General features: G+C 47.7%; 1 protein-coding gene across 4 annotated transcripts; it reads right to left on the bottom strand.

Moving 5' to 3' along the window:
- Positions 1-49,442: 49,442 nt before the first annotated feature.
- Positions 49,443-53,720, bottom strand: LOC125551743 (uncharacterized). Of its 4 annotated transcripts, XM_048715107.2 has the most exons (4): positions 50,853-53,720; positions 50,488-50,534; positions 50,229-50,307; positions 49,443-49,836 (listed from the first exon to the last, which is right to left on the bottom strand). In XM_048715107.2, exon 1 carries the CDS (start codon positions 53,643-53,645, stop codon positions 51,141-51,143), a length of 2,505 nt encoding a protein of 834 aa, XP_048571064.1. In that variant the 5' UTR covers positions 53,646-53,720; the 3' UTR covers positions 49,443-49,836; positions 50,229-50,307; positions 50,488-50,534; positions 50,853-51,140. The 4 variants fall into 4 exon arrangements, with proteins under 4 accessions (XP_048571064.1, XP_048571049.1, XP_048571061.1 ...); XM_048715092.2 differs by having other exon boundaries at positions 50,229-50,534; XM_048715104.2 differs by lacking the exon at positions 50,229-50,307.
- Between the last annotated feature and the right edge of the window lie 18,369 nt (positions 53,721-72,089).

Genomic DNA, 72,089 nt, shown 5'->3' with positions numbered 1-72,089 from the left:
TATGATTGCCGGACACATTACGGGAAGGAACAACCAAGGCGGCAAGAAGCTAAGATGTACACGGGAACCCCCAGGTGGTCTCTAATAATAATACCCGCTTTCTATTATCCATACGCAGCTTGCCCTTGGATAGGACATTTTGAATAGTCCTACGTTCTGCTTATTGCACTACCTGTACCATTACGCTTCGCTGTATTATTTAAATAACAATGCATAGCATTAGTCTATTATTGCATTTTAATCTTTTTTTCTCTCTTATATGTCCATTCACGACAATCCGCACCCGTACGTTCAGGTACGGTCAGTACGCCAGGGGCTTTCGTTTACCCCATAATATGTCTCAAGAAGTTCGAACACTTTCGACATTGCGGCACCCCGAACTTATAGCATTATATGCATCAGCTCCGAATCATGTCTTTGGTCAAATGTTGGGTTTGCCCAGCTCCCATGCTTTGGTACCTTACGTTCCGCTATATCAGCTAAGGTAGCGGTGGGAGAACTACTGCGATTGTGTCCCGGTTCTTCCGGACGAGCACCTCAGTAGAGAAAGCCGAAAACTGATTGTCATTATAAGGCGAGAGACTGGTCGCTGTTCGAGAGGTCTCAAGTCCTTATAGACTTTTTCTGCTTCAGGCGAGGAGTCGTCCTTGTCCGGCTTAGGCGTGTATAGTGCCCCAAATTCGGCCTTCCGAATACCAGGGGCTTCGCCAAAATTTAAAATTGTAGACTTCTATGGCTAAGTGAGAGTGATAAAGCATTATAGTCCGATTGCCTGGTTCGTTGCACTGAACACCTCCCTTGAAGGACCCAAAATTAGGGTAAAGAGTGCTCAGGTTTATCCCGAACACCCCAGTACTAGTTACATGGGGGCAGAAGCCGACGACTGGCCAACTCTCAGATTTTGTAAACGGCCACACAGAAGGTAATATTTTAAATTAAAAAGCATTGCATAGCGCAGATGAACTTGTTTCATATTATAGGATCACACGAGCATGTTCATTCAAAAATTACATCCTTGGGACATTCATCCGCCACTAGGCGGGAACCCTTCAGGACACTCTCATAATAATTTTCGGGGCAGCGATGCTCCTTGCCCTCCGGCGGCCCCTCCTTCACAAGCTTCACGGCGTCTAGCTTCGCCCAGTGCACCTTCACCCGGGCAAAAGCCCTGCGCGCGCCCTCGATGCAGACGGACCGCTTTATGACTTCAAGCCATGGGCAGGCATCCACAAGCCGCCTCACCAGACCAAAGTAGCTGCCGGGCAGGGGCTCGCTGGGCCACATCCGGACTATAAGGCCCTTCATGGCCTGTTCGGCCGCCTTGAGAAGCTTGACCAATTGCTTCAGCTGGTCGCTCAAGGGCACCGGGTGTTCGGTCCCAGTATACTGAGACCAGAACAACTTCTCCGTCAAGCTCCCCTCCTCAACTCGGTAAAACTCTGTGACATCCAGTACACTGCGGGGAAGATATGCAAACGCTTTTGGAGAGCTCCGAACTCGGGTAAGAAAAAGGAAAGTCTCCTTCACAAGCTTGCTTTGCATAATGAATTCCTTACCCGCTGCTATCTTCTTCACCGTGTCAATCTCCTGGAGGGCCTTGTGGGCTTCGGCCTTGGCGCTCCGGATGCTTTCAAGCGCCTGCGCGAGCTCAGACTCTCGCGTCTTAGAGTCAAGCTCCAAGGACTCATGCTTTTTGGCGAGAGCCTCGAGCTCTTGCTGCACCTCGCCTACTCGGGTTTCTCACTTCTCCCATTCAATGTGCTCCTTGTCCGCTTTGTCTTCGGCCTCAGATAGCGCCTTCCTCAGGGTTGCCACTTCGATCGTGGCCCCTGGCAAATCCATGATGATCCTATTACTTTACACCCGAATTTCTTTCTAACTATATAGACAGGGGTATTTCTTACCTTTGCTCTCCTCGAGCTGCCTCTTGGTAAGGCCGAGCTCATCCTCGAACCGCTTCAGGTCCTGCTTCAGCGCAGAGACCTCCGCAGTACGTGCGGCAGCGGCCAGCAGTGAAGCCTGCACATACACATAGACATTTTTCTGATTAGACTCATGAGTTATCATTTGATCCTCTATTCGGCCTTTCTTCTCGAACACCGAACAGAACATCAGGGGCTACTATCTATGCGGTAATATTTTCTTATATATATTTTGATTGCTGACCTCAAAGCATGTTAGGAGGCTGGCACAAGCTTCGGTCAACCCATTTTTGGCGGAGTGAACCTTCTCGGTCACCGCACTCATGATAGTACGGTGCTCTTCGTCGATGGAAGCGCTGTGAAGCGCTTCCAGCAAGTTGTCCGGTGCCTCTAGATAGACAGAGGACACCGACACGGGTGGTTGGCCCCCCTTAACGGGGACCGCCTGCCGGAGTTCGGAACCATCAAAGATTCCGGTGCAGTGTTCGGCTGGGGGCCGAACCTGGAGCCCACGGGAGTCCGGCTCCCTTTGCGCCCAGGGTCCGAAAGGTCGCCTCGAGGCGCCCCCAGGACTGCTCCCCCTTGGCCCGGTGCCTGTTGATACAACACCTCGACGTTGTCCATAGGGCAAGGGGTGGAGGCGGTCGGAAGAGAACCGATGTTCATATCCGACGAGTCCAATGAACCGCTAGACGACGTCGAGATGAGCTAGGGACGGACTGCATAATCATGTTCCGCATGAGGAGAAGCAGTGCAGTAAAACATACCATGAATTACTATGGTGTCCGGACACTTACGACTTCGCCAGGGGCTTGACCCTGGGTAGCCACTCGTCGCCGCTGTCGGCGGCCGTCATGGAACAGTCCGGAGCATGGGTCCTTCCCTTCTTAGACCCTTCGGCCTCCCCGGTTGGGTCGGCCTTCCTTTTCTTGTCTCCCCCGGCTGGAGGGGGGAACTTTCCTCTTCCTCCTCCTCGTTTTCGTGGGAGGAGGGTGCGTCGGAGTTATCGGACGATGAGTCTGATACAACCTTACGCCGAAGACCCTTTCGGGTCCCCGCGGCCTTCTTCTTGGCATTCTTCACCGGCACCTTGTAAGGTGCCGGAACCAGCATCTCCGTCAGGAGAGCATCTACAGGATCTTCCGGTAGGGGGCCGGGGCAATCGATCTGCTCCGCTCTCTTCACCCAGTTCTGTCAAAGGCGTGGAAGGCTTAGATCCCGCACATGATTAAACTGGGGCAAATGGATACCTTGTGAAATATAAAAACTTACCGGATTGCCGCGGCACTTTGCGCTGAGTCCGCGGTCCTCGGTGAGGGAAGGAGGTACCTCGGCGCCCTTGAACAGCACCCTCCAGACATCCTCGTGCGTCGTGTCATAGAGCTCTCGCAGCGTCTGGTGCTTGGCCGGGTTGAACTCCCACAAATTGAATGCTCGTCGTTGGCACGGGAGAATCTGGCGGAAGAGCATGACCTGAACCACGTTGACGAGCTTGATTTTCTTGCTCATCATGTTCTTGATGCAGGTCTGGAGTCCGGTCAGCTCTACCGAAGAACACCAGGACAGGCCCTTCTCTTTCCAAGAGGTAAGCCGTGTGGGGATTCCGGATCGAAATTCGGGGGCCGCCGCCCAGTTGGTGTCGCGCAGCTCGGTGATGTAGAACCACCCCGATTGCCACCCCTTTATGGTCTCCACATAGGAGCCTTCGAGCCAGGTGGCATTAGGCATCTTGCCCACCACGGCGCCTCCAGACTTCGTTTGCTGGCCGACCACCACCTTCGGTTTGACACTGAAGGTCTTCAGCCATAGGCCGAAATGGGGCTTGATGTGGAGGAAGGCCTCGCACACGACAATAAACGTCGAGATGTTGAGGATAAAATTGGGGGCCAGATCATGAAAATCGAGCCCATAGTAGAACATGAGCCCGCGGACAAACGGGTGGAGTGGAAATCCCAGTCCGCGGACAAAATGGGTAAGAAAAACTACCCTCTCATGGGGTTCGGGCGTTGGGATTATCTGCCTCGCATCTGGCAGCCGGTGCGCGATATCCGCGGCCAGATATCCAGCTTCCCGTAACTTTTTGATGTTCTCCTGCATGACGGAGGAGACCATCCACTTGCCTCCTGCTCCGGACATGCTTGGAGTTGTTTGAGAAGAAGAACGCGAGCTTGGGCGCTAGAGCTCGAGTGTGCGGGAATGGGTAAGCAAGGAGGAAGAAGGCGTGGGTGAAAAGAGTGAATCTTCGTCCCTTTATAAGGGCGGAGGAGGCGATGCGCCTCCCCACTTGCCTGGTAAAATCGCTTATTCCCCTAGCGCCATAATTGATGGCGCGGTTGGGTTACCCACGTCCGTATCAATGAGAATCCCGTAATGAGGGGAACACGATCTCTGCTTTGACAAGACGTGTCAAGAAAACCACCTCGCGATATGTGCGGTGCTGGTTGAGAAAAACGGTTCGAATAATGACCGGGCCATGGCGTGATGTCATGTTGTCAAAACATGTCAGTAGATTAGATTTTTGGAAATATTATTCTCTCTGCGGTTGTATGTGGAACTTGTTTTGCAGAACTGGAACTATTCTGGTGTTCAAAATCTTCTATGGAGTATTCGGAGGAGGAACCCGCCTTGCAAGGCCGAAGACAATATTGTGCACCGGACTCGTCGTCATTGAAGCTTGGTTCAGGGGCTACTGAGGGAGTCCTGGATTAGGGGGTCTCCGGACAGCCAGACTATATCCATTGGCCGGACTGTTGGACTATGAAGATAAAAGATTGAAGACTTCGTCCTGTGTCCGGATGGAACTCTCCTTGGCGTGGAAGGCAAGCTAGGCAATACGGATATGTAGATCTCCTCCCTTGTAACTGATCTTGTGTAACCCTAGCCCCCTCCGGTGTCTATATAAACCGGAGGGTTTAGTCCGTAGGACAACAAACAATCATACCATAGGCTAGCTTCTAGGGTTTAGCCTCTACGATCTCGTGGTAGGTCAACTCTTGTAATACTCATATCATCAAGAACAATCAAGCAGGACATAGGGTATTACCTCCATCAAGAGGGCCCGAACCTGGGTAAACATCGTGTCCCCTGCCTCCTGTTACCATCCACCTTAGACGCATAGTTCGGGACCCCCTACCCGAGATCCGCCGGTTTTGACACTGACACCCCCCTTCCTAGTAGGAGTAGGAAAAGAAGGAAGAGGGAGAGAGAGGGAAGGAAAGGGGGGAGGGCCCCCACCCAATTCGAATTGGGCTTGGGGGGCGCGCCCTCCACCTGGCCGCCTCCTCCTCTCTCCCACTAAGGCCCAATAAGGCCCATTGACTCCCCGGGGGGTTCCTACAAATTCTATGAAGATCTTTATTGGTCAAACCGCATAACAACATACGTTGTTCTCTTTGTCATCGGTATGTTACTTGCCCGAGATTCGATCGTCGGTATCTCAATACCTAGTTCAATCTCGTTACCGGCAAGTCTCTTTACTCGTTCCGTAATGAAACATCCCGCAACTAACTCATTAGTCACATTGCTTGCAAGGCTTGTAGGGATGTGCATTACCGAGAGGGCCCAGAGATACCTCTCCGATACACGGAGTGAAAAATCCTAATATTGATCTATGCCAACTCAACAAACACCATCGGAGACACCTGTAGAGCATCTTTATAGTCACCCGGTTACGTTGTGACATTTAATAGCACACTAAGTGTTCCTCCGATATTCGGGAGTTGCATAATCTCATAGTCATAGGAACATGTATAAGTTATGGAGAAAGCAATAGCAATAAACTAAACGATCATAGTGCTAAGCTAACGGATGGGTCAAGTCATCACATCATTCTCTAATGATGTGATCCCGTTCATCAAATGACAACTCATGTCTATGGTTAGGAAACTTAACCATCTTTGATTAACGAGCTAGTCAAGTAGAGGCATACTAGTGACACTCTGTTTGTCTATGTATTCACACATGTACTAAGTTTCCGGTTAATACAATTCTAGCATGAATAATAAACATTTACCATGATATAAGGAAATATAAATAACAACTTTATTATTGCCTCTAGGGCATATTTCCTTCAGCGAGGGGCCAAGCCTCGCGAGGTGGGCGATGCCAAGACCTCCTTGGGGGGCGGCCTCACTAGGCTGGCTGCCGAGGAGCGAAGATATCTATGCAGGGCGCACCTCGCGAGGCTCACATGACGTGAGCCATGGCGGCCAAGGCCAGGCGAGCGCCAGCGGGCGCAGTGTACTAGTTTCCTCTTTGGTGCTAAGGAGGCAAGCGCAGGCATGGAGTCCTGAGGAATCAAGCAAAGGTTTCCATATTGGTGCAACAAGACCAAGACCGCTAGGACGGCAGGACAAAGGTCATCGAGAAGCCCACGGCAGCGTCACTACCACAGCCTTTTGCAGGCGAAGACCACTTTTGTCGGGATAACTTGTACTAGTTGTCTCCCTTCGAAATTGGCCGTTGTGGGATCCCTTCCCGCCTAACATTTGGGAAGAGGACCAAGGCCACTATAAATAGGACTTAGCCACCACCATAGGGGGGATTATTCAGACCACCTTCTCACCCACCAGCTAGTTGAGCTCAAGAACACCACACCTCCTGAGGCTGTTCAAAATCAGAACTACATGCAACCACCAGCACCACCACCACCACCAGGTCGTCCTCATGCATATCATCGCAACGGTAGGGCTGCACCACCACCTGAGGTACGAGATCATGACCATCTACCTAAACTGAAATTGAGTATTCCACCATTTGAGGGTAGATATGTTCCAGATATATATCTTACTTGGGAGTTAGAAACTGAACAACGTTTTACATGTTTACAATATCCCGAGGAGAGACGTGTTCCTACTGCTGTTTGTGCTTTCACTAGTTTTGCATGTGTTTGGTGGTCTAAACATTGTAGATTATATCCTATTCCAGCTACTTGGGCTGCTTTGAAAAATGCTATGCGTACTAGCTGGGTTCCACCATATTATCAACGTGAATTGCTTCAAAATTGCAGCGTTTGAGACAAGGAAAAAAATCTTTAGAAGAATATTATCAGGAATTACAAACTGGTATGATTAGATGTGGTATTGTTGAGGATAATGAAGCTATGCTTGCACGTTTTATGGGTGGATTAAATAAAGAGATTCAGACCATTCTAGAGTATAGGGAATATAATAATATCACTTGTTTATTCCATCTTGCTTGCATAGCTGAACGTGAAGTGCACGATCGACAGGCATTGGCGCGAACTAACTTTTCTGCAGGTCGACCTTCATCACGGACACTGTGCATCCTCTACTTCCACACATTCTGATGCACCGGCGCCTCTGTCGGCTGCCGCCGCCAACCATGATACAAGAAAGCGGGTACAACCACCACTATCTGCCAAGAGCACACCTTTTGGGCCTGCACAGAGCTCTTCTTCATCCATGGCATCAACAGGGAAAACGCATGATATTATTTGTCATTGTTGCAAGGGCAGAGGTCATTATGCGAGAGAATGCCCATCTAAGCGTGTGATGATTGTTACTGAGGATGGTGGGTATGATTTTGCTAATGACTATGATGAGGAGACTTTGGCTCTTATACAAGTGAAGAACACAGTGGAGATGATTCTGATCATGAGACATAATACATGGCTGCTAAAGATGCTGACAGGTATGAATGTTTAGTTGCAAAACGTGTTTTGAGTGTGCAGATTACACAAGCTGAGCAAAATCAGAGGCATAATTTGTTCCATACAAAGGGAGTTGTGAAGGAACATTCTGTTCGCGTCATCATAGATGGAGGGAGCTGCAACAACTTGGCTAGCATGGAGATGGTGGAGAAGCTATCTCTCACCACAAGACCACATCCTTACTACATCCAATGGTTCAACAACAGCGGCAAGGTGCAGGTAACACGCACTGTTCGTGTGCTTTTAGTATCTCTACCTATGCTGATTATGTTGATTGTGATGTGGTACCTATGCAAGCATGTTCCTTATTACTTGGTAGACCATGGCAATTTGATAAAAATTCTATACACCATGGTAGAAACAATCAGTATACTCTTGTTCATAAGGACAAAAATATTAATTTGCTTCCTATGACTCCTGATTCCATTTTGAATGATGACATTAATAGAGCTAATAAAGCAAAATAGGTGAAAACTAAGAGTGAAAATCAGATTGTGGCAAAAGAATTTGAGCAACAAATGAATCCTAATAATAAACCATCTAGTGTTACTTCTGAAATTAAATTGAAAAGTGCATGTTTACTTGCCACCAAATCCGATATTGATGATCTAGATTTCAGCAAATCTATTTTCTATGCTTTTGTGTGCAAAGAGGCGTTATTTTCTTTCGAGGATGTACCTTCCTCTTTGCTTATTGCTGTCACTAACATTTTGTAGGAGTTCATTGACGTCTTTCCACAAGACGTGCCACTAGGATTACCACCTATTCGAGGGATTGAGCATCAGATTGACTTAATTCCCGGTGCTTCGCTGCCTAACCGTGCGCCATACCATACCAATCCAGAGGAGACGAAGGAGATTATGCGTCAAGTACAGGAGCTGCTCGACAAAGGTTATATATGCGAATCTCTTAGTCCTTGTGTTGTTCCTATTATACTAGTGCCAAAAAAGGATGGTACGTCGCGTATGTGTGTTGATTGTAGAGGCATTAATAATATTACTATTCGTTATCGTCATCCTATTCCTAGGCTAGATGACATGCTTGATGAATTGCGTGGCTCTACAATATTCTCCAAAGTTGATTTGCGTCGTGGATACCATCAAATTCGTATGAAATTGGGAGATGAATGGAAAACAACATTTAAAACTAAGTTTGGATTATATGAGTGGTTAGTCATGCCTTTTGGGTTAACTAATGCACCTAGTAATTTCATGAGATTAATGAACGAAGTTTTACGTGCTTTCATTGGACGATTTGTGGTAGTCTATTTTGATGATATACTGATTTATAGCAGATCTTTGGAGGAACATTTGGAACATTTACGTGTTGTTTTTATTGCTTTACGTGATGCATGTTTGTTTGGTAACCTTGGGAAGTGCACCTTCTGAAATGACCGAGTATCTTTTCTTGTCTATGTTGTTACTCCACAGGGAATTGAAGTTGATAAAGCCAAGATTGAAGCTATTGAGAGTTGGCGGCAACCCAAAACGGTCACACAAGTGAGGAGTTTTCTTGGCCTCGCTGGATTCTATAGGTGTTTTGTGAGAGATTTCAGCACCATTGATGCACCTCTCAATGAGCTTACAAAGAAGGATGTACCTTTTGTTTGGGGTACCGCACAGGAAGAAGCATTCACAGTATTGAAAGATAAGTTGACACATGCTCCTTTACTTCAACTATCGGTGTTCTGGGACCGGGGGTGCCCAAACTTGCCTGACTGCGGCCCGTGGTGTGGCTCCATCGACGGCCTGGTATGGCCCAGTTCGGCAGTAACAGGGGCCAAGCCTCGCGAGGCGGGCGACGCCAAGACCTCCCTGGGGGCGGCCTCACTAGGATGGCTCCCTTGGAGCGAAGATATCTATGCAGGGCGCACCTCGTGAGGCTCAGATGACGTGAGCCATGACGACCAAGGCCAGGCGGGCGCCAGCAGGCGCGGTGTACTAGTTTCCTCTTTGGTGCTAAGGAGGCAAGCGCAGGCGCGGAGTCCCGAGGAAGCATGCAAAGGTTTCCATATTGGTGCAACAGGACCAATACCGGCGAGAGGGAGGTAATCGCGGAGCCCACGGCAGCGTCACTACGAGAGCCTTTTGCAGGCGAAGACTACTTTTGTCAGGATAACTTGTACTAGTTGTCTCCCTTCGAAATTGGCCGTTGTGGGATCCCTTCCCGCCTAACATTTGGGAAGAGGACCAAGGCCACTATAAATAGGACTTAGCCACCACCATAGGGGGATCATTCACACCACCTTCTCACCCACCAACTAGTTGAGCTCAAGAATACCACACCTCCTGAGGCCGTTCATCCACTGTACTAGTTAATCCTCAGCCCCTTGAGGCAATCCACCACAAAGATGGAGTAGGGTATTACACCGTAAGGTGGCCCGAACCAGGATAAATATCTGTGTCTCTCGTTCTTTTGGTTCGTCGAGTCAAGCTGTGGAATCGTTGGGCCGGCAGTCGGGGAGTAGGAGTTCTTCGTACGCACCCCAGTGTTCGAACCTCTCAACGGTCTGCGGAGCCCTGAATCCAACATTTGGTGCGTCAGGCGTGCACGAAGGCGCTGTGGGGCTCCGGGCCTTCGCCCCCGCCTTGTGGCAAGTACGGTGGCCGCGCAAGTTCAAGCCAGAGATGCCACCTTGCTACGACAGCGTGGCAGACCCGACGAGCTTCCTCTGAGCATATGAGGAGGCCGTCTGGGCGGAAGGCGTCGACGACAAGGTCATGGCTAATTGGTTCCCCATGGCCCTCACGGGTGTACCGCGCGCCTGGCTTCTCAGTCTGCTGGAGTCTTCTGTGGCCTCTTGGGAGGAGCTGCGAGGCCTCTTCATCGCGCACTTTCCGGCACCGCCGCCCCACGCCGTCGCAGCCCTCCTTAGTGGTTCTCAGGTGCCTCCCTCGGACCGCCATATCAAGCAGTTATTTCGTCAAGCAGGTGCCGCATGCGTGCGACAGGGAGCTCCCCTAGGGTGGGCGGCACCTGAGGCCGACCTCACCTTCGACTCGAAAGACCATCCAATGACCACCGCGGGCGCGGGTGCGCTCCTAATGCTCTGCACCCCCACCATCTGTAACGTGGCGGTAAGCAAGACCCTCATCGACGGCGGGGCCGGGCTCAATGTGCTCTCCGTGGAAGCTTTTGGCTTGCTCCACATGTCACATGGCCGGCTCCGCCCCAGCAAGCCGTTCTCCAGGGTCGTCGATGGCTCCACCAGCCCCCTGGGGCAAATCCGCCTCCCCGTCACCTTCAGTACCCGCGACAACTACCGCACCGAGCTTATCGACTTTGACATCGCCCGTATCGGTCTCCCGTACAACGCCATCCTCGGGTACCCGGCCTTAGCCAACTTCATGGTAGAGACCCACCCCGCCTACAACATCATGAAGATGCCAGGGAGCAGCGGCGTCCTCACCGTGGCCGGGGACACCAAGGAGGCACTAACGGCTCTCAATCTCGCCTTTAGGGTCACGCTGCCGCGCCGTCGGAAGCAGGAGAGGTCCTAGAGGCCCCGGGGGCTACTCTGGCGAAGAAGCAGTTGTTCTCTCGGGACCGGGCCAAGATGAAGCAGGTGTCGGTCGACCAAGATGAGGCATCAGGAGCCACCTTCACCATAGGCGCCAAACTCGCCCAGACCAAGAAAATGCGTTGGTCGATTTCTTGCGCGCGAACAAGGAGGTGTTCGCATGGGAGCCCAAGGACCTGGCCGGAGTCCCAAGGGGGGTAATTGAGCATCACCTCAATGTATGCCCCAATGTACGCCCGGTGAAGCAGAAGGCACGGTGGCAGTCCATAGAGAAGCAGTCGTTCATTGTCCAAGAAACCCGCAAGCTACAAGACGCTGGTGTCATTCGGGAGGTGCGATACCCGGAATGGCTGGCGAACCCCGTCATGGTCCCTAAGAAAGGCGGGAAGGAACGCATGTGCGTCGACTTCACCAATCTCAACAAGGCATTCCCTCAAGACCCCTTCCCGCTACCGCGCATCGACCAGATCGTCGACTCCACTGCCGAATGCGACTTGTTGTGCTTCCTGGACACATTCTCAGGGTATCACCAAATCAAGATGGCAGTGCAAGATGTCGAAAAGACGGCCTTCCTGACCCCGTGCGGGGTGTACTTCTACACCTGCATTCCCTTTGGGTTGTGTAACACTGGGGCGACCTTCCAACGGCTCATGCACATCGCCCTGGGCCAGCAGCTCGGGAGAAACGCTGAGGCCTATGTCGACGACATAGTGGTGAAATCTCGGGAGGCAAGGACCCTCATTCAGGACTTGGAAGAGACGTTCGCTAGCCTGTGTAGGGTGGACTTGCACCTCAACCCGGAGAAATGCGTGTTTGGCGTCCCCTCCGGCAAGTAGTTCGGCTTTCTGGTATCACACAAGGGGATCGAGGCAAACCCGGAGAAGGTCAAGGCAATAGAAAGGATGAGCCCGCCACAGACCCTCAAGGAAATGCAGAAGCTGGTGAGCTGCGTGACCGCGCTAGGACACTTCATCTCCAAGCTGGGGGAGCGCGCCCTCCCATTCTTTAAGCTGATGAAGAAGAAGTGGCCGTTCGAGTGGACTCCAGAGGCCGATGCTGCATTCCAAGATCTCAAGAGATACCTCACCAGCCCGTCGGTGATGGTAGCGCTGCGCCCACTCGAGCCCCTGGTGCTCTACCTGGCCGCCACACCGCACTCAGCCAGCGTGGCCCTGGTGGCTGTCAGGAAGGAGCACCAGTCCAGGGGCCTGCCACACGACTTCGTGCCCTCGGTCACGACGGTGTAGCCTCAAGGCGACACTCCTGAGGACCTGGCAGCACCAACAGGCAACCAAGCCCCTGAGGTCCGCCAGCCTCAGGAGGTGTCTCAGCCACAGGAAGTATCGGCCTGCACCGACGATCCTGCCCTCGTCGAGCACCCGGTTTACTTCATCAGCACGGTGCTGCGGGACGCACGAGCACGCTACCCCATGCCACAGAAGCTCTTGCTCGCGCTCCTCCTCGCCTCGCGCAAGCTACGCCACTACTTCCAAGGACACCCCATCAAGGTCGTTTCGGCCTACCCACTAGAGAGGGTAATCCAGAGCCCCAATGTCGCAGGTCGGGTCGCCGAATGGAACATCGAACTGCAGGCATTTCAGCTGGAGTTCAGCACCACCAGGGTCATCAAGGGGGCTACGCTCGCGGACTTCGTGGCAGAATGGACCGATGCCCCAGGACCAGAGCAGGTGAGGACCGAACGCTCTCACCAGGGGATGAAGCACCAGACGGCTGGGTCATGTACTTTGATGGCGCCTTCGCTCGACAGGGCGCGGGGGCTGGAGCCATGCTCATTTCGCCTACTCAAGACTAGCTCTACTACGCCATGCAACTTTGCTTCCAACACGGCGAAAAGGTCTCCAACAACATCGTGGAGTACGAAGGCTTGATCGCCGGCCTCAAAGTCATAGCCGCTTTGGGCGTCAAGCGCCTCACTGTCAAGGGTGACTCTCAGCTCCTCGTTAACTTCTCCAACAAAGTGTACAAGCCGAAGGATGAACACATGGAGGCATACTTGGTGGAGGAACGCAAGATGGAGAAGCAATTTCTGGGCCTGGAGCTGCAGCACGTGCCCCGTGGCACGAACAAGGAAGCCAACGATATCGCCAAGAGGGCATCTAGGCGCCAACCACAGGAATCTGGTGTCTTCAAAGAATGGCTCTTCAAGGCCCTCAGCAGCCCCTCCTGTTGCGGAGCCGGCGTTGCCTCGGGAGGAGCTCCCACCAGCACCAACCTCTGGAGCTCCAGCCTGCGGCCCGACCTCAGGAGCGCGCTTGCTCCTTGCACTCGAGCCTCAGGAGGGGTGCTAGAGTGAAGAATTCAAGGTGTACCTGCTTCAGGGGACCCTTCTGGAGAAGGAAGAAGACGCCGAACACATAGCTCGGCAGGCCACACCCTACTCATTCGGGACGGTGAGCTTTACTGAAAACGACCAAACGATGTTTCCTTGCGATGCATCTCCAGGGAGCAGGGGCACGAGATGTTAGCCGACATACACAGCGCAGACTGCGGGCATCATTCGTCATCACGCACCCTCGTGGGCAAGGCGTTCCGCAGCGGATTCTACTGGCCCACGACGCTCACCGACGCAGCTGAGCTGGTGAGATCATGTGAAGCCTGCCAGTTCCATGCCAAGCAAATCCACCAGCCCGCCCAGGGCCTCCAGACCATCACACTCTCGTGGCCGTTTGCCTTCTGGGGGCTGGACATCTTGGGTCCATTCCCCCGAGCGCCCGGGGGCTACCGCTACCTCTACGTTGTCATCGACAAGTTTACCAAATGGGCGGAGGTGGAAGCACTCCGCACCATCCCGTCCGTCTCGGCGGTCAAGTTCATCAAGGGCCTCGTGAGCCGCTTCGGAATCCCTAATCGCATCATCAGCAATAATGGCTCGCAGTTCACTAGCAACCTCTTCAAACATATTGTGCTAACCTTGGAACGCAGATATGCTACGCCTCAGTAGCGCACCCAAGGAGCAATGTCCAGGCTGAGCGCGCCAACGCGGAGGTCCTGAGTGGCCTCAAGACAAGAACGTTCAAGAAGAAGCTTGAGGCATGCGGCAGGGGCTGGCTCGATGAGCTCCAGTCCGTGCTGTGGTCCGTCCACACCACTGCGGCCAAGCCGACCGGCGAAACTTAGTTCTTCCTCGTCTACGGAGCTGAAGCGGTTGTCCCACATGAGGTCAGGCATCCCACCGCATGGGTCTTGGCGTTTGATGAGGCACCTTAGGACGCCGAGCGGGGGATGGACCTCGTGCTGGGGGAGGAACGCCGCCGTCAAGCCTCGCTCCGAGTGGCAAGGTACCAGCAGGCGCTGCGGCGGTACCATTGCCACAGCGTCCGCTCCAGGATGCTCGAGGTGGGAGATCTCGTCCTACGGCGGGTGCTCTCCAGGGAAGGGCTGCATAAGCTCTCACCCATGTCGGAGGGCTCGTTTAGGGTCGCCCGCAACTCCAGGCCTGGCGCCACGCGCCTGGAGATGCAGGACGGGATCCCCATCCAGAATGCCTGCAACATCCAGCACCTCCGGAGGTTCTACCCATGAAGCAAGGCCCCGTGCCTGTGAAGGTCTACGCTCGTGACACTCTCACGTAATAATTAGTGGGGTTGTACATGCCCCGGAGTCTCCAGAGTGCCGCCCTCCGGCCTCGGGGGCTCCCTCCCATGTCCTAGGGGCATCAATTAGCTCCGCACTGGTGAGAAGACTAGACTAGACTAGGTGCCAGACGCGGCTGTTCATTTGCTTTCTGTATCTGGTTTGCAACCTTTTAGTGAATTTGGAGTTCGCCTGCTTTCAGTTGCCTGACCGACTTCCCTCTCTGTTTTCTGTTTTGCGTTTTGGTCCTGGTTCTGGAGGAGCGGCAGTCGCCCGTCGCTCCTTCTCGCGCGCCTCGCCCGCGAGGGCTGGGCGGGTGTGTGCGAGCAATAGGCTTGCCCCGCGCAGCAAACACACTTCGCCATAGCCCCGCTCCTTCGGAGCTTCGACTTTTTCTATCCTCGCGAGACGCCCTCGAGCAAGCTCGTGATCTACGCACCCTCCCGATGTCCATGCCCCCCGGGTACTGCGGCGTGGTGCACAGAGCCATGATTGGCTCACTCCTGAGGGATCGTGCAAAGAAGTATAAGACACCCGACAGAGCTTTCTAACTGCTCCGTAGCCTCGCGACACCCCCTGAGGTCGGAGACTCCCGAGCTAACAGCAAGAAGGGCCTCACCAGATAGTGGGATGCATGCGCCCTCACGAGGAGGGGAACTACCGCAAGCGTATCAAGCTAAGTATCCTACCGTACGCATCGGAGCAATAAACATAACATAACAGCATAAATACCATAGTTCATTACACACCCCCATAGGGCCACATGCTTGTTTTTTAAAATGCAGGAAGAAAAGAAAGGATAAACAAAAGCGGCATGCACAACCGCAGCAGCTCACGAGGGTTGGCTCCAAGGGCCCCCGGGCTCAGCCAGAGCCTTCCTCGCGCTTCACCGGAGCACCGCGGGACGACCCGCCACCATCCTCGAAGCGAGCCCGGTAGCGTGGCGGCTGGTCATAGCCGCCGCTACTGGTGCTCTCGCTGGAGGAGGTGTCGCCGCCGCTGGACGAGTCACGACCGTCGCCAAGGGCGAGCTCGCCTTCCGCGCAATCGCGGCCATCGTCAAGGCCCAGCCCACCGTTGTCGTCGCTGTCTTCGGGGCAGCACCCTGCACGGCGACCATCTTCCCCAAACACCCTCAAGTAGAGGGTCGCGACGCCGTTGAACTTGAACTGGAGAGTGCACCTCCTGCTCAGGCAGCGTGCGCGGGCGAACGTCTGCCAGCCGCGGGCAAGGACCGCGTTGCCCGTGGCAAAAACCTCCACTGTGGCCCACGAGGCCCTGCTGCAGCAACCGTCGGCTTGCAACCAGAAGTCGTCGAGGCTCGCGGCCGGTAGCTCACCGGCAGAGGAGCGCGGGAGCTGGAGCCTGGTGCCAGTCGGCCGCTCCGACCACACAACGAACTCCGGGAGCCCCTCTGCCGAATGGAAGCGCGGCTGAGGGAGTCCTGGGCTAAGGGGCCTCGGGCGTCTGATCTATTGGATATGGGCCGGACAGATGGGCCGTGAAGATACAAAGACCGAAGACTCTGCCCGTGTACGGATGGGACTCTCCTTGGCGTGGAAGGCAAGCTTGGCGGCCAAATATGAAGATTCCTTTCTCTGTAACCGACCTTGTGTAACCCTGGATCCCTCATGTGTCTATATAAACCGGAAGGCTAGGTCCATAGATAGATCCTCATAATTATAGTCAGGCTAGACTTTTAGAGTTTAGCCATTACGATCTCATGGTAGATCAACACTTGTAATACTCATATTCATCAAGATCAATCAAGCAGGAAGTAGGGTATTACCTCCATAGAGAGGGCCCGAACCTGGGTAAACATTGTATCCCCCGTCTCCTGTTACCATCGATCCTAGACGCACAGTTCAGGACCCCCTACCCGAGATCCGCCAGTTTTGACACCGACATTGGTGCTTTCATTGAGAGTTCCACTGTGTCGTCCCCAAAAGGTTCGATGGCTCCTTCAATCATCTACAAAGATGCTGTCCAAGGGGAAGTCTTCCTCCTCAGACAGATCTTCGTGTTCGGTGGCTTCGCACTGCGGGCCAACTCGCTTGGCCATCTGGAGCAGATCGAAAGCTACGCCCCTGGCCACCAGGTCAGATTCGGAAGCTTGAACTACATCACAGATATCCATGGAGACTTGATCTTCGACGGATTCGAGACCACGGCAGCCGCTCCCTGCCACCACGATGAACATGACCTAAATCTAACATTGGTCCATACGCAGGAGATAGTACCTATAGCTACTCTAGCCATAGATCCGGAGCAGATTGCGCCATCCGAACACGGGAAGCTCAACCCCGCCGCGGAAGCTGCGGACTCAGCGGCGTTGGAGCCGCACACAGACTTAACTTCAAGTGACATCTATGTCACCGGAACTACGTACCCGTCTCAGGCTACAGGTTCCCAACTATGCGCGTCTGCGCATATCGAGCACGATCGGTCATTGATCGCCGAATTCAGCGCGGCGGACATCTTCCGGCATTCGCCTTTGGGCGACAGGCTAAACTCGTTAAGAGCACTATCCTTAGCGGGGGGCTCATAGCCGAACTGTATCCGGTTCGAACTGGAGATTGATAACGGAGAATTTTGCTTCCCACCCACCGCCCACTTCATACACACTGTCGAAGACTTAACCGACACGCTTGACTACAGCTCCGAAGACATCGACGGTATGGACGATGATGCCGATGAGGAACCGGGCCAAGACCCACCGTTTACCGAACACTGGATAGCCACCTCTTCCTACGACGTATACATGGTGGATACACCTAAGAGAACTAACGACGACGAGAAAGAAGATCTAGTTGAGGACAAACCTCCGATGATACAACCAAAACGCCAGCGTCAGCGACGCCACTCTAAGTCGCGTCATGGAATAGACGGCGATACGGGCACAGGGGAAAATAACACTTTGGAAGGTGCCGAAGACAACAAAGACCTCGTCGATGCAGCTGCTGTACAAAACGAATGGGAGACGGGCAAGTTAGCCCTGATGGACAGGCCGCGCACGAAGACTCGGAAGACAGTAATTATCTTCCGCTTTCCGAGGACGAGGCGAGCCTTGGCAGCGAGGATTTCATTATGCCTGAGGAACCTTAGGAGCAGGAGCGCTTTAAACGCCTGCTAATAGCCACAGCAAGGAGCCTGAAAAAGAAGCAGCAGCAACTTCAAGCTGACCAAGATCTGCTCAACGACAGATGGACTGATGTCCTGGCAGCCGAAGAACACGGCCTCAATCGCCTAGCAAAAAGCTACTCTAAGCGCAAATTACTGCCTTAGTTCGATGACGAGGCACAGGAGCACATACCATCATCGCGCAATGCGGCTGACCGACCACCACATGGTCAGGATAAAGCGGCAACTTAAGCCGAACACCAGCCAGCCCTGCCTCATCATAAAGGCAGAGGCAAAACAGCTCGAGGTCATCCATATGACCTTCGACAAGACCTGGATAACAGAACGGGACATACCAGATTGATCTACGGATCGCAAGGACGTGCCTCGACACGCGACGACGGCTATCTAGTCGCACATAACAAGCCTAGTCACTCCCGGGCCGAAAACCGCAGACTGACTCCATTGGAGTTACGTCGCAATGTGTCCCAACATAGAGGCGCCGCACACCCCCTTTGCTTCACATATGAAGTAATGGAGCATGAATTACAAAGGGTTTAAACCCATAAATATAGAGTCATATGATGGGACAACTGATCCTGTGGTATGGATTGAGGATTTCCTTCTCCATGTCCATATGGCCCGCGGCAATGAACTTCATGCCATCAAATACCTCCCGTTAAAACTCAAAGGTCCAGCTCGACACTGGTTAAACGGTCTGCCCGAAAATTATATTGGCAGCTCGGAGGATTTGGAAGACGCCTTCCACGACAACTTCCAAGGCACATATGTCCGGCTGCCAGACGCTGATGACTTAAGCCATATAGTTCATCTAGTGCCCCTTAGTGATTTTGGTGTATTGAAGACTTATAGGTTAAGGGACTAATGCGTTTGTGAGTGTACACAGGTCTATAAGTCTATGAGGAGTTTGATATTTACAGAGAAAGTCGACCCCTAAAAATGAAGTTCTTCGACTGAAGACTTTGAATCTTTGAAGACTTTCTGAAGACTTTGAAAGTGAAGAAATTGGTGTGACCTTGAAGACTTGGTATTCATTCGAGGAACATGAAGTGTGAAGACTTTTGTTTTCGTAGTTTCATTTTCTCTTTCTTGAGTCATAGGAAACACCATACTGTTAAAGGGGGTCGAGGAAATACTAAGGAAAAATTTCCATGTGATGCTCAACTCAAAATCCTACACCTACCAATCCCTTCGAGTGAAGCCATTGGAAATCTCATACAGTCCAGTCATATTCTTCAGCGACAGAGACCAAGCTCTTCTGGTCTCTAAAGAATTTGTTCTGACTGAGGAGTTAGGAATTCGCCAGTGCGGATTGCCTACACAGTGAGGAACATGATAGCCCTGAGGATTTTGCTACACAAAATTCCGACCGTTGCTGTGCTATGCGCCAGCTATCCCAAAATATATATCCATCTAACGGTCATATCATTGAAGGGCATTTATGTCTTATCATGTCGGGATGCTCCCTAGGCTATAAATAGCCGCCCCTACAACCACTAGCTGGTTGGCTACTCCGAGAGAAACTGACACTTGTCATTTGAGAGCAACCCATCCTCCGAGGACTTTCAGAAAAAATCATCAAGTGAGGAAAAACCCAAACCCAAACACCTACAAACCCCAAGTGATTGAGCATCACTGAAGAGATTGATCTTGCATGGATCCGACGCTTGTTACCTTTGAAGACTGTGCTTCTTCCAGACGGTTAGGCATCATGGTCTAGAGCATCCAAGAGGAATTGTGGATCACCAAGTGACCAAGTTTGTGAAGGTTTGGAAGTCGCCTGAAGACTTACCACGAGTGATTGGGCGAGGTCTGTGTGACCTTAGCTCAAGGAGAATACGGTGAGGACTTGGTGTCCTGAGCTGCGTGCTGAGGACTGGGTGTCCGGGACTGTGTGTCGTCGAGTTTAAATACTCAGCCGCTCCAACCAGACATACAACTGAGACAGCAGTTGGAACTGGTCTACCAAATCATTGTCTTCACCAAGCTTACTGGTTCTATTTCCTCAACTCTTTCATTTCCTCATAACTGCGTTGTGTGCTTGTTCATATCTGTGTTTGAAGACTTTGACTGAAGACTTTCTCAATTTCCTCAGTTCAATTTCTTCAATCTGTTTGTCTTCATCCTGTGTTATCCTGTGATTACGCTTTCAGTACTCTGTGCTTGTCTTCATTTCATCATGATGACCATGCTTGTCTTCAGTTATGTTTACTTTTGAGTACTTATTCCGCTGCTAGTAGTTCTTCACTAAGGAATTTCCTCACCGGCAAATTCCTTAGTGAATAATTCATAAAAATCGCCTATTCACCCCCCCTCTAGTCGATGTAACGCACTTTCAAGTGGTATCGGAGCAAGGTACTCCCTTGTTCTGTGTGATTTTGGTTTAACCGCCTGGAGTTTTAGTTATATCGACCGCAGGTATTAAGAAAGTGACATGCCCCATCTTTGATGGTCATGATTATCCCAAGTGGAAGGCCATGATGAGGAAGCGCCTCATGGCAATGAACAGCGAGTTGTGGACCGTCACTGAGATTGGTCTTACCGATCTATGCAAGATGGCGGACACTGATGATATTCGCAAGTACACTCGACTTGACATCATGTCAAAGGATATCATCTGTTCCTGCCTATCCAGAGATGAATTCAGGCGCATTATGCATCTTTGCAATGCGAAGCTTATCTGGGACCGAATCTCTGACGTCTATGAAGGTCATCGAACTTGTCATGATCCCTGGTTTGAGGATTTCAAGGAATCACTCAAAACGATGACTTTCGAACCTGAACCATCATCTTCTGCACCATGCCTCATGGCAAAAGGTGCCAAGGTAACCAAATGTTCCTCATTCAAGTCTAGTGATGATGAATCTGATGATGATTTTGGACCTAGCTATTCTAAACTTGCTAAGATTGTTGTAAAACAACAAAGGGCTTTAGAAAAGGTTCAAAACATGCTAGACAAAAGTGATGATACGTTGGGTGAAGAAATGGATCGCACTGAAACTTTGACTGAAAATCTTCAGAGACTTCAGTCCAAGCTTGACAATCTTCAAAGTCATCATAAGACTCTCTTATCGGATCATGAGAAGCTTTCTTATGAATTTCTTCAAAGAAAGCAAGACCTTGAGAAGCTAAGAGTGAGTTATGAAGATCTTCAGAAGGAGCGCGATTCATTACTTGTTCAACAAATCAGCGCTTCTTAGGAAGAATTTGTTCCTCCATGCTTGAAGTGCATTGAACGTGAATCTACTAATTCTTCACCTGAATGTTCAAATGCTGCTAATGTTTCAAATTCTTCACATGCCTCTGCTATCACTAATTCCTCATCTGAGGACATTGCTAGTATCACTGACGATGCAGGGCTGAAGGAATTGTACATGACAGGCATGTACAAAAGCCTCAAAGGGCATCAGACTCTTTGTGATGTGCTTAAAAAGCAGATCCTCAATGGGAACCCTAGGAAAGAGGGTATTGCCTTTGAAAGGAAACTTAATGCTGATGGTACATATTGGAAGCCTGAGCAGTACCCCAAAACTACATGGGTTCCTGCAAAGGGACCTCCAGTTGATCCATCTAATTTATCTAGATTTGCATGTGAATCTCCTCGTTCTGATGATGAGTCATTTGACTCCAACTATAAACTGTTCAAAAATCAGAATGGTGAAGTATTTGCTACATATGTTGGCACTAATTGCAGGAACGGTCCTCCTATGAAGAAAATCTGGGTTCCCAAAAGATGCCTTGAAAATCTTTAGGTGAATGTCATCATGACGCCACCTGTGAAGAATAGGAACCCCAGATCAAATTCTTCATATGGACCAAATTTTTCATATGGATCCAAGTCCTCATACGGACCAAACTCCTCACATGGATCATATTCCTCAAAAGGATCAAAGTCCTCATATGAACATCATCGTACTAACCCGTCTGTTTCGCAGGGAAGATCTAAGGATTATGGATATGTGCATTATTATTCAAATCATTATGTCCATAAGTCCTCGAAGAATTTCTCTGCTTACTCTTATGCTTACTCTAACCCCTCTTATGTGAAACGAAATGGACTGGCTTCTATGCCATCCTTCTCGTATGGAGCTTGCAGAATGATGAACTCTTTGCCACCCCTTCAGATGTGGGTGGTGAAGAAAAAGAACTAATCTCTTCTGCAGGGCCAGGTCTCCAAACGTACGTAATCGTGTGAAGAATTTGCTGGAGACCTGCGCATGCCTGATAGGACGCAGGCTAATCATGAAGAAATGAACCTTCATTTCTCACGTCCTCATATTGCTTTATCTGTTCTTTTGCTTGATGAAATTGATCTGATGAATTGATGTCATATTCTTCACTGATGAAGTATATGAGTTTGTAAGCTGCACTAATTCATCTGCAGGATGATCAACCCAAAGCCACTGAGTGGGTCCTCGATAGTGGATGTACAAATCGCATGACTGGTGACAAGAATCTATTGATGGATGCTCCATTATCTCCGTCGCATCTGAAGCATATCATCTTTGCTGACAAAGGCAAAAGTCAGGTATTGGGTCTAGGTAAGGTTGCGATCACAAAGGATCGACACATGGACAAAGTCATGCTTGTCGAGTCCTTAGGATACAACCTCATGTCTGTCTCAATGCTTTGCGATCTCGATATGGTTGTTGTCTTTGGCAAGTACTGTTGTGTTGTGGTTATGGAAGCTGACAATTCCAAAGTCTTCAAAGGCTATAGGAGAGGAGACCTGTATATTGTTGATTTCTCTACAGGACCACAACCAGCCGTGTGCCTACTTGCAAAAGCTTCAGAAGGCTGGCTCTGGCATCGACGACTTGGTCATGCAGGCATGAGGAATTTGCACTCTTGCGAAGAAGAAGCATGTCATTGGCATTGCGAATGTCAAATTCCTCAAGGATCACCTATGCGGAGCATGTGAAGCTGGGAAGATGACAAAGGCTAAGCATCCAGCAAATACTATCATGACCACTACTCATCCATTTGAACTGCTTCGCATGGATCTCTTCGGTCCTAATCATTATTCTGTTGTTTCAAATGATGCATATCAATATGGCTTTGTTATTGTTGATGATTACTCTCAATACACATGGGTACACATTGTTACTTACAAACATGAAGTGCAGGAAGTCTTCAAACGATTTTCCTCGAGGGTTTCAACCAACTTTGGTGTGAAGATCAAGCACATCAAAAGTGACAATGGAACCGAGTTCAAGAATTCTGGTCTAGATGACTATCTTGATGAACTTGGTATTACTCATGAGTTATCTGCTCCTTACACTCCTCAGCAGAACGGCGTCGTGGAGCGCAAGAACAGGACTCTTGCTGAGATGGACCGCACTATGCTTGATGAATACAAAACTCCTCGTCGGTTCTGGATTGAGGCAATTGATACTGCGTGCCACATCATCAATAGAGTATATCTTCACAAATTCTTCAAGAAGGCTGCCTATGAACTCCTCACTGATAAGAAACCCAATGTAAGTTATTTCAAAGTCTTTGGTGCTAAATGTTGGATTAGAGATCCTCATCACAACTAAAAATTTGCACCGAAGCACATGAAGGTTTTATGCATGGTTACGGACAGGACTCGCACACCTGTAGATGTGCGGTTCGTTGAAACTAATGGCTCGCAAAGAGAGCACCTACCTACTGTGATAGATGAACCAGCACCTGAGGAAACTATCAAGTTCAAGGCTACCGAGGATTTCATTCCTACTAAAGAATCTACTGAAGAATTCATTCCAGAACATGAAGAACGTCGAGCTAATGCACCTGAAGAAAATACTGAAGAAAATGGTGCTGAAGAGAATGCTGATCAAATTCCTCAACGACAACCAGCTCATCCTCGCATTGCAAAAGAAGTGCAAGTTGAAAAGATCATCAATGACATCAAAGCGCCAGGTCCTCTCACACACTCAAAAGCTTCACATTTATCTAACTTTTGTGGGCACTATGCTTTTGTCTCTATCACAGAGCCCACTAAGGTAGATGAAGCATTTCTGGAGCCTGAGTGGATTCAGGCCATGCAAGAAGAATTACATCAGTTCGAGCTCAACAAGGTCTGGGAACTGGTCAAACGTCCAGATCCTCGCAAGCACAATATCATTGTCACAAAGTGGATCTACCGCAACAAGCAAGATGAAAATGGCCTTGTGGTGAGGAATAAGGCATGGCTCGTAGCTCAAGGCTACACACAGGTTGAAGGAATTGACTTCGATGAAACTTTTGCACATGTTGCTAGACTTGAGGCTATTCGCATATTACTTGCTTATGCTAACCCTCATGATATCACTTTATAGCAAATGGATGTGAAAAGTGCATTCCTCAATGGTAAGCTTGAGGAAGAAGTATATGTTGCTCAACCCCCAGGTTTTGAAGATCCGAAGAATCCTGACAAAGTCTTCAGACTCAACAAGGCCCTCTATGGCCTCAAGCAGGCCCCACGGGCGTGGTATGACACATTGAAGGAATTCTTCATGGAGAAAGGCTTCAAACCCGGTTCACTCGACCCTACTCTTTTCACTAAATCTTATGATGGTGAATTGTTTGTGTGCCAAATATATGTTGATGATATTATCTTTGCCTATACTGACCAACGTTATAGTGATGAATTTGCCTATATGATGATTGAGGAATATCAAATGTCTATGATGGGAGAGTTGAAATTCTTCTTAGGTCTTCAAATTCATCAACAACGCAATGGCATATTCATATCTCAGGAGAAATACCTCAAGGATGTACTGAGGAAATTCGGCATGCAAGATTGCAAAGGCGTCAAAATTCCTATGCCCACAAATGGCCATCTGTGCACTGATGAAAATGGTATCGACTTTGATCATAAGGTATACCGCTCCATGATTGGCTCTTTATTGTACTTATGTGCATCTAGGCCAGACATAATGCTTATTGTTTGCATGTGTGCCCGATTTCAAGCTACACCGAAGGAATCACACCATAAGGCTGTGAAGCATATTCTTCGATATCTAGCTCACACACCAACACTTGGATTATGGTACCCCAAGGGCTCGGCTTTTGATCTCATTGGATATTCTGACTCTGACTATGCTGGTGATCGTGTGGACCGCAAGTCAACATCTGGTACATGCCATTTCCTTGGACGATCTTTGGTCTGTTGGTCCTCGAAGAAACAGAATTGCGTATCACTATCTACTACTGAAGCTGAGTATATTGCCACTGGTTCTTGCTGTGCTCAATTGCTATGGATGAAGCAAACTCTCAAGGACTACGGCGTCGTCAACATGAAGAATGTGCCTCTCTTCTGTGACAATGAGAGTGCCATCAAGATTGCTCACAACCCAGTTCAACACTCGAAGACTAAGCACATTCAGATTCGTCATCATTTTTTTCGTGATCATGTGTTGAAGGGCGACATTTCTATTGCGCATGTGAAGACTGAAGAACAGCTAGCCGATATCTTCACAAAGCCCTTGGATGAGAAGAGATTTAGCAAGTTGCGGTGTGAGCTAAATATCCTAGAATCTTCGAATGTTCTTTGAAAAGGACACTCATCCTAACACGTATGCAAAATTGATGACTTAGATGTGCAACACATGAAGAAACGTTTTTCTTCAATCAATGAAGAATAACAGTCTTAGTGTGAAGAAATTAACGAAGAATTTGATTCTCAGAACCCTATGATAATTGTACGCGGTGTCTGAAATCATCATTCTTATACGGTGGGTCACGCCACCACCAAAAGTTGAAATTCCTCAATTGTTCATATTCTTCAACTTTGCATTGTCTTCACTGTTTCCGTCGTTTTTCTTCATTGGCTATATATATATATATATGTGTGTGTGTGTGTGTGAGTTTATGTCCTCTACAGTATGCACTTATTGCTAATTTTTCAACTTGGTCTTTCTGCTAAGTGAATGTGATCGGACCCTTTCCTCCTCTATGCTATACTCAACCCAATCTGTTCACAAATTCTTCATGTGCGTTCTATTTGAAACTCGTTCAAAATCTTCACTATGTCCTTGTCAGCTGAAGAAATTGTGAAGAAACTTTAAAACCTATCTTATCTAAATTTTCGGCTTTGCCGCTCAATCCGTTCTGCATCCCACGATACACTTATCCATTCACCCACGATCACACACGATCTCCACCTCTCAGTACGTGGGTGACACATGTCAAGCGAATGAGAAGGGTCAGGGGCACGTTCGTCCAATTTCTTCAGGCGAACAGTTTTTCACCGTGGCTATAAATACCCCTCTTTCCCTTCCTCACTTCCTTTACTCCGCTCGACCTCTCTCCAGCTCGAGCTTCTCAAACCCTAGCGCCGCCGCTACTTCATCGTCGTCGGTGAGGAAGAGCTTCACTGCCTCGACCTCATCGCCGCCGTACTCGTGCCAGCCGCGGAAATCTTCACTCCGCCACCGCCGTAGCCGTCTTCCTCCGCCGAGTTAGGGCGTGGAAGATCTACACAGACGAACTTCACCTCTCCACCTCACTGTTCGCCGTGTTCATCATCCAGGGTAATTAAAAGTTACTTTTACTACCCTCGTTGATTCAAATGATTATCTACAAAATCTTCAAAGGTGTTTTTCTTCATATCGTCACACACTAAAACACCTCACATATCATCTGTTCTTGATTCGTTTCTCTAAGCTATGTTTTTCTTCAAGATTCCTCAAATGTGTGGATTTATGATCTACACATCTCTGGAACCTAAGACAAAGAACGCTTAGTGAAATTCTTCAAGACTCATCTGGTCAAATTCCTCAAACTTGTTCTTTTTACAAAACCTTCTGAGAACGCATATAACCTCTTCAAATTCCTCGCAACTATACTCTGTTCACAGGTACTCATGTCAGCCGCTGAATCACTAGGTTCTCATCAACTTAACTCATTTGTAGCGTTCCTCGAAGATAAGTTGCATACTTCTTCAGAGAATTCAATTGTTCAAATTCCTCAACTGAAGAAAATGGCCACGTGCCAAAGGACTACAGGCACCTCTATTACCTCAGGAGCTTCAGCTAGTTCCTCAGCTGCACCAAATTCCTCAACGGGACCCTCTCTACTGAAGACAAAGGCCACTGCTGGACGAGGTCCTCGCCCAAGTCCTCAGAAGAAGCAGGTCGCCTTCCAAGTGCCGTCCGAAGAAGACGAAGCTGATGTTGATGAACTTGCTGAAATCATCAGAGATAGGCAAGTCAGGGCCGCTAGAGCCAAGGGAACAAATGTGCCACTTCTTTTGGATCCCAAGTTGATCCTCGAATACATTGATGTTTGGCACAAGAACCCCAACACTCCCATGCCTGATTTCAAGCTAACTCCTGGCCAAAGTCACATGCTGACCCATTTCATCCAAGAAGAAAAAATGGAAATATGAGAAGGCCAGGCAGATCAAGAAAGCGCAATACAAGAAGGAGAAATTTCTGAAGAACAACATTGTCTCTATGACAACTGATGAACTTGTAAAAATCCAATCTGAAATCAAAACCCTCAGCGATGACTTCAAAGCCTACTATGCTGATTGGCAAGGAGCCAAAGTCAGATTTGTAAAGATAATTGAACAGTTCACTTTCAAATGTTGCTGCCCCAACACAACAAGAAATTCCTCAGGCTGAAGCATCTGCTCAGCTGACTAAAGAACATGCCAGCACCGTTGATGAAAATCAGGTTGCTAAAGAAAATGTGAGTTCCAGGGCTGATGACTGCATTCCAGCCGCTGAAGAAATTGGCAGGGCATCCACTAGTGGTGCGCCTGAAGAAACTAAAGAAATCAGGGCAACTGCATCAGTTGTGCCTGAAGAAAATCAACCAGATTCCTCTGCTCCTCCTGCGCCAACACCAATTCCGATCCTTCCATCTGCATTAGATGTGAAGAAGACCAAGGCTGCAGAGCGTGCAGCAGTGAAGAAAAGGAAAGCATCAGCTACTTCAGATTCTTCAGCTCCGAAGAAGATGAAGCCTTTGACCAGTTCATTTGCTAATCCCATTGATGTTGTTCCAATCTCAACCATGCCATCAAAGGACCTTGTTCCTTTTGGTGAAGAATATGAGATCCCTAGCGGATCTGATGAAGAAAATCATTCTGCTGCTTCGTCAGAGCAGATTGATGAAGAAATTGAAGTGGATGCGATCCCTTCAACACCAGTTATCTCCTCGCCTATGCCTCAGTTCACAGCTGAAGAGGCTGGTATTGAAGAAATGGAAGATGAAGATGTGGACGTTGGCTGCTCCACACCAGTAATAAGTGATGAATTCTGGGAAAGTCAGCATCCAAACTCTCCAATGTTCACACCGTTGCAGCAAATACCTCAGTCACCTGCACAAACTATTCAAATGGGCTTTGAAGAAACTCACCCCACTTCATCTGTGCGTGAAGAAATTCCAGCCACTAGTGCTGAAGAAACTGCTGCTGCTGAACATATGAAGACACAGACTGCCACTGAAGAGGAACCAGAAATTCCTCAGCCTGAAGAACCTGAGATTGCGATTCCTGAGGTCGTGATGCAACTCACTGACACTCCTCTGCCCAAGCCAAAGGATCCATTCTCACGCAAGCAAAAGTTCAAGGCTGATGATTTCTTCGACGAGCATGTATTCTTCGAAGACTACAACCCTTATAACTCTGCTCGCATTAGGAAGAGGCATTTCTGGACTGCTAGTCAAGTCAATTTCTATTCCTCAGTGCTGTTCAACAAAGAGAAAATTTTCTACCATGAGCACATTCCTCACGTGGATATGGAATCTCTGTCGTGCTTCGCACCAGTCCTCAGTGTTCTTCACGACGCTGCACTGTTAAATTTTTGCTCTGACATCTGTGATTGGAATGAAGAACTGATTCTTCAATTTTATGCGACGTTGCACATCACAGGAGATTCTGAAGATGTGAATTCATGGGTGCTGGACTGGATGTCTGAAAACACTCACTACACTGCATCAGCTTCTGAATTGCTTTGTGCCTTACTACTCAGTCCTCCCCTTGAAGAAGCTCGTTGCATCTACAATGAACCTGAGCTTACAAATCACTACATGCAGGTTCTGATGAAACCTTTGAAGCCAGGTCAGGCACCAAGAACCAAACTCCTCGTGAAGGAATTACTTTATGTGCCCAGAACTGTCTATCGTATTCTTACGAGGACAATGAGTCCTATCAAAGGCCACGACTCGTCTGATGAGGAAATTGTTGGCATCATGAAGAATCTGGTATTCAACATCGTTCATGGCATTCCTGTCAATTATCACGATTTCTTCATGAGGACTCTGGAAAATGTTGCACTGTCTCCGTTTGAGCTGAAGCCTTATACACCTTGGATTATGAGATTCCTTAGGACAAGGTCTTCACTCAACTACAAAGCTGATTTTCAGAATCATCTCAGCTACTTGCCCCCGATTGAAGTCCTCAAGCAGACCTATTCGTCAGTTGATGAAAAGGGCAAGGCACCAGCTGTTATAGATGAAGGCATTCGTCCATTGGATGGTCAGTTCCGCAAAGCTGCCTCTTATTCCACCAATGATGACTCTGCCACACATGACTCTGCCAATGCACCCAAGTCTACTCCTCAAGCCACTGCTCCTCATGTGATGACTGATCGTGAGCTTCTGCTTAGTCTTCACCAGAAGGTGGATCGAAATCATAAATGGGTTAAGCGTCAGTTTGGTTCATTTCTTCACAACATGACTACTACACACAATGCAGTGAAGAAAAACCATTACTACCTCCATGAAGTTTTCGGTCGCACCTGGGCAATACTGTCACATCTGTATGGTGAAGACGATCTGAAGAAAATGGGTCTCAAGGAAGATTTTGACTGGTCTGCACCTCCACCGAAGAAATTCAAGAAGGTCAAGGTTCCTTCTCTGGTGGCCAGCTCATTTTCTTCATCGCACGACACTGATGAGAATGAAGACTTGGACGACACTGCGGCAGGCCCTACTACAACAAACGACCCCAACAACGTTGGCGCTCCTTCATCAACTTGATATTCTTCAGGGGCATTAGTCCTCATATTCGATCCTTTTGGTCATTTGATGACAAAGGGGGAGAATTTTGAGTTAGTCTTCAAGCGGGTCTTTCTATATGGGCATTTTTTGTGTTAGGTTACAACTATCGTTCTTCTGAGACTTTATCGAATCGAGTTGTAAACTTAAACCCGATGGTGCTCTGATACTTCTGATATGTTTTTCTGCATGCTTATTCCTCATATATGCTAATGCACGCATGTTGAATTACATCAGTCACCATATTTCATCATGCATTTCAAATTCTTCTCTGTTATATGTCAAATGCGTGTATGAATTACACGATATAGGGGGAGATCTCCTTGAATCAACTCTTCAAGTGTGCATTGCTTCAAAAGCAAATTCCTCACTATGCACATCTTCAAGGGGAGTTCTTCTATATCTTGCAATCAAATTCCTCAATATCAGTACTTACACTTCATATGTTTATCCCGTTGAAAACTTAACCTATACTGTCATCAATCACCAAAAAGGGGGAGATTGTAAGTGCATCTAGTGCCCCTTAGTGATTTTGGTGTATTGAAGACTTATAGGTTAAGGGACTAATGCGTTTGTGAGTGTACACAGGTCTATAAGTCTATGAGGAGTTTGATATTTACAGAGAAAGTCGACCCCTAAAAATGAAGTTCTTCGACTGAAGACTTTGAATCTATGAAGACTTTCTGAAGACTTTGAAAGTGAAGAAATTGGTGTGAAGACTTGGTATTCATTCGAGGAACATGAAGCGTGAAGACTTTTGTTTTTGTAGTGTCATTTTCTCTTTCTTGAGTCATAGGAAACACCATACTGTTAAAGGGGGTCGAGGAAATACTAAGGAAAAATTTCCATGTGATGCTCAACTCAAAATCCTACACCTACCAATCCCTTCGAGTGAAGCCATTGGAAATCTCATACAGTCCAGTCATATTCTTCAGCGACAGAGACGAAGTTCTTCTAGTCTTTGAGGAATTTGTCCTGACTGAGGAGTTAGGAATTCGCCAGTGCGGATTGCCTACACAGTGAGGAACATGATAGCCCTGAGGATTTTGCTACTCAAAATTCCGACCGTTGTTGTGCTATGCGCCAGCTGTCCCAAAATATCTATCCATCTAACAGTCACATCATTGAAGGGCATTTATGTCTTATCATGTCGGGCTGCTCCCTAGGCTATAAATAGCCGCCCCCTACAACCACTAGCTGGTTGGCTGCTCCGAGAGAAACTGACACTTGTCATTTGAGAGCAACCCATCCTCCGAGGACTTTGAGCGAAAATCATCAAGTAAGGAAAAACCCAAACCCAAACACCTACAAACCCCAAGTGATTGAGCATCAATGAAGAGATTGATCCTGCGAGGATCCGATGCTTGTTACCTTTGAAGACTGTGCTTCTTCCAGACGGTTAGGCGTCATGGTCTAGAGCATCCAAGAGGAATTGTGGATCGCCGAGTGACCAAGTTTGTGAAGGTTTGGAAGTCGCCTGAAGACTTACCACGAGTGATTGGGCGAGGTCTGTGTGACCTTAGCTCAAGGAGAATACGGTGAGGACTTGGTGTCCTGAGCTGCATCTCAGGACTGGGTGTCCGGGACTGTGTGTCCTCGAGTTTAAATACTAAGCCGCTCCAACCAGACGTACAACTGAGACAGCAGTTGGAACTGGTCTACCAAATCATTGTCTTCACCAAGCTTACTGGTTCTATTTCCTCAACTCTTTCATTTCCTCATAATTGTGTTGTGTGCTTGTTCATATCTGTGTTTGAAGACTTTGACTGAAGACTTTCTCAATTTCCTCAGTTCAATTTCTTCAGTCTGTTTGTCTTCATCCTGTGTTATCATGTGATTACGCTTTCAGTACTATGTGCTTGTCTTCATTTCATCATGATGACCATGCTTGTCTTCAGTTATGTTTACTTCTGAGTACTTATTTCGCTGCTAGTAGTTCTTCACTAAGGAATTTCCTCACCGGCAAATTCCTTAGTGAAGAATTCATAAAAATCGCCTATCACCCCCCTCTAGTCGATATAACGCACTTTCATGCGCATACATAACTATGCACTTAAAATACCATGGGCATCGGCGGTGGCATAATACGGACGGGCCTACAAGTACTTCTATAACCCTCCTCTTTTCAATTCTTTTCTGACCACTTTTTCTTTTTCATTATCCTTTATCATAGGTGACTCGTAGGTTGGTCATCGCACCGAGTCCATCGGAGTTCCGGTTTGTACATTCATCCAAAAGTTACTCCCTTTAAGGATCCCCTTCATTGACGAAAGGCGGCGCAGACGTGCGGCAGGAGGTCCAAAACAACTTTTTAGACCATACTCTCTATTTTGCGAGCCTATAAAGTGCCTTCTACCTCAGCTGTCGACCCTTGGCATGTCAAATAGCCAGAGTCGTGGCGTTATTATATACATAACAATGATTGGCATGTCACTCAAGTTCTAGTGAATATAATCTATACCCCGTATTCACTTTTCTCTAAAAAAACTGAATTTTGCTCCTTGTGTTATTTCACACGCCCCGCCAGGGGCTCGATATGGGACCAAATTAAATTGCCAATCAGTCCGAATAGCTTTACAGCAAACTTCAGCGTCGCGAGTTTTGCCTTATATGCATCAGCTCTGAATCATGTCTTGGGTCAATAGTTTGGTTGTCCGGCTCCTGTGTTTGCTACCTTGCGTTCCGCTCTATCGGCTAAGGTAGTAAAGGGAGAACTACTGTGATTGTGCCCTGGTTTACCCAGGTGAGCACCTCAGTAGAGAAAGCCAAAAACTGACTGTCATGATGCGGCGAGAGCTGGTCAACCACTCGACGACTTATCAGAATCTTTCGCGATTCCCCTATATTACACGAAGGACCTTTCTTTAGGTCATACATGTAAATGCACCACATTGGGATAATAACAGCGTACATACCAGGGTTTATATCGTAGACCCACCATAAAACTCCTATGGCTAAGTGAAAGTGTTAACGCCCTATAGTCCGATTGCCTCGTTCACCGCATTGACACCTCCTTCATGGACCAAGACGTTGGGTTAAGAGTGATCATGTGCTTTTCCAAACACCCCCGTATTTCCCACGTGGTGGATGAAGCCGGCGACTGGAAAACTTTCAGATTATGCGAAAACGGCCGCATAGGATGAACCAAAAGCTTTTAAGCAAAAATCATAATATTATCACCATATTGTCTCTTACAATTTAATACATTTCATTCAAATATCATATCTTTCGAGCACTGACCCTCTATCAAGTGGGCACCCTCTAAGACGTCCTTGAAATAATGTTTGGGTGCGTGATGGTCCTTACCCTTGAGGGGACTCCTCGCTGCAACGTCAGTGGCCTTCATCTTGGCCCAGTATGTTTTGACATGGGCAAAGGCCATCCGTGCACCTTCAATGCATGTTGAACGCTTAACGGTGTCGATACGCGGCACCGCATCCACAAGCCGCTGCACCAAACTGAAGTAACTATTCGGAATGGGCTCAGTAGGCCACAACCGGGCTATGACGTCCTTCATGGCGGAACCAGATATCCTTTGGAGCTCGGCCCACTGGGCCATCTGCTCATTTAGTAACAACTGATGCTTTGGCGCGTCGAACTATGACCAAAAAAGCTTCTCTGTGGCACACCCTTCCTGCACTTGATAAAATCGCGACGCGTCGGAGGCACTCTTCGGCAGGTCCAAAAAGGTGTCCGGAGAACTCCACATTTGGTTAAGCGGGGAATACTTTGGATCACCGAACTTCGTCTGTAATAAGAAAGGCTTACCAGCCGCTATCTCCCCAGCTTGCCGGATCTCTTCCCGAGCCGCTCTAGACTCAGACCGTGCTTCTTTCGCCTCTTGTAAGGCCTTGTCGAGATTAGCTGCTTTGGCCTTGTTATCCTTCTCAAGGAATTTGTACTAGACGGTGGTCTCCTCCAGCTTGCGTGCCATGGTAGTAATTCTTTCCTCACACTGGCGCCGAACAGCCTGTTCAGTTTAACTCTTCAGCCGCCTTATGGGAAGCCAAATTACTCATCCGGGTTTGTTCCTTGGCAAGGACAAGCTCAGCCCGAAGGGCCTTCACTGCAGCAGCACCATCTGTAGCTATGCATGTCTCAGTATACAATTCCAGCTTCATGCTCATGTTATCATGCATAAATGTACTGGCTAACCCGAAAACATACATTGCGCCTCGTCAAGACGCCTTTGATCAGTGTGATGTCATCATCCGCCTCATCAATCTTCCACTGTAGACCCGCAACCTCCGCGGGTCGGGCGGTTGCAGGGGAGGTAATAGCATGTGTTCCAAGTAGTCAGATTATTTCCTGGATAAATATTTTTGATTCTCTGATTGCCTCCCTTGGGAAGCCTATCAGAGTCTCAGGGGATACTATCTATACGTAGGAGTATTTTGTGAATAAAACACAATTGAAAGCATTACAGCACAAACCTCGAAACCTCTTAGCAGGCTCGTGAAGGCCTCATTCAATCCGCTTTTCGTGGATAGGACCTTTTTAACCACCGTACCCACCAAGGTACGATAGTCTTCGGAGACGGACGCCTGTCGCAGCATGTTTGTCAATATATCCGGCGTTTCTGGGTCTTCGGAAGCAGCCATAGCAGCACGGCCCCCCTTCAAAGGGATCCGTTCATTCGCCCCTAGAGTTGTCTCCGACTGGAAGCCGGACAGTCCGGGGCCTTTATTGTTGGTCCCTGGACCCTGGGCTACCAAAGTATCATCTTCGGTTCGTGTTTTCGTCACCCCTCCATCACTTGCAGATCAGGAGAGACCCTCCGGGATGACACCTCGAAGTCATCTGCCTTATTGGGAGAGGAGACTGGTGGAGGCGTCTCGCTTTCCATCATCTCTGGGAGAAGATCTCCCGAGGAAGATGATTGTTGAGAAAGATTGTGTGCCGAGCTGCAAAAAGCATACATTTTAGATGTTACCCTGGTCACAGGAGAGGAACAGGGTATGTGTAAAACACCCTTGTTCGCTTACGATTTAGGCTTGGCCTCACTAGAGGACTGGGCGATAATGTCGTCCTTCAAGCCCGAGCCGCCCGACAGGGGCATCTTGCCTCGCTTGGGAGCCTTTTCTTCCCAATCTTCGGAGACGGCCCTTTTCTTACCATAGGGGGAATGAATGTTGGTTTCTCCTTTACTTTTGCCTTCGGGCGATGGGATTTTCATCTCCCCGGACACGGCATCTAAGATATCTTTGGGATGGAGGCCATCTTTGGTCCTCCCGCTCTCCGTCTTGTCCTCCTTCGCAGACATCTGGTATGGTGACGGGGCCAGCATCCTTGTTAATACGGGATCCGCTGAGGCTTCGGGAAGGGGGCCGAACACCTAATTAGTTCCGCTTTCTTTATCCAACCCTGAAAAAAGATGGTTTGTTCGGTAACGTATTACGATATACTTAACTACAAAGTGTTCGAAAGACAAGTGCTTGCCGGGGTATCTGGACGGTTGCAGTCAAGGCCGACGTCTTTAGTGGTGTCCGGCCAATGTTTTCGTTTCCCAAAAAACATCTTCCACATCCCTTTGTGCGTAGCGCCGAAGAAGTGTTGGATGGTTCATGGCCCTTCCGGATTGAACTCCCACATGTGGAGAGGCCTATGCTAGCATGGCAGGATTCGGCGGATCAGCATTACTTGAATCACGTTGACAAGATCGATGTCCCTCTCGAGGAGGGTTCGGATGCGGCTATGTAGAGTCTGCACTTCATCAACTGATCCCCAGTCCAGCCCCTTATTGACCCATGATGCAAGCTGTAACGGAGGGCCGGAACGGAACGCAGGTGTAGCTGCCCACTTGGTGCTACGGGGTTCCATAACGTAAAACCACTCTCGCTGCCATTGATTGGAAGTTTCGATGAAAGAGCATTTTGGCCAGGGAGTGTTGGTAAGCTGGCTTACTATAGCACCGCCGCACTCCACCTGTTCCCCGTCGACTACCTTTGGCTTCACACCAAAGGTCTTGAGCCATAAGTCGAAGTGTGGGGGGATTCGGAGAAAGGCCTCACACGTGACAATAAATGCCGAGACGTGAAGGAAAGAATCCAGAGCTAGATCGTGAAAATCTAGTCTGTAATAAAACATTAGCCCCCCAGACAAAGGGGTGGAGAGCGAACCCTAGCCCTCGGAGGAAGTCATAGATGAATACAACCCTCTCGCTAGATCTGGGGGTCAGAATAATCTGTCCTTGAGCAGGGAGCCTGTGGTGGATCTCCGCGGTCAGGTATCTGGCCGCCTAAAGCTTTGCAATATCCTCCTCTGTGACGGAGGAAGCCACCCATCGGCCTTGAGGGTTGGGTCCGGACATGATGGGGAAGCTTGAAGCAACGAAGTCGAACCTTGGGTGCTAGAACTCAAGGTTGGAAAGGTTGACGAGAGGCTTGGCATAAAAGGACGGCCCTTGGTTCCTTTATAAAGGCAGCAGGTATTGAACGCCTCCTCCTAAGCCTAAAAACCTGCCTATTCCCAAGGAATATTTCCAGTGGAACGGTTGGGTTACCCACGCTCGTATTAATGAGGATCCCGCAATAAGGGGACACGATCTCTGCTTCGACAGAACGTGCCAATAAAAACCACGCCTTGAAACATGGAACAGGAAACGGTTCGAAATAACAAGCGAACAAACGTGATGTCATTTTATAGAAAGTTGTCAGCAGACGGGACTCATGAAATATTATATTCTCTGCAGTCGTGTGTGGTACTTGTGTTGCAGATCCGGACACATTCATTTTATCTGAAGACTATCTTGGAGTATTCGGAAAGGGAAACCCGCCTTGAAATGCCGAAGACAATCTGCGCGCCGGACACCTCATGATTGAAGCCTGGTTCAGGGGCTACTGAGGGAGTCCTGGACTAAGGGGTCCTCGGGTGTCCGATCTATTGGATATGGGCCGGACTGATGGGCCGTGAAAATACAAAGACCGAAGACTTTGCTTGTGTCTGGATGGGACTCTCCTTGGTGTGGAAGGCAAGCTTGGCGGCCAAATATGAAGATTCCTTTCTCTGTAACCGACCTTGTGTAACCTTGGATCCCTCATGTGTCTATATAAACCAGAAGGCTAGGTCCATAGATACATCCTCATAATTATAGTCAGGCTAGACTTTTAGGGTTTAGTCATTACGATCTCGTGGTAGATCAACTCTTGTAATACTCATATTCATCAAGATCAATCAAGCAAGAAGTAGGGTATTACCTCCATAGAGAGGGCCCGAACCTGGGTAAACATTGTGTCCCCCGTCTCCTGTTACCATCGATCCCAGACTCACAGTTCAGGACCCCCTACCCGAGATCCGCCGGTTTTGACACCGATAGCGGCCGAGGAGGCCGGGCAATCTCGACACGCCTCCGCTCGGTGCAAGGGTTTCCCCGCCTCGAGTGGCCCCCGCCAGAGAGGAAGTACCGCTGCGGCCACCGAGAAGGACACCGGTCCCCGAAGGAGTACGCCCGTGCCCCCGAGGAGCCACAACAGGGGTTGCGTCGTGCTTGCGAGGTCGGCCCCGCCCCCTCTTGGGCGGCGGTGAGCCTGGCCCCTCCTGGCGAGCCTTCCCCTTCTCCGCAACCGAGAACCTCTTCGTTGGCGCCATGGGGGCTGCGGCAAGGCGGCAAGGCGAGAAGGAAGAAGAAGGAGTGTACTGCGAGAAGACAGAGATGAGTGAGGGGGGCTCTGCCCCTTCCCTCATTTATAGCCAAGAGGACGCGAACCACCGGTCAGCATGATGGCACGTAATGATTATTTTCCTCTGCATGCGGTGGTGTCTCGTCAAGTCGGACAGTTGCCGAGGCAGCGTGGGGAAGCGGAGACGCCCACGTCCCATCAATCGCCACGCATTGACCGAGGCCGCAGGCGGTTGCGGCCCGCGGCGCTCTGCACTTGCCCTTTGGCTTCGCCTCAAAGCCAAGTTCGAGCGCGCCTTGGGCCCAGGGGCTACTGTCGGCGTTCTGGGACCGGGGGTGCCCAAATTTGCCTGCCTGCGGCCCGTGGCGTGGCTCCATCGACGGCCTGGTATGGCCCAGTTCAGCAGCAACAACATAGGACCCTCGCGAGGGGCCAAGCCTCGTGAGGCGGGCGACGCCAAGATCTTCCTGGGGGCGGTCTCACTAGGATGGCTCCCGAGTTATGGAGATATCTATGCACGGCGCACCTTGCGAGGCTCACATGACTGAGCCATGATGACCAAGGCCAGGCGAGCGCCAGCGGGCGCAGTGTACTAGTTTCCTCTTTGGTGCTAAGGAGGCAAGCACAGGCGCGGAGTCCTGAGGACTCAAGAAAAGGTTTCCATATTGGTGCAACAAGACCAAGACCGCCGGGATGGCAGGACGGAGGTCATCATGCAGCCCACGACAGCGTCACTACCAGATCCTTTTGCAGGCGAAGACTACTTTTGTCAGATAACTTGTACTAGTTGTCTTCCTTCGAAATTGGCCGTTGTGGGATCCCTTCCCGCCTAACATTTGGAAAGAGGGCCAAGGCCACTATAAATAGGACTTAGCCACACCATAGGGGGGATCATTCAGACCACCTTCTCACCCACTAGCTAGTTGAGCTCAAGAACACCTCACCTCTTGAGGTTGTTCATCCACTGTACTAGTTAATCCTCATCCCCTCGAGGCAATCCACCACAAAGCTGGAGTAGGGTATTACACCGCAAGGTGGCCCAAACCAGGATAAATCTCTGCGTTTCTCGTTCTTTGGGTTCATCGAGTCAAGCTGTGGAATCGTTGGGCCGACAGGTCAGGGAGTAGGAGTTCTTCGTACGCACCCCAGTGTTCGAACCTCAAGGGTCTGCGGAGCCCTGAATCCGACACTAACTTCACGATTTTAATAAGACTTTTGAGCTTGAATGTGATGCTAGTGGAATTGGATTAGGAGGTGTGTTATTACAAGATGGCAAACCTGTTGCATACTTTTCTGAAAAATTGAGTGGGCCTAATCTGAATTATTCTACTTATGATAAAGAATTATATGCTCTTGTTCGGACTTTAGAAACATGGCAACATTATTTATGGCCCAATGAATTTTTTATACATTCTGATCATGAATCATTGAAACATATTAAAAGTCAAGCTAAACTGAATCGTAGACATGCTAAATGGGTTGAATTCATTGAGACTATCCCTTATGTCATTAAACACAAGAAGGGTAAAGAAAATTTTATTGCTGATGCATTGTCTCGTCACTATACTATGCTTTCACAACTTGACTTCAAAATATTTGGTTTGGAGACCATCAATGATCAATATGTGCATGATGTTGATTTTAAAGATGTAATGCAGAATTGTAAATATGGAAGAACGTGGAACAAGTTCGTCGTTAATGATGGATTTGTGTTCCGTGCTAACAAGCTATGCATTACAACTAGCTCCGTTCGTCTTTTGTTGTTGCAGGAGGCGCATGTAGGAGGATTAATGAGACACGTTGGCGTGAAGAAGACGGAGGACGTACTTGCTACACATTTATTTTCGCCAAAGATGAGACGGGATGTTGAGCATTTTGTTGCTCACTGCACTACATGTCAAAAAGCTAAGTCACGACTCAATTCTTATGGTTTATATATACCTTTGCCTGTACCTAGTGTTCCTTGGGAGGATATATCTATGGACTTTGTTTTAGGTTTACCTCAAACAAAGAAGGGGAGGGATAGCATATTTGTTGTCATGGATAGATTCTCTAAAATGGCATACTTTATACCATGTCATAAAAAGCGATGATGCTGTTAATGTTGCCGATTTGTTCTTTCGTGAAATTATTCGCTTGCATGATGTGCCAAATACTATTGTTGCATATCATGATACTAAATTTCTTAGCCATTTTTGAAGATGTTTATGGGCTAAGTTGGGGACTAAACTGCTTTTTAGTACTACTTGTCACCCCAAACTGATGGACAAACTAAAGTAGTCAATAGAACATTGTCTACTATGCTTAGGGCTGTTTTGAAGAATAATAAGAAAATGTGGGAAGAATGCTTGCCTCATATTGAATCTTCTTATAATCGTTCATTGCATTCTACTACTAAGATGTGCCCTTTTGAAATTGTGTATGGTTTCCTACCTCGTGCACCTATTGATTTGTTGCCTCTTCCATCTTCGGAGAAGGTTAATTTTGATGCTAAAGAACGTGCTGAATTGATTTCAAAAATGCATGAGTTAACTAAGGAAAACCTTGAGCGTATGAATGCTAAATATAAACTTGGTGGAGATAAGGGTAGAAAACATGTTCTATTTGCACCTGGAGATCTTGTTTGGTTACATTTGCGTAAGTATAGATTTCCTAATTTGCGCAAATCAAAACTAATGCCACGTGCCGATGGTCCTTTTAAGGTGTTAGAGAAAATAAATGATAATGCATATAAACTTGAGCTGCCTGCAGATTTTGGGGTTAGTCACACTTTTAACATTGCAGAGTTGAAGCCTTATTTGGGTGAGGAAGATGAGCTTCCGTCGAGGACGACTTCATTTCAAGAAGGGGGAGGATGATGAGGACATCAATAACATTGTTACACCCACAACCCCTGCTGCTATACATACTGGACCAATTACTAGAGCTCGCGCACGCCAATTGAATTACCATGTACTTTCCTTTCTTGGTAACGATTCTAATGTTCATGAGAATATGATGCTGCCTAAATTGGATACATTTGTTTTTCTTACAAATGAAGGGCCTAGCTTGGACAAGAAAGATGAACCTTGGAGCAAGTTCAAGCATGGAGATGATGGCATGCGCAAGGGGAACAAGAACGGAGTTACAAGTGATGATTCCAGGACTTTGAAGCCACCATAATGAGTGCATGAAGCCTTGGAAGAAATATACAAGATGCCACTTCATAAATTTCATACAGAGGCTATTCTAGGTGCTGCGTCACCTTATTTTTGGGCCAGGCCCATGTAATTTCGAAATACTTGATTATAGGTTGTTTTTAGAGTCCGTATGTGTGGGGAAACAAGAGTTAGGGTTAGTTTTGGACCCCTCCTCCAAGGGCCACAAAATTCCCCCTCTCTCCTCCATATATACAGCCCTTAGGGCATCGTTTAGACTTTGGATTTTGTTTAGATTAAAAGTTCACTAAAGTTGCAACTTCGTGTACTTTGTTTGTGTCCAACGACCAGACCAAGACGTCACAGAACCCCACCTTCATTAATAAAGTTTTCCTCTTTTATTCGCAATATCCAAATTGCAATCTCAGATTCCTGCTTGTTCTTTGGTTGCTCGCAGGAAATAGACCCTCGTGGTCAGTTTGATCGTGCACCGACGTGGTCAATAACCCCTCGAAAGTTGGTTTAGCGACTGCTAAGGCGCGACGTCTTCGCATGTTCGTAGTCGGATCGTTAAAGTCGACTTCCACAGAAAACGATAGCTATCTCATCAAAACATCGGGACACCTTCACCTCTATTCACTCCATGCGGATGGACTTTTGGAATCACTTGATTATGAATCATTTGATACTTGCGAACCATGCCTCATGGGTAAGATGACTAAAACTCTATTTTCTGGAACAATAGAGAGCTAATGATTTATTGGAAATAATACATACCGATGTATGCGGTCCGATGAGTGTTGAGGCACGCGGCAGATATCGTTATTTTCTAACCTTCACAGATGATTTGAGTAGGTATATCTACTTGATGAAACACATGTCTGAAACATTTGAAAAGTTTAAAGAATTTCAGAGTGAAGTAGAGAATCATCGTAACAAGAAAATAAAGTTTATACGATCTGATCGCAGAGGCGAATATTTGATTTACGAGTTTGGCCTTCATTTAAAACAATGTGCAATTGTCTCACAACTCACACCACCTGGAACACCACAGTGTAATGGTGTGTCCGAACGTCGTAACAGTGCTTTATTAGATATTGTGTGTTCTATGATGTCTCTTACCGATTTGCCTTTATCATTTTGGGGTTATGCATTAGAGACAGCCGCATTCACGTTAAATAGGGCACCGTCTAAATCCGTTGAGATGACACCATATGAACTATGGTTTGACAAGAAACCTAGGCTGTCATTTCTTAAAGTTTGTGGATGCGACACTTATGTCAAATGGCTTCAGCCTGATAGGCTCAGACCCAAATCGGAGAAGTGTGTCTTCATAGGACACCCTAAAGAAACTATTGGGTACACCTTCTACCACAGATCCGAAGGCAAGATCTTTGTTGCTAAGAATGGGTCATTTCTAGAGAAGGAGTTTCTCTCGAAAGAAGTGAGTGGTAGGAAAGTAGAACTTGATGAGGTAATTGTACCTTCTCTCGAATTGGAAAGTAGCACATCAGAGAAAACCGTTCTTGTGATGCCTACACCAACTAGAGAGGAAGCTGATGATGATGATCATAAAACTTTGGATCAAGCTACTACTGAACCTCGTAGGTCAACCGGATCATGTACTGCACAAGAGTGGTACGGCAATCCTGTCCTAGAAGTCATGTTGTTAGATAACGGCGAACCTACGAACTATGAAGAAGCTATGATGAGCCCAGATTCCGACAAATGGCTTGAGGCCATGAAATCTGAGATAGGATCCATGTATGAGAACAAAGTATGGACTTTGGTAGACTTTCCCGATGATCGGCAAGCCATTGAGAATAAATGGATCTTCTAGAAGAAGACAGACGCTGATGGTACTATCACTGTCTATAAAGCTCGAATTGTCGCGAAAGGTTTTCGACAAGTTCAAGGGGTTGACTACGATGAGACTTTCTCACCCATAGCGATGCTTAAGTCTATGCAAATCATGTTAGAAATTGCTGCATTTTATGATTATGAAATCTAGCAAATGGATGTCAAAACTGCATTCATTAATGGGTTTCTTAAAGAAGAATTCTATATGATGCAACCAGAAGGTTTTGTCGATCCTAAAGGTGTTAACAAAGTGTGCAAGCTCCAGCGATCCATTTATGGACTGGTGCAAGCATCTCAGAGTTGGAGTATATACTTCGATGATGTGATCAAAGCATATGGTTTTATACAGACTTACGGTGAAGCCTGTATTTACAAGAAAGTGAGTGGTGGCTCTGTAGCATTTCTGATATTATATGTAGATGACATATTATTGATTGGAAATGATATAGAATTTTTGGATAGCATAAAAGGATACTTGAATAAAAAAATCAATGAAAGACCTCGGTGAAGCTGCTTATATATTGGGCATCAAGATCTATAAGGATAGATCGAGACGTTTAATAGGACCTTCACAAAGCACATGCCTTGATAAAGTTTTGAAGAAGTTCAAAATTGACCAGTCAAAGAAAGGGTTCTTGCATGTGTTGCAAGGTATGAAATTGAGTAAGACTCAAAACCCGACCACAGCAGAAGATAGAGAGAGAATGGAAGTCATTCCCTATGCCTCAGCCATAGGTTCTATAAAGTATACCATGTTGTGTACCAGACCACATGTGTGCCTTACCATAAGTTTGGCAGGGAGGTACCAAAGTAATCCAAGAGTGGATCACTGGACATTGGTCAAGAATATCCTGAAGTACCTAAAAAGGACCAAGGATATGTTTCTCATTTATGGAGGTGACGAAGAGCTCATCGTAAAGGGTTACATCGATGCTAGCTTCGACACTGATCTGGATGACTCCGAGTCTTAATCTGGATATGTATTGAACGTGGGAGCAATTAGCTAGAGTAGCTCTATGCAGATCATTGTAGACATAGATATTTGCAAAGTACACACGGATCTGAATGTTGCGGACCCGTTGACTAAAACCTCTCTCACAAGCAAAACATGATCACACCTTAGTACTCTTTGGGTGTTAATCACATGGCGATGTGAACTATGGATGTTAATCACATGGCGATGTGAACTAGATTAGTGACTCTTGTGCAAGTGGGAGACTGGTGAAAATATGCCCTAGAGGCAATAATAAAGTTGTTATTACTATATTTTCCTTATTCATGATATAGGTTTATTATTCATGCTAGAATTGTATTGACCGAAAACTTAAATACATGTGTGGATACATAAACAAATATCGTGTCCCTAGTGAGCCTCTACTAGACTAGCTCGTTGATCAAAAGATGGTTAACGTTTCCTGACCATAGACATGTATTGTCACTTGATAACGGAATCACATCATTAGGAGAATGATGTGATGGACAAGACCCATCCGTTAGCATAGCATATGATCGTTCAGTTTATTGCTATTGCTTTCTTAATGTCGTATACATATTCCTTCGACCATGAGATTATGCAACTCCCGGATACCGAAGGGATACCTTGTGTGTTATAAAACATCACAATATAACTGGGTGATCATAAAGATGCTCTACAGGTATCTCCAAAGGTGTATGTTGAGTTGGCATGGATCGAGATTGGGATTTGTCACTCCGTGTATCAGAGAGGTATCTCTAGGCCCTCACGGTAATATAGCATCACAAGAAGCTTGCAAACAAAGTGACTAAGGAGTTAGTTACGAGATGATGTATTACAGAATGAGTAAAGAGACTTGCCGGTAACGATGTTGAACTTGGTATGAAGATACTGACGATCGAATCTCGGGTAAGTAACATACCGCCAGACAAAGGGAATTACGTATGTTGTCATAAAGGTTCGACCGATAAAAGATCTTCATAGAATATGTAGGAACCAATATGGGCGTCCAGGTCCCGCTATTGGTAATTGAATGGAGAAGCGTCTCGGTCATGCCTACATCATTCTCGAACCCGTAGAGTCTGCAGGCTTAACTTTCATTGACAATATAGTATTATGAGTTATGTATGTTGATGACCGAATATTGTTCGGGGTCCTGGATGAGATCACGGACATGACGAAGAGCTCCGGAATAGTCCGGAGGTAAAGATTAGTATGTGGGATAATAGTGTTTGGTCTCCGAAAGGGTTCCGAAATTCAATGCAAGGGGTTTCAGATGTTTCCCGAAATGTTTTGGTGCGAGAACACTTTATTTGGGCCAAGGGGTAAAGCCCACGGGTTTTTTAGGAAGGTGCAAAAGGAAGTTTTGCGAAGGCCGGGGGCCAGACGCCAAAGACCCTGGCGTCTGGTCCTGGAGTCTGAGAAGGACTCTTGCCTTGCGGGCTAAACCGACTTTGAGGAGGCTCTTTCTCCAAGAAACGACCCCAGGGCTCAACATATAAATAGAGGGGCATGGCTAGCACCCGAAACACATTAATATTCACCAAGCCGTGTGTCGGCAACTCCACCCCCTCTAGTTTATCCTTCGTCATAGTTTCTGTTATGCTTGTGAAGCCCTGCGGAGATTGTTCTTCACCACCACCGTCACCACACCGTCGTGTTGCTAGAACTCATCTACTACTTCGCCTCTCTTGGTGGATCGAGAAGGCGATGACATCATCGAGCTGAACGTGTGCTGAACGCGGAGGTGTCGTTTGTTCGGTACTTGATCGTGACAAATCGTGAAGGTGTACGACTACATCAACCGCGTTTATAAACGCTTCCGCTTAGAGATCTACAAGGGTATGTAGATGCTCTCCCCCTATCGTAGCTATACATCTCCATGGATAGATCTTGCGTGTGCGTAGAACTTTTTTGTTTTCCATGCAACGTTCCCATCAATCCCCACTCTCATTGAAAGATTGGGTCGCCATCATAAGACTACCACCTGAAGCAACACGACGGGCAATGAGAACTACGACGACGCCTTCAAGAAGGGAACGAGTTTCGTCGCCGCTGGTCCGTCCGAAGATAGAGCAGGTTTTCACCCCGACCACCATTCACCGCCACCAAACGCCACACCTCGAATACCACGCCGCCCACACGGCCATGGCAACCGGGCAGCACCAAAGCCACGGGCTCTGCACATGAGCCTCGCGGACCCACCACCAAGGCCGCCGCCTCGGCATCCAATACCTGGACACCACCTCACCTAAGATCCGCCGCTACCCCAACCAAAGACACGAGCGGAAAGGACCCGCCTTTCGCACCCCTAGGCTGCCGCAGTGCCGAGACCCAATAGGCCGGCCAAAACTGGTCTCCATCGCCCCGTCCTGCGGCACCGGGCGCGAGATGACCTCGGTTCTGCTGCCGGACGCAAAACAAGGTCAGTCCTACTGCTGGGCGCGAAACGAGCTCGGTCCTACTGCCGGGTGCGAGACAAGTGATGGACCATAGTTGGGGGAGGGCCAACCATCGACGAAGATAGCGGACGAACGACTGAGAAGAAGGATTGAAGGTCGACACATGCGGTACACCGACGGGCCGACGCCAGAGATGTCCATCCGCCGCCGTGAACGACCCAAACCACCGCCATGAGCCACCACCACACCGTGGCAGCCCACATCCATGTCGGGACCCCTAGAGGGAGCCTTGTGCCGCCGTACTGACCTGCACCACTGGAAGAGGCCAGCCCAGCCGCAGACGCCGTCGACCACCCCACCATGGCACGCCCCCGCTCCGGCCACCTCCAGCACCCAAGGACCGCTGAAGACGACCGGACCACGCCGCCTCAGCCCGCGCCGCCCGCGAGAACAGCCAGTCGGAGGAGCAGCCCGCCAGATCTGGATCGGACCACCACAGCCCCGACGCCGCCCACCCTACGCAGGCACACTCCACTAACCCAGCAGCCCCCACGCGCCGCCACCGTCGCCGGGACGACCGTCGTGGTCGCGCCGCCGCGCCCTGCCCAGCGTCGCGCATACATCCAAGCGCCTGCCCGCGCCAATTGGCCCCGCGCGAAGGGAGAAGAAGGTCCGCCGACGCCTGCCAGCAAGCCTTTGCCCGGCGGCGCGCTCCGGGGGAGTGGGGGGGGGGGGGGGGGGGGGGGGGTGTCCTTGCGGAGGGGGTTTCGGTGGGAGCCTTGTGTTTCTCCACCTTCCCTACCTCTCGGGCACCCCAAGCCCTCCCATATTTTTCCAGATCGAGAGAGAGGCTGAAGGCGACGGCGTGTTGCATGCTGCAGCACAGGGAGCCGGCGCTGGCGATGAGGTGGACGAGGGATGGAGAAGGGAGCCGGCACTGGCTGGGCGGACAGTGGACGGCGGGGTAGCCGGGAGCCAACGCTGGCTGGGCGGACAGTGGAGGGCGGAGTAGCCGGGAGCCGGGGAGAAGCGCCGGCACAGTCGAGGCGGCTGGAGCCATGGACAAGCACGGTGAAGGATGGCGTGGTGAGGAAGGCCCGGCTGGCTCTACTACTGGAGCTCATGCACGGGTGCGTCCAGGCAGTCGTCCCTTCGTGCTGTTGTTGGCCTTTGTGCTGCCGCCGGAGGTTGCCGTCTTGCCGACCTGTTGTTGTTGCTGCCGTGTATTGCGTGCCTCTGAAGATTGAGGAAAGAAGATATCATTTTTTTTATATGTGCTGCTGTTGTGTGCTACTGTTGAGAAATATTGAAACAGTTTTGGAGCAAATTTATTCACAGATAAGAGACATTGGGCTAAATTTGTTTGCTCTATTGTGTGTGGTTACTGCTATGCATTGTGTGCTCCGGAAGAAGTGAGATATTGAGAAAAGGTGTGGCTAGGTCTCAATAACTCAGACTTAACCAAGTCTTAGCATGTAAAGAAGAAAAAAGAAAAGGTTAAAAAGAAAATTTTCACGGATCTCCATACAAGATCTTATGAATATAGCACAAGTCTCAGTCGACTGAGATTTAACAATCCCGATTGAAACATACAGCTACTGCCATTGATTGTTTTTTATTGATGTTAGCCGATGTAGAGTGATAGAAAACCAACATTTTTTTCTAGAAAAATCGATTTTTTTAATCTTTTGCAGACTTCGATGGATGAATAGAGATAACTCACGATCCAGTAATAGGAGCCGAGCTTGTTATTAGAGAAGAGTCCATAATTTCTTCCATGCGAATTAGAAAGAAGATTCGAACTGATCTCAGAGTTCTCTTCAATGTCGTTTGAGTTATTATTTGAGAACATGTGAATAAGTTTTGTGCAAGGAAGACGTCACAGTGAAGAGCAGTGAAGAGCGGCACAGCAAAGCGCGTGTATAGATCTAGTATGCTCTTTTATCTCATTTTTTTCACGAATACGCAAGCTGCGTATTTTTGTATTGATAGAGGGAGAAAGTAGCATGAGATTACAACGCATACAGGGCCATGTACGCAGAAGGCATGATGCACGAGCGTAAGAGCAAACTAGAACAAGGGGTCTGCTCAGCCCTAGGTGTCTAAACTAGCAACTACTCGCCAGGGATGATGTTAAGTAGCCCTTTGGCGCCTGCCTTTGCCCATAGGCGCGCCTCGTCTTTGATGGTGTCGGAGATCAGGGTGAGCGAAGGAGTGGCTCGGTCGAAGATGCACGCGTTACGGTGTTTTCAAAGCCACCACGCCATGAGGATGATGAGGGAGGATAGGCCTTTTCGCACGAGGGCCGACGAGCGGTCGAGGCAGGAGGACCACCAGGTTTGGAAGGGGGTGTCTTCAGTTGGAAGGTCGGCGGCCATGCAAGCCCAGCCGAGGATCTCATGCCAAACCTGACAGGAGAACGAGCAGGCCGCGAGGAGGTGATGCATGGACTCGGGTTCTTGATCACAAAGCGCGCACGTGTCCTCGTACGGCAAGCCGTGATGGGCGAGCCGTTCCGCGTTCCAGCAGCGGTGTTGCATGGCAAGCCAAAGGAAGAACTTGACGCGAAGAGGCGCCCATGGCCGGCAGGTGAGACGCCAGTGAGGATCTTCGCACGTGCCAAAGAAAAGCGCCTTGTAGCAAGAGCTCGCCGAGTACGTGGCGGAAGCTGTCCAGCGCCAGGAGAGCACGTCTGGCGTGGAGGAGAGCGGCGTGTGGCGCACCAGGCGCCAGAGGTCGACGTATTGCACCATGGCCGCCGGGCCAAGTGCGCCTCGAATGTCATGGACCCAGGAGCGTAGGTGAAAGCCGTCGCGCACACTGCGGTCTTTGCGGAGGCGGCGCGGGATGAGTGTGTAGACGAGAGGGGCGATCTCCGCTACGGATCTGCCGTTGATCCAGTGGTCGGTCCAGAAGCAACAAGTGTCGCCCGAGCCAAGCTGACAGCTTGTGGAGGCACGGAAGATGGCGTTCACGTCGGTGTCGTGAGGTACGGAGAGGTGGCTCCATGGCCGCGAGGGGTCCGTGCGCTGGAGCCATAGCCAGCAAACGTGCAGAGACAAGCCCATGCGGTAGATGTCACGGATGCAAGACCGTCGAGGGAGATGGGGCGGGACACCCGCTGCCAGTTGACATGGCATTGGCCTCCGTTGGCCTCCTTGTGGCCCGCCAAAAGGAATCCATGGATGATCCAATTCACCTTCTTGATGGCCGTTTTGTTGAAGGCGATGGCCGTGAGGAAATGCGTGGGGATGGCGCAGAGGACATGCCGCACGAGGGCAAGGCGATCACCTTGAGAGAGCATGGAGGCGTGCCAGGTGGATAACTTGCTGCAGAGCTTGTCGAAGATCGGCTCCAAACTCATCGAGCAGGTCTTGCGGACGGCAATGGGCAGCCCGAGGTAGGTGATGAGGAAGTGTGCCACGGGACACTGCATCTCGGAGGTGATCGGGGCGATGTGATCGTCAATGCACTGGATCGGGGTCGTCAAGCATTTGTTGAAGTTGGTGTGCAGCCCAGAAGCCCTGCCAAAGACATGTAGGAGGGTGTGCACGGCAGCAATGTCATGGCTGTCCGGATGACAGAAAACGACGACGTTGTCCGCGTAGAGAGATATGCTGAAAACCCCCGTCACACAAGGCCTTACTTACAAGGTATTACCTTCGTCCTAAATTCTTGTCTTAGATTTTTCTAGATATGGACATATCTAACATTAAAACATGTCTAGATACATATGCCTTTAGACAAATCTAAGACAAATAATTTGGGACAGAGGGGGTACTTCTCAGCGTTGGCACCATGGAATGCCCATCGTTTTGACGAACAAACAAGCAGCTACTCAAGTCATGCATCTCCTGAATCATCATCAAAGTAATCTCTACAGAAGAGCAATAGAGTGCTTCAGACTGCTAAGGAATGTACTTTCGTTTTCCCTTTTTATCAAGCGGGCAGATGATATCTCCAATTGTGTCCCATTACAATATTGTTTCGCCAACCATTTCCACATTTTGAGCTAACCTGACATCTAAAGCCAACATATGGTAAGTTTCTCCATATAATTTGAGATAAGTTACGATATGGATTAATAGTGACGACACATCTTCAGTGACCCAACACAATCCAATGCCGATAGTTTATGTCAACAGCTAATTGGGTTATTGCACAGAACAATTGATGGTGAATTGAGTATTACAGAAACAGTTGGCATTGGAAAACAGGAATGATCGTGGACCAAGATTTCAAGCGAAGTTTTATCGAAACGAGAGACCAAAAGGATTTTCATGGCACCGAAATAGTTTCATTTTTTGTACTGTGCATGGATCCACATTTAATCAAGTATAACATTTGTCCGATCTCATCTCCGTGGATGATTAACAAGGGGGGACAAAGTTAACCAACAAAGAAACAAGAACATACATTTTTAGCAGTGTTAAGCACCCTTTTGTTGTTTCTGTAGATGATTGGGTAGATACAACAAATGGTAGCTGCTCCTTCCCTGCCCAAATTAAGGGTAAGGGGGGTACTCAGACACAGTGAATGTTAAGACCCAGATAATTGCTGCAATGCAACAAAGGAATCAAGTAGGTATTGCAAAACGACATGCTTCTACAGTCAATGTACCAGAACACTCGGCGCTCCAAAAAAATGCTACTTTGAATGAAGTACATACTTGTACCTTGTTCTGAAGGGAACAAAAGAGTGTTGCTCAAGTCTTCCATACATCTGCATTACAATTTTTACATTTCAACTATGCATTCAGAAGTATTTTCATCAAATAAAACAATTATTTGCAGGAATCAATGTGAAGGACTAAACAGGGTGCTGATCTAGCAATGTGGATTGACAACTGAGTGTGGCAATCTTTAGGAAAGAACAATTATCATAGAGTATTTAGTTTAATACCATAAATTCTACGTCACATATTCGCATGCAACAAACTTCTGAAAGCAGTGATTGCAACATATGATATGAAACACACACACTTCTGACGCTACTAACAGATAAAAAAGAGACAGTAGATGCGATGAGAATATGGGATACCTCCCATCCAGTCCATTCAGCTTGCTGTCACGAGTGCTTCGCCAAATTTGATAGAGTATTGGAATTTGGAAACTCTATCTTCACTCCAGGCAGATGATAAGTGAAAGTTCACTGAACTGTGTAGGTATACCGAATGATGGCAGTATGTAGACTGCACCAATCCTGGACCCAGACCATGACCCAACTCACGTTTATCAACTGATGGTGAGACAACAAGAACCAGATTCCAACAAATTCAAGGCCAGCAGAATTCATCCAAAATTATGCTCCCATGTAACCATGCCGGGGCTAAGCCCAAGACAAAGTAGTTTCTACAACAAGTGAACCGTTTAAACAAGATCTCCATTCAGTTTCCAGCAACAAATGAACTGAAGATGCATATGTCCTAGTGCTAGCAACACACTTTTTATCATCCATCACTGAAAGCATCCCTAAACATGCCCCAGTATGCCCCTTCTCATGTAGGCAATCAATTAAAAGTTTCCAGACAACCTCATCATAGTTGTACCCTAAGCCAAGTATATCACTGAAAATTGATACAGCCATCCCATGATCTCCACTATCACAAAGGCCAGAAAGGAGAAGGCAGCATGACTTTAGCCCTGGCTGAAAGCTCTGATGGGCCATCGATCTAAATTGCTCGCATGCTTCCCTGTACATCTTTAAGTTACAATAGCAACCAAGTAGATAATCAGACATGTCTTCATCCAACAGAACGCTGTTTCCCTGCATTTTTAGCAACAGCCATTCCACCTCCTCCAGTCGACACTGATTACACAATCCCCTCAGCAGTGCCTTGTATGTGCTAATGCCAGGAGCAGCATCAGATTTACACATCTGTTCAAAAAGCTCCTGCAGATTTCTCACATCTACCATCTTCCATACTTTTTCATTATCAAATGCATCACTATCATCCTTGTTACACATATGATTAAGCAATATCGAATATGTTGTACAATTTGGATCAATAGGGACAGAAAGCATCTTCACATGTGCAAAGAAGGCTTTCTCCATCAGGCCAGCATCACTATACGCCTTTATGATAGAGTTATATGTTTCCACATCTGGAGAAACACCTGCTTCATGCATTTCAACAATAGCCACGTCTATATTTTCTTCCTTCCTTGCACCCTCAAACCAGTCTGTACTGATTTTCAGTGTATATGTCTGTTTGTCAGGTTTGCAACCAGAAGATATCATTTGCTCATACATCTTGGCAGCATCTGCATGCTTCTTGTCCCAAAGCATTTGCTTGATCAGAATGTTAAATGTACAAGTTGTTGGTTCTATCCCCTGCTTCTTCATCTTGTCTAGTAAATCTATAGCCCTATCCAATCTTTTCACTTTGCACAGACCATCAATAAGGGCGTTGTAGGTGTGAACATCAGATATACAGTCCTCTGAAGCCATCTTCTCCATCAGCCCAAAAGCAGAATCAATATCACCTACTTGGCAATATCCATGAATCAGTGAATTATATATGACGCTGTGTGCCTTAATACCTTTCTGAGGAAGACAAGAAAAGAGAGAATGAGCCTCCTCCAGTCGACCTTGCTCACAATGAGCATCTATAAAGATGGCATAAGTTTGTCGATCTGGAAGAACGCCATAATCCTCCATCAAATCAAGCAACCGGAAAGCAATCTTCATTTCACCCACGCTACACTGACCAGATATCAGCGAGTTGAATGTAACAGTATCCGGCGACAACCCAGCCCCAACCATTTGTGTCAAGAAGGCCATCGCTTGATGCACTTTACCACCGCAACAGAATCCATGGATCACCACATTAAAAATTTGGACATTTGGGTTGACCCCATTCTTCTTCATCAACTGCAAAACATCAAGAGCAGCCTTCATATCACCAACCTTACAATACCCATCAATCAACACATTGTAAGTGGCAACTCCAAGAGCAACGCCCTTCACTAAGGCTTCACACAACACCTTGGCACGATGCTCCACTTTTCCATGCTTCCACAGACCATGGACAACTATGGTATATGTCCAGCAATCTGGAGCACGCTGCTGCATCTCCATTTTCTCCAACAACTTGGTCACATCATCGAACCTCCCCTCCTGACAAAGTCCGCCAATCAAGGCATTATAAGTCACGACGTTTGGCACCACACCCTTATCGACCATCTCACCCAACAAAGCCTCGGCGTCCCCGACACGCCTAGCCTTGCAGAGCCCATCGAGCAGCACAGTGTATGTGTGCACGCCGGGTTTGCACCAGCCCCTCGACATTTTAGCAAACACCCTACAGGCATCGTCAATGCGCCCCACGGCACACAGGCCCTGGATCAGGATAGTGTAGGAGTGTCTGTCGTAGTAGGCACCCCAACGGCGTGGCATCTGCACGAACAAACCGCACGCAGCTGTGAGGAGGCCGGCCCTGCAGAGGCCGAGCATGAGGCAGTTGTAGGTGAAGGTGTCCGGCGCGAACCCCGCCTCGTGCATCCGAGCCAGAGCGGCCCTGGCGTCGGCGAGGAGAGCGAGCTTGCAGTGCGCGCTGATGAGCGTGTTGTAGGTACAGCGATCGGGAGGCGCACCGGACTTTAGCATGGCGCCGAAGGAGGCCAGGAGGTGCGCGAGGCGCGGCGCCTCACTGCCCCTGGAAGAATATGCGATGAGGGCGGCATTGTGGGATCGGACGTCGGAGGGGTCGAGGCGAGGGGGGTCCAGGTCGGGAGGGGATGGAACGGCCGCCGCTGCGGCAGAGGTGGAGAAGCGGAGGGCGTCGATGGACTCCGCCACCGCCACCGCCGGCGGCGGCGAGAGGCGGCGCATAATTGGTGGGAGTTTAGTGATGGGAAGCGAACGATCGGATCTGGGGACGAATCAGGGGAAGATGCTGGCTGAATTGGTGCGAGATGATAGTTCCGTCTCTCCCTGGTTCACCCAGGCAAACCTGGCCAAATGGGCCGGCCCGGCCCGGCACGGCATGGCCTGGGTTAAACGGGCCAGGCACGGCATGGCCCGGGCAGGCACGCTAAGTACTCGGGCTGTGCCGGGCCAGCACGCGTGCTGGCCTCCCAGGCCCAGGCACGGCTCATGGCTAAACGTGCTGGCACGTAGGTCCGATTGGCACGTTTACGTGCGAGGAGGCAGGGCGCACAGCGCTGGCACGTCGTTCGCGCATGCTAGCTGTCTCGTGCGAAGGCATGCATGCACGCCTGCAAGACTGTAAGGCTCACTGCTACGTAGTAGTAGCACACTAGCGCATGATTTTTTAAAAATTTCACTAGCACACGCATAGCAGTAGGCAGTAGCACATTAGTTTATTACTTTCAACGCTCGCTAGTCGGCCCACTTCAGTCGAGTCGATCCATGGAACAAGGCGCCTCCCCCCCCCAGTAGGCAGTAGCACAAATCAACAATAGCTCGATTGGTTTTTTAGACGACCCCCGCTGTCGCGCTAGTTGTGCCGTGCGGGGCTGGCCCGTTTGGCCAGGTATGCACCCAGGACGTGTTTGGTTGCTTTCACTGCTCCCCTCTTAGTCAGGCTGAGCACGGCCCGAGTAAGCAAAAATAGGGTCAAAAACATAGATGACTAGTTGATTGGTTGTCTGTATTGGGGTTTTGTCATTAAGATGCAATTTTTACTCGGCATTTGATTGCATACATGCATATGATTATCAGCGTTAACAACAAAACTTAACAGTCATCGGGTTAGGCTTGACATTTCGTCAAACACTCTGAGCATGTCGGAACTTTCACTGCCCATCGTGCCCACCATCAGCTCCCGGTGACCGTGGACGCGCCCGACTCGCTGTCGTGGCCGTGGCTGCGCCCGGCTCGTTGCCGGTGAGGAGGCGCATCATGTGCTGGTGCGCGGGCGGGCCATGGAACCACCACTCGAGGTCCGACGCGAGGAGGGAGTGGACGGTGGCGTGGTCGCGGTTGTTGAGTGCCTTGTAGATGTGGAGCACGAGGAACTTGTTGCGCTGCTCCTCAGTCCCGTGCCCGCGCATGGAGGCGAACCCGCCCTCCAGCTGATCCAGGTTAGCCAGCTCCTCCCGAGGTTTTCGGCCGCTCCTCCTGTCGGAGACGAAGAAGAAGACGGCGACGGCGGCGGTTTGATATCGACTACTTGATGCTCGTGGTCCGCTCTACGAGGTGCTGGATCCGCTCCCCTGCTCCCATGGCGGACGGGATCGCACTGGAGTAGAGGGAGAAAGAGGGGATTGAGGATTAGGGAGGGTGAGAGGGATTAACTCGAGACACACGTCTCCAGAGAGCCACCCACGTGCGCCTCGAAGCATCGCCCGGGTCTGGCTCTGGGGAAACTGCTGATTCGGCCGTTCCCAATGGGCCAGGCCTAGGGGTGCTTTAAGAACCGTGCTATGCGGGCTCAACAGTGTGTGCGATGAACCAAACAACCGAGGTCCAAAAAGATGCTGCATCGTGTGGCCCTGGTTGGGCTCGATGCTGGCAACCAAACTCACCCCGAGAGGTGCAGGCTGAACGGGATTCTCTGACTTTGTAAATATTGCCAAACACGTTGTGGGTGGCTGACGCCAACAAATTCCTATCTTTTCTGAGCGAAAAGCAATTCATAACCTTTTTTGAAGCGAAGACATGCATGTAGTTGTACTTAGGGCTTATTAGGGTATCTCGGTTCTGGCCTGGGCCTTCTTGGGCTTCGGTATTTGCCCCACTTTACAAGCCTCGTATCCTTAAAAAGGGTTACTTTGCGTGATGGTTGTTCCAATGGCAAGTGGCCTCAACCCCACCCGTCAATCTCGGGGGAAAGGGAGGGGCAAATTATCAAAATGAAAAGTAAAGTGTGGGTTAAGATTCAATTTCTTACTTTGATAGTGAGACGTAGTGGACGATCCAATGCTTTCTTCACGGACGGGTGAACAATATGATGGATGCAACTGCGTCTGGTACTTGAATGTTATTTTTTAGGGTGTGGCACACTTTATTTGAATGAAATGGTTACATCACAAAAGCAAGTTAGCTAAGAGAAAAATTCGAGGATCTCCATCCCAATAAATTACATAGTTCGAACCATACTAGTGTGCCACTTTGTTCACCTTCCTTGGGCAATGTGCAAAAGATATCGAGCTCACTAAGGGCAATCTCAAAGCACTCAACGAGAACAGCAAACTAGGGTTCCAAATCTCTGTTTCCCTGTTGCAAGCTTGTATGATTTCGAGACAATCTGATTCAAATGTGGCCATTGAACGGCCAAGACGATCCAGCATCAGTAATCCATCTCTTGTCGCCATTATCTCCGCAGTCTAGAACATGATCGATTAAGGTGGTTGAACCTGTCGTCGCCTCACCCAGATGATTACAAAGAACATTTGTTTTAGCTCACTGTAACGCCCTCGATGCGGCTATATCTCCCACGTGTTGAAGCACGACTTAGAGGCATAACCGCATTGAAAGCAATGTCGCAAGTGAGGTAATCATCACACAACCCATGTAATACATAAGGGAAAGAGATACATAGTTGTCTTACAATCGCCACTTCACACAATTACATGAATAAAGCATTACATCATCCAAATACAATCAAGGTACGACTATGGAACCAAAATAAAAGAAGAACCCCAAATGCAACAAGGTCCCCGATCGACCCCAACTGGGCTCCACTACTGATCAACTAGAACGAAACACCACAAAGGACAAGATCTTCAACGAGCTCCTCCTGAGCTTGGTTGCGTCAACTGCACGGTCTCATCGGCACCTGCAAGCTGGTTTTTGGAAGTATCTGTGTGCCACAGGGACTCAGCAATCTCGCACCCTCGCGATCAAGACTATTTAAGCTTATGGGTAAGGTAAAAGGTATGAGGTGGAGCTGCAGCAAGCGACTAGCATATATGGTGGCTAACATACGCAAATGAGAGCGAGACGAGAAGGCAAAGCACGGTCGATAAAAGTATGATCAAGAAGTGATCCTAGAACAACCTACATCAAGCATAACTCCAACACCGTGTTCACTTCCCGGACTCTGCCGAAAAGAGACCATCACGGTTACACACGCAGTTGATTCATTTTAATTAAGTTAAGGTTCAAGTTATCTACAACCGGACATTAACAAATTCCCATCTACCCATAACCGCGGGCACGGCTTTCGAAAGTTCAAATCCCTGCAAGGGTGTCCCAACTTAGCCCATGACAAGCTCTCACGGTCAACGAAGGAATAGACCTCCTCCCGAGACATTCCGATCAGGCTCGGTATCCCGGTTCTACAAGACATCCTCGACAATGGTAAAACAAGTCCAGCAAGACCACCCGCTGTGCCGACAAATCCCGATAGGAGCTGCATATATCTCGTTCTCAGGGCACACCGGATAAGCTAAGCGTACAGGAGCCGACGTAACCCAAGTTGCCAAGGGATGGCCCTGCACGGTGCTCTGGGTTGGACCAACACTCAGAGGAGCACTGGCCCGGAGGGGTTAAAATAAGATGACCCTTGGGCTGGCCTAACCCAAGGGAAAAAGAGGCTAGGTGGCAAATGGTAAAACCAAGGTTGGGCCTTGCTGGAGGAGTTTTATTCAAAGCGAACTGTCAAGGGGTTCCCATTATAACCCAACCGCGTAAGGAACGCAAAATCCGGGAACATAACACCGATATGACGGAAACTAGGTCGGCAAGAGTGGAACAAAACACCAGGCATAAGGCCGAGCCTTCCACCCTTTACCAAGTATATATATGCATTAATTAAATAAGATATATCGTGATATCCCAACAAAATATCCATGTTCCAATATGGAACAAGCTTCAATCTTCACCTGCAACTAACAATGCTATAAAAGGGGCTGAGCAAAGCGGTAACATAGCCAAACAACGGTTTGCTAGGACATGGTGGGTTAGAGGCTTGGTTTAACAATATGGGAGGCATGATAAACAAGTGGTCGGTATCGCAGCATAGGCATAGCAAAAGAGCAAGCAACTAGCAAGCAAAGATAGAAGTGATTTCGAGGGTATGGTCATCTTGCCTGAAATCCCGCAAGGAAGAAGAACGAGTCCAGGAAGAAGACAAACGGATGTAGATGAACGGGTCCTCACAAACACGACGTTACCGGAACCAACCCGAAGAAGCAAACACCAGAAAAGAAGCACACAACATAGTAAACAGCCAATACATGAACATGGTATGATATGCGGGATGCGATGCGGGATGCAAAATGCAAGATATGACAGGAAATGCATGAACCTGGCCTCAACTTGGAAAACCAAGTGTGCCACTGGAAAGATGAGATGAAATCGCTTGAAAACGATATAAAGAACGCCGGAATCGGAGTTACGGTTTGGAAATGGCAAGCGATTCAAAAATGACACCGGTCTGCGATTTACAGCAAGTAGGCATCTAAATGCAATGAAATGAACATGCTACAGCAACCAAACATGACAACAAAATACATGGCAGGGATGCATTCAAGATGCTTAACAAAAGTCTAGCACTGAGCTACGGCCAATTCATCCATTAACAGGTTCAAACAAGCATGGCAAAAATGCATATGGCAAACAGATCTCAGACAGTGAAATTAACACTTGTCTGGAATTTCAGATCAGGTAGCCCTCTTCGGAGCAACAAAACTACATGTTACAGGATCTGAACATGGCAAATTAAAGCATGGAATGGAGCTACTCAAAGAGCTTAACAAAAGTCCCTTAGTGACCTTGAGCCAAAAGGGATCAGAAAATACAATTGCAAGCATGTGAACATGGCAAAAACATAATCAGTTTTCATACTTAGTGAAAACTGGCACATGCTGAAATATAACTCAAGTAGGCATGTTTACGAGCTCGATGCACTCACTACGGTGCAAGTCATGGCAAGACAAGCATACACCCATCAAGAAGGCACAAAATGCAATCTAGACATCGCAAGAATAATAGCATAGCATGCATGGATCAACTACAACATCACCGGCAAAATTGCAAACAAGTTGACAATCTGCCCAGATTCACAAAGTAGCAAAAGTAGAGCTCGATTGACTCAAGCTAGGGTGCTCCATAATTGCAAACAAAGACATGGATGGATAGAGCACTACAATGTTAACAGAACATCTTTACTGATCATCCTCAAAAGAGGCACGGATCACTAGGAAACAACATGAACATATGGCATCATGAGATAAACAGCTCCAGGACTTAGTGAAATCACTAAGTCCCTGAAAACAGAATTAGCAAGTGCACCACTTTGCAGGCTTGCACAAGTCACTACACACATCCTAAAAATACATGGGTTGCACCTCTGGAGAGATGACAAAACCCTTAACAAAACACATGTAGAGCATTAGGGCATAGCATGCACACATTAATCATGGCAAAAATGACAAAAAGCTAAACGGAGTAGCAGATCTGACAATTATCTCAAGTAGCCCTCTTCTAACAGCCTTTCGGGCATCAAGATGAGCTCAAATGAAAATGATGCAATGGAATGAAATGATGTACTCTCTGAGACGAACATTTTTATATGCTATATGCATGAATCGAAGCTACGGATGCAAAGTTACAGCACGATGAACATGGGCACATGGATCTGTGATTTGGGGACTTAGACGAATTTTACCTCCGCGAAAAGTCAACGCGGGACGGAGCGGTTCTGGGACGGAGCGGTGCGGATCCGAGACGGGTGTGTTTGGTTGGGCTCCCGATGGATCTCGTCCAGGCGGGGCGGATTTGGCCGGGACGGACTCCGGCGAGCGGCGCGGCGATTCCGGCGAGGGGGCGGAGCACCCGCGGGGCATGGCGGCGGCCGGGGCCGGAGCAGGGCGGCGTGGCGCGCCCTTGGCAGTGGCGGTGCGGCGATGGAGGCGGCGCACGGCGGCCTAGGCGGCGGGGCGGTGCCGGCGAGAGGGCGGAGGCGGCGAAGGCGCATGGCGGCGGTGGCAGCTGCGCGGTGGCGGTGGTGACGGACCTGCGAGGCGGCGGGGCAGGGAGGCAGGCAGCGGCGGCGTCAGTCGGGTGCGGTGGCGCGGGGCGCCCAGGCACGGGGCGGCGCGGTTCGGGCCCCACGGGCCGGATCTGGGCCGCGCGGCCCGTGGCGGCGGAGGAGAGAGGAGGCGGTGAGGTGGCGGCGTCGGATAGGCTGGCGGCGGCGATGAGGTGATGTGGCACGCTGCCATTGGGCGGAAGGAGGTGGCCGGCGAGATGGACGCGTCCGCCGGCGGGCGGACATGTCCGGCGGCGCGGAGGGAGTTGGATCTAGGGTTGGACTGCGCGAAAATTTCGGAGGAGAGCACATATTTATAGGTAGAGGGAGCTAGGAGAGTCCAAATGAGGTGCGGTTTTTGGCCACGCGATAGTGATCGAACGACCGAGATGATGGAAGAGGTTTAGGTGGGTTTTGGTCCAAATGGGAGGGGTGTTGGGCTGCAACACACACGAGGCCTTTTCGGTCCCTCGGTTAACCGTTGGAGTATCAAACGAAGTCCAAATGATACGAAACTTGACAGGCGGTCTACCGGTAGTAAACCAAGGCCGCTTGGCAAGTCTCGGTCCAATCCGGAAATGTTTAATCCCCACACACGAAAGAAAGCTAGAAATGACCACCAGAGGAGAACGAAGCGCTAGAATGCAAAACGGACAACGGGGAAAATGCTCGGATGGAATTTGGAGTAGGCTTGGACCATTTTTCCTTCCTGGTTTGAATTGAGCTCATTGAAGATTTGATGCTATTACATGTATTGCTAGAGTGGTTCTCGATGGACTCAAAACACATCCCCATTCACTGTGTCTCTTCATTACCACCAGATATGTCTAGCCCCCACTGAAATGATTTCTTGAAATCCTAAAGATTCCAGCATTGGAGATTGATGCTACTAATCCCTAGGAAGGTATTAAAGAATCACACTACCCGATCTATCCACATTAAACGCTTGCTCGATCGCGTCCTTCAGGCTGAAAGCCTTCCACACCTCTCGTGACCATTTACATGTGAACATTAGATGTCGAACATCTTCCGCACCACCCTTAGACATTGAGCAAAGACCACAATATATAACGATTTGCAGGTACATACATTCGTAGTATAATTCCATGAAGAGCCTTCCATCCGAAGATTTTTATTTTGCACGACACACGCAACTTACACAAAATTTCCCAAGCGGGGTTACTGCTCAAGGGGTTGACATCATCTCTTCTAAACCTATTAGCAAATTGATGCTCCCATTCAACATGAAACAATGTGGCTTCGTTTTATGCCAAGCTACAAAGTCCTCAACCAACTATGCACTGAGGAAACATAGTTTCATTGGTCGGAATTTTGTGTTATGCATAGCTTCATCCCGCCGATGTGCCATTGGGTTGTAAGTTCATCAATTGTTTAGAGAATACATAGTCCTTTGCTCATCAACACATTCCTTGAAGGGCTTCCAGGAACCCAATGATCTTCCCACAAGTTAATTTCACTAGTTGATCGTGCATCGTTAGGCTAACACACGATCACAAATGGTCAGGCCGCATCCGTTTGGGACTAAACGGACACAAACCACAGCCCAACATGCGGAAGCAAACGAAAAAATGTTCATTTTTCGTTTGCTTTCGACCTATTGACGGCTTAAATTTGGGTCACGTTTGCATCAAAGCGGACATGCACGCACACGCGGGACGCGTGCCCTTGTCCTTCTCTGGCCCGCTGATGTCGCTTGATGAAAGCACAAGTGCTCCCTAGGTGGTTTTGATAATTGATGACAACATATCTCTTGTTGGACTAACACCTCTATCTAGCATGTTTCAGATAAGTTCAACAATGGAGTGGCATGGCATGGATGTGAAAGTGGAACCCTCAAGATGCTAAGGACAATGGATTGGCTCAAGCTCAAAAGCTCAAGACTCTTCATTTTATATTTTAGTGATCCAAGATCACATTGAGTCCATAGGAAAAGCCAATACTATTAAGGAGGGATGAGGTGTTGCTTAATGAGCCTCTTGCTTCATGTGCTTGATGATATGCTCCAAAATCCTCAACTACTTTCCCATATCCACATATGACCTAAACTCCAAGCCAAACTCGGTCCTACCGATTTTTCCTATCCGGCGCCACCGAGTTTCACTTGTCATTAGACACTGCCAAACCCTAGCAACTCGGTTCTACCGATAAGGATCTCGGTCTCACCGAGATGGGATTGCAAACTCTCTGTTACCTATTGTAATATTCTCGGTCCCACCGAGATATGCAATCGGTCCCACCGAGATTGCAATGTAAACTCAGTGTTTCCCCTTTGTAACTTTTCGGTCTCACCGAGTTCCACTCGGTCCCACCGAAAGAGCAAATCGGTCCCACCGAGTTTGCCTGACCAACTCTCTGGTTAGCTAATTACCAAACTCGGTCTCACTGAGTTTGCGTAATCGGTCTCACTGAGATTACGTTATGCCCAAACCCTAACCGAATCGGTCCTACCGAGTTGCATGTCAGTCCCACCGAAATTCCTAACGCTCACTAGGTTTACATTTTCGGTCCGACCGAGTTTTATGATTCGGTCCCACCGAGATTGGAAAACTGTGTAACGGTTGGATTTTGTGTGGAGGCTATATATACCCCTCCACCTCTTTCTCATTCGAAGAGAGAGCCAACAGAACACACACATCATTCCAACTCATTTGTTCTGAGAGAGAACCACCTACTCATGTGTTGAGATCAAGACATTCCATTCCTACCATATGAATCTTGATCTCTAGCCTTCCCAAGTTGCTTTCCACTCAAATATTCTTTCCACCAAATCCAAATCCTACGAGAGAGAGTTGAGTGTTGGGGAGACTATCATTTGAAGCACAAGAGCAAGGAGTTCATTACCTACACACCATTTGTTACTTCTTGGAGAGTGGTGTCTCCTAGATTGGCTAGGTGTCACTTGGGAGCCTCCGACAAGATTGTGGAGTGAACCAAGGAGTTTGTAAGGGCAAGGAGATCGCCTACTTCGTGAAGATCTACCGCTAGTGAGGCAAGTCCTTCGTGGGCGATGGCCATGGTGGGATAGACAAGGTTGCTACTTCGTGGACCCTTTGTGGGTGGTTGCTTCTTCATGGACCCTTCGTGGGTGGAGCCCTTCGTGGACTCACGCAACCGTTGCCCTTGGGTGGAGCCCTGTGTGGACTCGCGCAACCGTTACCCTTCGTGGGTTGAAGTCTCCATCAACGTGGATGTAGGATAGCACCACCTATCCGAACCACGGGAAAAACATCCGTGTCTCCAATTGCATTTGAAATCTCCAAACCCTTCCCTTTACATTCTTGCAAGTTGCATGCTTTACATTCCGCTGCTCATATACTCTTTGCATGCTTGCTTGATATGTATTGTGTGTGTTGAATTTGTGCCTAAACTCCACTTAAACCGAAAAAGATTAAAAATTGCAACTTTAGCACTAAGTGTCTAATCACCCCCCTCTAGACACATCTACTTCTAGATCCTACAAGTGGTATCAGAGCTTTGGTCTCCATTGCCTTGGTTTAATCACCATTGGAGGAAGATGGATGTGTCTACTTTATGGAGTCTTAGACATAGAGTGCCCATTTTTGATGGAAAGTATTTTCATGAGTGGAAAAATGAGATGCTTTTAATCTTCAATCAATATCATTTGAACAAGTATATTGCTAGCCCTTGTGCACCCCATATTGATCCCTTGCATCCTACCCTAGATGAAGATATTGACATGATTCGCAATCTTAGAACTATTGAGCTCATCATTAGAGGATTGCCCAAAAATCTGATTGCTTGTTTGCCTACTCAAGATTGTGCCTATACTATATGGAAATTTCTTGAGGAACAATTTCCAAATCATTCCTTGAAAACTTTGGATGAAGTTCTCCATAAATCTATTGCCTTGAGTAAGATGAACTCTAGTGATCCTAGTTTTGGTAAATGTCTTCATGAACTTGCAAATCTTAAGCATGCTAAAGGAGATGTTGGAATCATTAATGATATCATACTCAAAGCTATAAGAATTCATAAAAGTAACCATTTTGATCATTTATCTAATGAATTACCCTCTCTAGGAAATGATGAGTCACAAGATCATGACGGACCTGAATATTATGATGATGATGATAGTGACTCCGATCTTGATAATGCAATGAGACATTTTGGTCTTATGGCAAATCTTCGGGGATATGAATCAGGAGGAAAGGAATGGGTTCTTGATAGTGGATGCACTGATCATATGACCGGAGATGAAGAGATGTTCCGTGAGCTTGCTGAAAACAATGGCCCTCGAAAATATGTCACCTTTGGTGATAATTCAAAGGGTAAAGTGGTTGGCCTTGGTAAGGTGGCCATCTCACATGATAGTTCCATTCAAAATGTCATGCTCGTTGAATCTCTTGGCTATAACTTACTTTCTGTATCTAGACTTGCTGATTTCGGGTTGAACGTCCTATTTACTGAGGTAGATTACCAAGTATTTCATAGAGACAATCATAAAATGGTCTTTACGGGTATGCGTAGAGGTGATCTTTACATCGTCGATTTCTCTAAAAAGGCACAACCTAAAACTTGCTTTGTTGCTAAATCCTCAAAAGGCTGGTTGTGGCATAGACGACTAGGTCACGTTGGCATGAGAAACCTTGACAAGCTTATTAAAGGAAATCATATCCTTGGAGTTAACGATGTCATATTTGATAAGGATAGACTTTGCAGTGCTTGTCAAGCAGGTAAACAGGTTGGAGGAAGACATCTTGTGAAAAACATCATGACCACAAGGAGGCCACTCGAGCTGCTTCACATGGATCTTTTTGGCCCCAATGCCTACAAGAGTCTCGGTGGAAATTCCTTTGGTCTAGTTATAGTTGATGATTTTTCAAGATTTACGTGGGTGTTTTTCCTCAATGACAAATCGCAGGTCCAGAAGATCTTCAGAAACTTCGCCAGGAAAGCTCAAAATCAGTTTGATGTGAAGATCAAGAAGGTTCGAAGTGACAATGGAACGGAGTTCAAGAACGCAAATGTGGACACCTTTCTTGACGAAGAAGGGATTTCACACGAGTTCTCGGCTACATACACACCTCAACAAAATGGAGTTGTTGAGAGGAAGAACCGGACGCTCATCGAAATGGCAAGGACAATGCTTGATGAATACAAGACACCAAAGCACTTTTGGGCAGAAGCGGTTGAGACAGCTTGTCACGCAACAAATCGCTTATATCTTCACAAGCTACTCGGCAAGACGGCATACGAGCTCCTCACCGGTAACAAGCCTCAAGTTGGATACTTTCGAGTATTCGGCTCAAAGTGCTACATTCTTGATAAGCATCGTCATTCAAAGTTTGCTCCTAAATCTCATGAAGGTTTTCTACTTGGTTATGGCTCAAACTCTCACACTTACCGTGTCTACAACAATTTCACCCGAAAGGTTGAAGAGACAGTAGATGTGAAGTTTGATGAATCTAATGGCTCGCAAGTAGAGCAATTGCCAATTGATGTAGGAGACAAAGACCCTTCAGAAGCAATTCAAGATTTGCCCATTGGCAAAATTCGTCCAACGGAGGTGAAGGAGAGTACTTCATCCGTCCAAGTGGAAGCTTCTACTTCACAACAAGGTGAACCCAGAATTGACACGGAAGCATTCACAAGTGGACCACACCAAGATGAAGAAAACGAGGAAGTACGTCAAGATGAACATCAACAACCTCCTTCTCCACCACGACAAGAGAACGACGACGTCAACAATGAAGAAGGCCAAGAAGAAGAACAAGATGAAGAAGATGCTCAACAAAGACCCAAGCAAAAGCTCTCACGAGTTCGAGCAAGAATTGCCAAAGATCATCCCGTCGAGCAAATTCTCAATGATATACAAACCGGGAGAATCACTCGCTCAAAAACTCGTTTAGCTAACTTTTGTGAAAACTACTCATTCATCTCTAGCATTGAACCAATGAAGGTTGAAGAAGCATTGGAAGATCCGGATTGGATAAACGCTATGCATGAAGAGCTACATAACTTTGAGAGGAACCAAGTTTGGACATTGGTTGAGAAGCCCGACAACAACCACAACATCATTGGTACCAAATGGGTGTTTCGCAACAAGCAAGATGAAGATGGACAAGTGGTCCGCAACAAAGCACGTCTCGTCGCCCAAGGATACACACAAGTCGAAGGTATGGACTATGGTGAGATGTACGCTCCCGTTGCTAGACTTGAGTCCATTCGCATCTTACTTGCCTATGCTAATCACCATAATATCACATTGTACCAAATGGACATTAAAAGTGCTTTTCTAAATGGAGAAATAGAGGAGGAAGTTTATGTCAAACAACCTCCTGGCTTTGTCAATCCTAAGAAACCTAATCATGTTTACAAACTTCACAAAGCTCTTTATGGTCTTAAACAAGCTCCTAGAGCATGGTATAAATGCTTGACCAAGTTCCTTACTACAAGTGGTTTTGAAATTGGTAAAATTGATTCTACTCTTTTTACTAAAAGGGTTAATGGAGAACTATTTGTATGCCAAATTTATGTTGATGACATCATATTTGGTTCAACTAACCCTCTCTTTAGTGAAAAGTTTGGAAAGCTAATGTCAGAGAAGTTTGAGATGTCTATGATGAGTGAACTCAAATTCTTTCTCGGGTTGCAAATCAAGCAAACTAAGGAAGGTACATTTGTCTCTCAAACAAAGTACACCAAGGACTTATTCAAGAAGTTCAATATGCAAGAGTGCAAAGGTATGTCTACACCCATGCCTACTAGTGGACATAATGATTTGACCAAAGATGGTGAACCCGTTGATCAAAAGGTTTACCGCTCTATGATTGGTTCATTGTTATACCTATGTGCTTCACGTCCCGATATTATGCTAAGTGTGTGCATGTGTGCTCGATATCAAGCTGCTCCTAAAGATTGTCATCTTAAGGCTGTGAAAAGGATAGTGAGATATTTAATCCATACACCAAATTTTGGCATTTGGTATCCTAAGAGGTCTTCTTTTGATCTTGTTGGCTATTCTGACTCAGATTATGCCGGAGACAAGGTTGATAGAAAGTCCACTTCGGGTACTTGTCAATTTCTTGGTAGATCTCTTGTGTCTTGGTCTTCCAAGAAACAAAACTCGGTATCCTTATCCACCGCCGAAGCGGAATACATTGCCGCTGGTTCATGTTGTGCTCAATTACTTTGGATGACCCAAACTCTTAAAGATTATGGGATTTGTGTGAAACATGTTCCACTGCTTTGTGACAATGAAAGTGCTATCAAAATTGGTCATAACCCTGTACAACATTCTCGAACTAAGCATATTGAAGTTCGTCATCATTTCATTCGAGATCATGTTGCTAAGGGTGACATCAATCTTAAGCATGTTCGCACCGATAAGCAATTAGCGGATATATTCACTAAACCGCTTGATGAGAAAGTGTTTTGCAGGTTGAGAGGAGAATTGAACATCATTGATGCCTCGAACTTGGAGTAGAGACTCCATTGGACACATGCAAGACATGAGCTTATGACTAATCCATGATGTATCTCTTATGATGACTATCTTATGTCTTGGATATATTTGCACCTTGCATGTTGTCTAACCCATGTAGGTGCTTGGTTGAATCTAATTCCATGAGTTTGCGACTCACTCATATCTTGAGCAATCTCTACATCACCAAGACTCTACACAATAGTGGTTGAAGACAAGGAAGCACAAAACCATTCAAACATATCCTTTGATAAATTCTATGTTAAGCTTCATGATTGTCATTTTTGGATACATAAGTGCTCTTCCTTGCAAGAACTAACCCATGTAGGTAGATGAACTCAAACTCCAAGTGGTGCTCCCAACTCTTGATGAACTACATCAACCTTGAGCACCCACACAAGTTCAACTACATGAGCAAGAACCACATCACCACCCAAGGTATGTTATTTCATCTTAGAGAAGCTTTACTCCAAGACATGAGTCAAAGCAACTCAACAAGATGAGAATACATCAAGATGCTTAAACGAAAAATGGTAACCCCATTTTGAGCTTAAACGATGAGTATGACCTATGATCAAGTGTTCTCACTTGACTCCTAAGTCAATATACTCTAACATAGGTGACTATGTCACCGCCCAACTCTAGATGAAGTTCTCCTGTGTTCTTTTCTGTGTCATTGCATTTGTCTCATGCATGTTTAGTTTCTCTCTCTTTTTCAAAAAAAAACTTCATCTAGATCTTTCAGTTTCTTCTCTTTTCTCTTTGTTTTTGTTCTGCATTTTCTGCATTTAATTCCTTGCAAATCCATCAGCTAATTCATTGCAAATCTTTGTGAAATCTTACTTGACTAGTGAGCTGAGGTGACAAGTGTTTTTCTCTGTGTAAACTCGGTTTCACCGACTTGCAAATTTCGGTCCAACCGAATATTTTCGGTACCACCAAAATATGCCACTCGGTGCCACCGACTTTGCAATCAGAAAAACAGTTTGCCACTTATTCTACATTTCTTACGATCCAGCTCCACTCAATGAATCTTGTCCTCCACAAGCATCACAATTTTATCCTCTGCTTTGTGCTGAATCTCAAGGACCAAACCCATTCGACGGATTCCAGGAAAAACCTTCTTGGGAATTGATGTCAAAGGGGGAGAGAAGAGATCACATCAAAGCTTGTAAGAAAAAGAGATCACATCAAGAGAGAAAAAGTAGTAAGGGGGAGAGAAAGTCTCAAGGATCCCAGATGTTGTTAAGGGGGAGAGAGAGATCTCCAGGGAGAGAAAAATACTCAAGGATCCCAGATGCTTGATGTTCAAGAGGAGAGATGCCACATGTCTTTTTGGGGGAAAGACATGTTCATATGAACTCATTTGAATTAAGTTTTATTCAGCTCTGATCTTCTATTTCCTATCTTCTCCCAATATCCCATGTAAGATTCAGGGGGATCAAGACACCTAAGGGAAAAGAAATCAACCAAATTCATTGCATATCTTTATTTTTGGGGACATGTTGAATCCAATGATATCATTCTCTACATGTCATCCCAGTCTTGGCATTCTTGTGGTTTCTTTTGTTTGCTCTGGCTAGTGGACATACCTGTGTTATCTAACCTTGTTTGCAGGTTCATTCCATCCTAAGCCAACTCGAGACCACAAGGTAAGTATATGCATCAAAATCATGAGTATGAGGAGTTCTTGCTTATGTACATACTGTTTGCAAGAAGGACTCATGAGCATGAAGGTATTTTCCTTAATAATCTTTTGCTCTGATGCATATGGCCAAGATACATGTAACACATTGCCTACTCTGTCATGACTATGCTCTCACATGCCTCTATATTTCATATTTACATGAGTGCATACATGTAGGGGGAGCCTATGCTTGCTACATGTTCTTCCAAAGCTTTACTTGCTGTTCATTATATCTTTATCTAAAGCTTTGATGTATGTTGCCATCAATTACCAAAAAGGGGGAGATTGAAAGCACAAGTGCTCCCTAGGTGGTTTTGATAATTGATGACAACATATCTCTTGTTGGACTAACACCTCTATCTAGCATGTTTCAGATAAGTTCAACAATGGAGTGGCATGGCATGGATGTGAAAGTGGAACCCTCAAGATGCTAAGGACAATGGATTGGCTCAAGCTCAAAAGCTCAAGACTCTTCATTTTATATTTTAGTGATCCAAGATCACATTGAGTCCATAGGAAAAGCCAATACTATTAAGGAGGGATGAGGTGTTGCTTAATGAGCCTCTTGCTTCATGTGCTTGATGATATGCTCCAAAATCCTCAACTACTTTCCCATATCCACATATGACCTAAACTCCAAGCCAAACTCGGTCCTACCGATTTTTCCTATCCGGCGCCACCGAGTTTCACTTGTCATTAGCCACTGCCAAACCCTAGCAACTCGGTTCTACCGATAAGGATCTCGGTCTCACCGAGATGGGATTGCAAACTCTCTGTTACCTATTGTAATATTCTTGGTCCCACCGAGATTGCAATGTAAACTCAGTGTTTCCCCTTTGTAACTTTTCGGTCTCACCGAGTTCCACTCGGTCCCACCGAAAGAGCAAATCCGAGTTTGTCTGACCAACTCTCTGGTTAGCTAATTACCAAACTCGGTCTCACCGAGTTTGCGTAATCGGTCTCACCGAGATTACGTTATGCCCAAACCCTAACCGAATCGGTCCTACCGAGTTGCATGTCAGTCCCACCGAAATTCCTAATGCTCACTAGGTTTACATTTTCGGTCCGACCGAGTTTTATGATTCGGTCCCACCGAGATTGGAAAACTGTGTAACGGTTGGATTTTGTGTGGAGCCTATATATACCCCTCCACCTCTTTCTCATTCGAAGAGAGAGCCAACAGAACACACACATCATTCCAACTCATTTGTTCTGAGAGAGAACCACCTACTCATGTGTTGAGATCAAGACATTCCATTCCTACCATATGAATCTTGATCTCTAGCCTTCCCAAGTTGCTTTCCACTCAAATCTTCTTTCCACCAAATCCAAATCCTATGAGAGAGAGTTGAGTGTTGGGGAGACTATCATTTGAAGCACAAGAGCAAGGAGTTCATTACCTACACACCATTTGTTACTTCTTGGAGAGTGGTGTCTCCTAGATTGGCTAGGTGTCACTTGGGAGGCTTCGACAAGATTGTGGAGTGAACCAAGGAGTTTGTGTAGCGACCTGACCCGAATGGATCACGTCTACTGTGCTATGGTGTCATCCCTGGATCAGTAATGCTGACACCACACAGTACATCGAGGTTTTATAGCAGAGTTGCAATCACACACTTATTACATCGATGGCTCAAAAAGAACTTATTACAATAAATATGGCTTAAGGCCATATTTTAAAGATAACAGCGGAAGACTTGGAAGATAAATGGGTCCATCAACTCCAGCGGCATCACTGAGTATAGGGCCACGACCTAAACGCACCTCAATCGTCGTCTGAAAAGTCTGCAACATTAACGTTGCAGCCCGAAAACGGGTCAGCACATGGAATATGCTGGCAAAGTAACACATAGAGAGTAATGGAATGAAACAGCTATACTACATGCATATATGGCTGGTGGAAAGCTCTATGGTTACAGTTTTGCGTAAAGCCAGTTTTTCCCTACTGCAAAGGAATAAATTTATTTAACTATCATGGTGGTTGTGAAACATTGAGAATGGTTGACAGCATTCTCAATCCCAATTAAAAGTAATTAAAACCCAATAACATTAATTAGAAGTAACATGTTGAGATTCACAATGATATTCAAGTACTAGATACTCAAGTTGTCCATAACCGGGGACACGGCTAATCATGATTAGTTTGTTACTCTGCAGAGGTTGCGCACTTTTCCCCACATGACTCGATCGCCTCCGTTTGTTTTCTCGCACTACATGGTGTTTGAGAAACGGATGACCGAGACATAGTCTTTCAGAAGCACTAGCACCTTACATGTGGGGTAGACCGGTACACCTACATCCCCTACATCTGCTAGTCCACCCCGTAAGAGTTCGCACAACTTAGTCAACTATGCTAGAGCCCATAGTAGCATGTGGCTGCACACGGAAGTTTCTAGCATGAATTATCTTATGATCCCTTTGAGCCTGGGTGGCGGTCCAAAAAAAAACAGGCAAGTCCTGATAGACATCAGGTGCCTCAATCCACCCAGATGTGTGTTAGGTTGCCACCTTAGATAAACCATTAAAATTATCAATCTCACATCTGTCATGGATATCACTCACCCAATCCACGTCTACTAGCATAGCATGGCATAATAAGCAAACGTAGAAGTAACTCCCAAAGGTTTCATAATAATACAGGTAATAGGTACTACCTCATCTACTTCCCATCCCACAATTTAATTAGATCCTAATCATGCAATGTGTGAGGATTGATCTAATGCAATAAAACTGGGTTGTAGAAAAGGTATGATCAAAGTGTTACTTGCCTTGCTGATGATCCGCGAGTCCTAGGGTTTCGAAGTAACAAGCGGCGCAATCCGGGTAATCTATCGCAGACAAACAACAAGCATACAATAAGTACTCATCTAATGCACAAGTAAAACTCGAACAAGAGAACGAACCAGGTAGTTCAACTTAAGAACTCCGGTTGCAAGAAAGAACGAAAAACAAACGGTGGAAGAAAACAACTCGGTTCTAGCAAGTTGAATCTAGGTCAAAATTTTACTGTAACAAAAGCTTGTTCAAGTTGATTAGACGGAACGGCGGTTTCGAGACGAAACTCCAGGCGCTTGAATCACCTGATTCCGATAAACGAGCGAAAAGATAGACTAGGAAGAAGATCGGATCTGAGATCGCGATCGCGGAATAAATCCGACGAAAAGAAAAAGAAGAACGGTTAAA

The sequence above is a fragment of the Triticum urartu genome, chromosome 1A, assembly GCF_056163025.1.
Source record: "Triticum urartu cultivar PI428250 chromosome 1A, HENAU_Tu73, whole genome shotgun sequence".
Taxonomy (NCBI): Eukaryota; Viridiplantae; Streptophyta; class Magnoliopsida; order Poales; family Poaceae; genus Triticum; species Triticum urartu.
The sequence above is the reverse complement of the archived record's forward strand: the minus strand, read 5'-3'. Positions and strand labels throughout refer to the sequence as shown.

Excerpts from the sequence above, each read along its gene's own strand:
- LOC125551743 (XM_048715092.2), bottom strand. The coding sequence starts at position 53,645 with ATGCGCCGCCTCTCGCCGCCGCCGGCGGTGGCGGTGGCGGAGTCCATC.